This window comes from Henckelia pumila, chromosome 4, assembly GCF_033568475.1.
Source record: "Henckelia pumila isolate YLH828 chromosome 4, ASM3356847v2, whole genome shotgun sequence".
Classification (NCBI taxonomy): Eukaryota; Viridiplantae; Streptophyta; class Magnoliopsida; order Lamiales; family Gesneriaceae; genus Henckelia; species Henckelia pumila.
The window spans coordinates 192,946,875-193,018,963 of record NC_133123.1 but is presented as its reverse complement, the minus strand read 5'-3'; the positions used below and the strand labels follow the sequence as shown (position 1 = coordinate 193,018,963).

Genomic DNA, 72,089 nt, shown 5'->3' with positions numbered 1-72,089 from the left:
TTTTCGTGGGGAGGACAGAACAATAGGCCATATGGGAATCAGAACTATGGAAAACAGCATCAGGAGGAGAAGTCAAGCATGGAACAGATGATGCAGAAGTTCATATCATCCACTGAGACCAGAATGCAAAATCAGGATGCATCAATTAAGAATCTGGAAAATCAAATAGGGCAGTTAGCTAAAGCGATGTCCAGCAGAGAGATGGGTACTTTGCCAAGTGACACGGAAAAGAATCCAAAGGAGCAGGTCAAGGCTGTTGAATTAAGAAGTGGAAAGAGAATCGAAGGTGAGAGACGAGGCGAGAAAGATTCAGAACCAGCTGTATTAGAAAAAACTGCAGGTAAGTCTTCTACTTCCACACCACCACTCACATCACAATCGAATATTGTTATTCCACCACCTTTTCCTGCAGCTCTCAAGAAGGCCAAGCTAGATTCTCAGTTTGCTAAATTCCTAGAAGTATTCAAGAAATTGAATATAAACATCCCCTCGCCGATGCATTGATGCAAATGCCTAGCTATGCTAAGTTCTTGAAGGAGATTCTCTCCAACAAGAGAAAATTGTAGGAGCATGCAATGATCAATTTAACAAAAAATTGTTCCGCACTAGTTCAGAACAAGATTCCACCGAAGAAAAAAGATCCAGGGAGTTTCTCTATCCCTTGTGTTATTAATGATGCGCAATTTCATAAGGCTTTATGTGATTTGGGTGCGAGTATAAACTTAATTCCATATTCTATCTTCAGGAAACTGAGCTTGGGAGAGCCGAAATCCACCAGGATGTCGTTGCAATTGGCGGATAGGTCTATCAAATACCCCAGAGGGATAATAGAGGATGTGCTAGTGAAATTCGACAAGTTCATCTTTCCGGTGGATTTCGTGGAACTTGATATGGAGGAGGACTTGGACATGCCACTTATTCTAGGAATACCTTTCCTGGAAATAGGAAAAGCACTAATCGATGTCCAAAAGGGAGAGCTACATTTGAGAGTAGGCGAGGAGAAAATTTCCTTTGATGTGTTTAATGCACTTAAATTTTCACAAAGTAATGAAGAGTGTTTTCAAATTGACGCTGTTGACTCACTTTTATATGATTTTTTGCAGGATACATTGCAGAAACCATTAGAAGTTGCACTAATATCTCCTCCTCATGATGACTTAATCAATGTAGAGATAGAAAAGATGACAGCTTACTTGAATGATAACCAGTCATGGCGAAAAGGAAGCAAGCTCAGACTCGAAGATCTTGGTGACCGGAAGGATTTAGTCCTACAGAAACCAAGTCTTTAAGAACCACCAACTGTGGAATTGAAACCATTACCTACCCATCTCAAATATGTATTTTTAGGTGAGAATGAAAATTTACCTGTCATAATTTCTTCTTCTTTGACAGGTGAGATGGAGACCAGACTGCTGGATGTTTTCAAAAGTCATAAGAGTGTGTTTGCTTGGAAGGTCGCAGATATCAAAGGCATTAATCCATCTATCTGCATGCACAAGACATTAATGGAAGAGAACATCAACCCCTTGGTCCAACCATATAGGAGATTGAATCCCAAGATGCAAGAAGTAGTGAAGGCTGAAACGATAAAACTTCTGGATGCAGGTATCATTTATCCCATTTCTGATAGTTCATGGGTGAGTCCAGTTCAATGTGTACCGAAAAAATGGGGGATAACTGTCATTAAGAATGAGCAAAATGATCTGATACCTACTAGGACAGTTACAGGTTGGCGTGTGTGTATAGACTATAGAAAATTGAATGACGCAACCCGTAAAAACCATTTTCCCCTTCCTTCATTGACCAAATGCTAGAAAGGCTTGCTGGGTATGAATTTTATTGCTTTTTAGATGGGTATTCAGGATACAACCAAATTGTGATTGCACCTGAAGATCAGGATAAAAAAACTTTCACTTGCCCATATGGTACGTTTGCCTACAGACGCATGCCTTTTGGTCTTTGTAATGCTCCTGCGACTTTTCAGAGATGCATGGCTGCTATATTTCATGATATGGTTGAAAATTTTCTAGAGATATTTATGGATGATTTTTCCATTTTTGGTCAGTCTTTTGATGCATGTCTGAATAATCTTAATACTGTTTTGATAAGATATGAGGAAACGAACTTTGTACTCAACTGGGAAAAGTGTCACTTCATGGTGACAGAAGGTATTGTATTAGGACACCGCATATCTGAGCAGGGAATTGAGATGGACAGGTCCAAGGTGAAAGTCATTCAGAATTTACCTCCACCGACAACAATCAAGGGAGTCAGAAGTTTTTTAGGCCATGCCGGTGTTTATCGGTGCTTCATTAAAGATTTTTCAAAAATTGCAAAACCTCTGTCTTCTTTATTGATGAAATATGCACCTTTTAATTTTGATTCTACTTGTTTACAGGCATTTGAATTTCTTAGAGAAAGATTGGTGACTGCACCAGTGCTGACCTCACCGGATTGGAATCTTCCCTTTGAGGTGATGTGTGACGCCAGCGACACAGCTGTTGGAGCTGTGCTTGGCCAGAGGATAGACAAGGTATTTCGTATGATTTACTATGCTAGCAAAACCTTGAATGAGGCTCAATTTAATTATGCTACCACTGAAAAGGAGTTGCTAGCAGTAGTTTTTTCACTGGACAAGTTTCATTCATACCTTGTACTTTCGAAAATCACTATATACACTGATCATTCTGCAATAAGAAACCTTTTGGAAAAGAAAGATGCAAAACCTAGGTTGATTAGGTGGATCCTACTCTTACAAGAATTTGACTTAGAGATAAAGGATAAAAAAGGAGTAGAAAATGTTGTCACTGATCACCCATCTAGACTAGAATACATTCCTGATTGTGCACAAAATGATACTGAGGACATAGATGATTGGTTCCCTGATGAAAAATTATTTGCCATAGAACACTCACCATGATATGCTAATTTTTCAAATTACTTGGTCACGGGCACAATCCCACATAACTTGTCTTTTCATTAAAAGAAAAAGTTTCTGTCAGATGTAAAGCATTATTTTTGGGAAGAACCTTTCTTGTTTAAAATTTGTGTTGACTCTATGATTCGGAGATGTGTGGCGGAGGGAAAAATGAAAAGCATCCTCAGTCATTGTCATGACCGTGAGGTAGGTGGCCATGCTGGGCCTATCAAGACGGCAGCTAAGGTACTTGAATGTGGGTTCTATTGGCCAAATCTTTTTAAAGATGCGCGTGCTTATGTCCTTGAGTGTGATAGATGTCAGCGGACAGGTAATATCTCGAATCGTCATGAAATGCAATTGAATAATATTATTGAGTGTGAGATATTTGATGTGTGGGGGATCGAATTCATGGGACCATTTCCAAACTCTTTTACAAAAAAATACATTTTGGTCGCCGTTGATTATGTTTCTAAATGGGTAGAAGCTGAATCTTTTGCAACTAATGATGCACAGGTGGTCCTAAAATTTTTGAAGAAAAATATTTTTAACCTGTTTGGTACATCCCGTGCAATTATTAGTGAAGGTGGCACCCACTTTTGCAACAGACTCTTTGAAAAAATTTTGAAGAAATATGGTGTCAAGCACAAAGTTTCTACAGCTTATCATCCCCAAACGAGTGGCCAAGTAGAAGTGTCCAATCGAGAAATTAAGCAAATTTTAGAAAAAAGTGTGAGTACTAATAGAAAGGATTGGGCACTTCGACTAGATGATTCATTATGGGCCTATAGGAATGCTTTTAAAACTCCTATAGACACCTCCCCATATAGACTATTTTTTGGTAAGGCATGTCATTTGCCAGTTGAGTTGAGCATAGAGCATATTGGGCTATCAAAGCATTGAATTTTGAATTTTTTGCTGCAGGTGAGAAGAGATTGCTTGAGTTAAACCACTTAGAGGAATTTCGAGATCAAGCATACGATATGGCGGTGTCCTACAAAGAAAGGACCAAGAGAATACATGACAGACGCATTCATCAAAGAGAATTTAAGGAAGGAGAAGCAGTTCTTTTGTTTAACTCCAGGTTGAGGCTCTTTCTTGGAAAGTTGAAGTCTCGGTGGTCCGGCCCTTACAAAATCACTAAGGTGTATCCATCGGGGGCCATTGAAATAAAGGATGCAAGAAATGAGTCTTTTACTGTCAATTCTCAGAGGCTGAAACATTATGTAAGGGGTGATGTCGACTCAACGCCAGTCATCACCACACTGACTGACCAAGACTAGTTTGGGGAGGAGAACAGTCGAGCTCTAGACTCTAAATTGAGAACTACTCGCTTACCTTTCCTTTATTTTAGTTTATTTTGCTAGAGATTTTTACTTCTCTGTTCTTTTCCGTTTTAGCAATTTTTATTTTGCAGAATTTTGCAGACCGAGCACCCAACAATACCCCGACTTTTTGTTTTTCCTAAAAGGGTGTGCGCTCGGTCTACGAAATTCTGCAGACCGAGCGCATCGCGCAATTACAGAATTTAAAACGTCTGATCCCCTTTCCCCTTTCATTCTTTCTCGTTCTTTCTCTAACTCTTAACCCTACGCCGTCTCCTCTCCTCCCTATTTCTCACTTTTTCCCATCAAATTCGCAGGTCCCTCTCTCTGATTTCTCTGATTTCGTTCAAGATGGGTCCTAAGAGAGCAAAGATTGCCACCTCTCGTGCCTCTTCTTCATCCTCCACCATTATTGATGGCAAGTTTATCTCTGTGGAGGCGAAAGCACGATATGAAGCCACCAAGATCAACCGGACTCCGATTCCCGAGAGAGGCATAGATCTATCCGAGAACCTCACTCACACCCTCGGCATCACTGAGCGTGGATGGACCGAGTTCTGCCGCCAACCTCAAGCGGCCATCGTACCGTTGGTACGGGAATTCTATGCCAACGCCCCTGAACGTACATATAACAAAGCTTTTGTGCGGGGTAAGTTCGTCTCTTTCGACCCTGACACTATTAATGCTTTATTGCAAACACCGAAAGTCGACGATAGCCAATTCCAAGTGTTTAAGGCTAACCTGGATTATAATCTCGTATCTACTGAACTGTGTTATGATGGGAATGTTTGGAAGGACTCGGTCAAGTTTGTATCGTTTAAAGAAAAAATTTTGAAAATGGAACCGGCATTGTGGTATGCATTTCTCACCCATAGGATGATGCCGATAACCCACACGCACGTCGTGGTGATGAGTAAAGTGTTGTTGTTGTTTGCCCTACATAAAAAATGGCCAATCAATGTCGGAAAACTCATCAACAAGGAGTTGTACACGTCCATCCGTTCACCGAATATTGGCATTTTTTTCGTCTATTGTTTCCGCACTGTGTGTGAGAGCTGGAGTTGTCGTGCGAGACGACGAGGAATGGCAACATCCAATGCAGGATGTGGACAGTTCACTTGTGAAGACAAAGCAAAATTTCAGATTACAAGAGTTCACATCGCAGGGGCAAGCAAGTTCCGAGGCCGGCACATCTTCGACCCGTGTACCATAACCAATGCCAAATTGTCGCCCTGCTACCGAGACGACAAATAAATTGTACGTTTGGGCTCAATACCTGAATGAGTTTCAAAAAGTCGATGTTGCCCACTTGGAGTCGCAGACTGCTATGCTCCGAGCATTACTCTCTAATGCCGGGATGGACCTAGCAGCATATCCTACTCCACCACCATATCCACCTCCATTCAAATTCCATTACTCTGCTCTCCGCCAAAATTTTCCTGATGAATCAGATGAAGAAGCCGATGGTGACGATGAGGACCAATAATCAGGGGAGTTTTTGTTTTCGTTTTATTATGTTTTGTGTGTGTTTTGCATAATCAGTTTTGTTTGTTTTGTTTTGTTTGTCTAGCATTGGGGACACTGCTAGATGTTAGTTTTGGGAGGGTGTCTGTTGTGTGTTCATGCATTTTGTCTGCATTTTATCTTTGTTTTTGTTTGAGTGAGACGATGAATGTGGGCTGATGATGATTTGAAGTTTTGAACTTTGGGTAAAAATAAAAAAAAAATTATGCTCTTGACTTGACATAAGAAACTGTAGGTTGAACCGTGAATAGTTTAAGCACTCGTGTTAGACCAGTGGATTGTAACGAAAGATTTGATGAAATTTCTGTTTGTTTGACCATTGCACAGCAATAGGTGGTTTGTGGATCTTAATTGTGTTCTATGAATTTTGACGAGCTGCTATCATGACACTTATGATATTGGGCGCACATAGAAAACAATTTTTTTTACAACTCCATCCGGGCCTTGAAAGGATGGAAATCCTAAAAGATTAAATTCAAGGCTAAGTATGCGGATAAAATGGGGTTGATGCTCCATCCAAGCTATAGACGAGGGGATTTGAAAAAAAAAAGTTTTTCATATCCTAGCCAGTTATAGCTAAGTCAGCGGGTAATTATTGGGGCTAAAGCAATACCGGGTGTAAAATTCGGAGGTGTGTAATTCTTTATCTCAAAGGAAGTGGATGTGTCTAGAGTCGTTAGAAGGAATGGATACTTGAGAGTGAAACTTGCACTGATTTGTTATAGGTCGCTAAGCAGATTTGAATTGGATTCTGTCTGAGTTGTATGAAGCTGGAATGACATTTCACACACACACGTTCACGTTAAACCGAAGGTATATTATGAAAAGTTAAGAGCGGTGTTAATTTTGTGTTGTGTTGTGAAGGGACTTCTCGGAGGCCATGAATTCTCATGAATCGTCTTACTTGTTTTTTTTTTGTTTGCATTCTATTTTGTCACCTATTTTGCTTGAGGGCAAGCAAAAGGTTAGTTTGGGAAGGTTGATAGGAATCATTTTTCCGTGTTTTATTGTTCGTTTTCTTGGTATTTTGCATTCGTTCCACGTTTTCTTGTTCGTGTTTTTCCAATTTTGTTTGCATTTAGTGTAGTTTTATGTGTTTTGTTTACTCTTATTGATTTATGATTAAATTGGCAGGAAAATGAGAAAAATCTGAATTTTGGGCTTCATTAGGGGGTGCGCTCGGTCTGCAGGATTTAGCAGACCGAGCGCCTGCTTAAAAAAAAGGGCAGAAAGGTGGTGGAATTCCCAGTGCTCGGTCGGTAGTATTTAACGGACCGAGCGCATGCTGAAAAGAGACGGGTAGAAACTTGAAGAATTCTCGGCCCTCGGTCGATAAAAAAATGACAAACCGAGCGCCCGCGCGTAAAATTGGAAATTTTTATTCCAGGAGTTTTATTTGGAAAGGACTCTGAGGGGCACTATATATAGAATATTTTCAGACGTTTCAAGGGTTGGATACATAGAGAATTAAGGCGGAGGCGGCTGCTGAAGATTGAAGAATTCTCCTTCTCGTTGGGAGTCTTTCTTATTCGAAATTTCTGGACTTTTATGTTGAAAACTTTGTTAGATTGAATTTTATTATGATTCGTAGTAGCCAAACTCTCTTTTGTTGGAATTTAGGGGATCCTAACCCCGAAACATGTTTTTGTGATTGAATTGTTGGACGAATTGATTTAGTTTTATACAAGTATTTGATTTTATCATGGTTTATTATTCTATGTTGAGGAGTAGCTAACTTTAGCATAGATTCGTAAGTTGTGAATTGCTGTCGAGAGATAAATTCATAATTAGGAAGAATGATAAAATTCATGGACTTAAAATATGCATAGAGATATGATACTTAGTACATGTTGATAACCATAAACCACCGGTTGAAAGTTGTAGGAATTCAATGAACGCAAAGCAATCCGTAATGATAAATAATCAAAGAGATTTGATTGTTTCATTAACTTGAATTAGATTGACATAAACTCGAGAGAGAGTGTCGATATTTCATGAATTCTTGTCAAATTTATGAGTGTAAAAGTAAGTTTAAATTGTCCATATTCAATTAGGGGGAAGATGAACCAAGATTTCAACAAAATTTCATTATATTATATTTTTCTGTGCTAAGCATTGCTGTGGTTAATTGTATTTTTCATTCAAGTATTTTAATTTGAATTCTTTACTTTATAATTTAGAATAATCAATTATCCAATCTTCGTTAGTTTGGGTAAAAAATAAAATAATTGAGTTATTGTGATGTAGTCCCTGAGGACGATACTCGTACTCCATACACTTTTCTATAACTTGAGTCGTGCACTTGCGATAATATTGAGCATAAAAGATAGATAATTATACTGAATTTTAAGTGTTAGTATTTGCTCGATGAGTCTACTCACATTTTTTTACTGGTGAATATTTAAAGTCTCAAAGCTAGAAATCGATCAAAGAACTCGAAGCACAAACGCCTAAGTGTTATTATGATCATCGAATGATCAATCTTGTGCGAAGTAAATCGAGTTGTAATCATCGTTTTTCCAATCAGTCTAGGACTAAAACTGAGTTGTAATCTAGAAGTTCTTGTTTAGGCAGTGTCTTAGTCCTAAACCGGATCGGGGTTTTTCAAATTTCTAGTAAAATTTCAAAGTCTTCTAGTGATATCCTTCAAAAGTGGAAGAAGGGATGACATAGGAGTATTTGAAATCTCTGAACATCCATAAACATCCGCTGGTGTTTTTTCAGTTTACCCATTCTCTTTATCTTGCATAAACTGATTGATAGTAAGTGTTCAAATCTATAATTTGACATATTTTCGCACATACACTGTTTGTCAAATTACATTAGACACCAAGATAAGCTTAGAATTTCATCACTAAACCGATAGAATTTTATCTCATCTCACTAAACTATTTTTTAGTGTATTCACCCCCTCTATACTCTAAACAGATCCTAACAGGGTCTATTGGTAGGAAACGGGCATGAGTGAAGGGCGGGACGTCCCGGGCAGGTGGAGCGCCCTGGTGGAGAGTGGAGGAGCCCGGGCTCCAGTAATCTTCTAACAGCTGTAAAGGTGCCACATCACCCAGACGTGGATTGACTTTTTTCATAGAAAGATGAATCGAGAACACGCTATCTCAACATGGCTATTCCCAAAAATCAAGGAGGTTGTCACTTCACATTTAATGCTGTCAGAAGCTCATACCTTATAATCATTAGGATCTCCCTATAAATACCAGGTAAAAATGGCAATGGGTCGGGTATGGATAGGATATCGTGTCTCCATCCCCATACCCATTTATTAAATTCATCCCCATACCAATACTCATACCCATCGGATATTTAATTTCATCTCCATCATCATACCCGTCGAATGATCGGATATCCATACCCTACCCATATACCCATTTATTGTATATACTCCATAAAATTAATTTTTTTAAAATTTTAATTATTTGATAAAATTATACTTATTTACTAGATTTTTATATCAAAATTTTTAAGATAATAAAAAAATAAAACAGCGAAGAAAATTTACAACCAAAGACTTATATAAAAAAATAAAACTTCTAAAAAATAGCATTAGTTTTATATTAATAATATTCATTATTTCATCCAACTAACATAATTCAACAAAAAAAATTAAATTAGCATTTATTTAATATAAATTAATATGTGTATGTATGTATATATATATATATATATATATATATATAATCGGGTATCGGGTCGGGTATGGCTAGGATACCACTACATCTTTCTCCATCCCCATTTACGAGATCCCCATACCCATTTACCCATTTATTTAATCGGGTCCAAAAAATGCCTCCATACCCTCCTCCGTTCGGGTCGGATATCGGGTTTCCCATCGGGTTCGGAGAAAATTGCCATCTCTAATACCAGGTCCTTGGACCTGGTTGAGGTACGTTGATTTATCTTCATAAATACATTCTCACGTCTTACATTTTACGCACACTCAATTTTTTTAAATTTCTAAGCCTATTCCATACATCTTAGTTTGACTTAAAAATCGGAGTGGCGAAGCCGGAGGACCCTCCGACGCCTCCACTTACGAGTTTTCTTGTTTTCTGGTATCTAGACTTCATCCTCTGGGGAACGAGGAAGCTTGTTGATCTATTGCCCGGGACCATACCCACCACCTGGGAATCCATTTTATGATCCTCGCATCAATATATATATATATATATATATATATATATATATATATATATATATATATTACACACACGATTCAATGTGACCAATAAAAAGTCAATCGCTTGATATATATTGTAGCTTAATGGCATAGTTAGAGCTGTCAAACGGGCCAGCTCATGGCGGGATGGGTCGGTCCACAAAAAACCCATCATTTGACGGGTTGAGGATGAGCCGGCCTACCATCCCGACGGCTGAAATCGTCAACCAAACTCAAGGTGGATTACGGGTTAGGCGAATTGGGTCGTGGGTTGACTCACTACAAATAAAAATAAAATAAAAATTATTATAATTAATTATAAAAAAATAAATATTAATAGAAACATATTAATAAAATTTCTAATTATTGAATTCATACGTGTAAACTTTATACGAAGTAATTAATACAAAATAATTCAAAATTTTCATTAAAAAATACATATATCAAAGTTAAAAAAAATAAAAAAAAAATTCAACATGCCCTTCGCAGCTTGGCCCGCCTAAACTCGCGACCGACACAGGTTGGCTCGCCTTTAGTTGAGTTTAATTGTATGACGAGACAGGGCGAGGAGGGATGAAGCTAATCCAAATTGACTCCTCTATGACACTCGCCATCCCAATATGAAATGAGATCTCGATTTTATGTCCTTCTCAAGACATCCATATAAAAAAAAAAAAAAAAAAAACCATGGTTAAATATATGTTTCCTAATTACGTTGAAAATTAACCTTGAGAATATTAATATATATTAAGTTGTTACGTGGAATTGCATCACCATAAATCATCATAAATTCTGATAAAATGAACTTTTGTAAATAATATGTAAATCTTAATTATATACACATTTTTTCAAAAAACTTTTTTATAAAAAGGCAACTGCCCACCTTCATTTATTTAAATAACTTTTTTAGAAAGAAAAAAGAAAAAAGAAAAAAAGAAGAAGGAAAAAGAAAGAAAGAAAGACAAAGTCTTTTGTTTTTGTTTTTGTTTTTGTTTTTTTTTACCTCATTTTGAACTAAAACAAGAATCTACAGGGGGTATTCTGCAATTTACCGTCGACAGATAATGTATAGGATTCCCATTGCTGGCATCTTGCATACGGGCAGCTCCATACAGCCTGTCATCCACCCATCGCCCAATATACACACACATACATTTTTACATTACATACGCCACTTCCCACTTTCTTGATTTACTCTCCTTATTATTCCCGCACCCCATTCTTGTATACACATCTCTTTCGGGGAAGAAAATTGGTTGGTATATTGGTGTTTGCTGTCCCCTGATAATCGCTTCTGCGCGGGACGGCGTACAGTGATGGATCCATGTCCCTTTGTGCGGATTGTTATTAGTAACTTGGCTTTGAAGTTCCCTGAAAAGCCCCATCCCTCGTCTCTTTCGTTCTTCTGCAAGTTCAAGCTCAAAGGGTTCCCCATCCAGGTTTCGGATGTTTCAGTTCTTGCTTCCGACAGCGATGCTATTGAGAGCAAGATTCTTGCCTGCTTCACGCTGAGGAAGGCGGAGTTTGAGAAGTTAGCGGAGAAATCGGGCAAGTTTTCTAGTTTGAAGGTTGAGATTTACAGGCGAGGTGGAGGGGGTAATAGTTGCGGGTTTGGGAGTGGTGGGAAGCTTCTGGGATGCGTTGGGGTGCAATTGGATTTGAAGAGCTTTTTGGATAATAATCGGACAAGTGTGGTTCAGAACGGGTGGGTTTCGATTGGTGGGTCGGAGGTCAAATTTCATCTGAATGTGAGGGCCGAGCCCGACCCGAGATTCGTGTTTCGATTCGATGGGGAGCCCGAGTCCAGTCCCCAGATTTTCCAGGTCAATGGGAATGTGAAACAGCCTGTTTTTAGCTGTAAATTCAGTTTTAGGAGTTGTGGGGAAAGAAATTTGCTATCCAGGTAATATACTTGCAGCCATTCTTTCCTGTTATCTATAGTTTACTCGAAATGAATAATCTTGATTCATAATGGTTTTTATATGTAAGTGTTCCTCTGGATATGTATCTACATCTGATTTTGTTAGAGTTTTCGATTCCTGGAACTGAATTTCTTTGATATTACTAGAGCGATCTACCATTAATCCACACTTTGAACTCTTAAGTCGGTGTGGAGAAAAAACTCAGATGTTCTCTTTTTGTGATATTTCTGGTGTGTATATATCTCATAAATACTTGTCATCTATCAGAATGCATTAGCTAAATAGAGTTCAATTTGAATAAACATCTGTCGAATAGAGTTTGAATTTGGGTTTTTGCACGTTTCTTGGTTGGTTTTCTTGAAATTTGATTTATGTTGAACAGATGTTCGTCGGAACCAAGTACCTCTCTCAGGTGCTTTAATTCATTTACTGAAGAGAAAGGACCTTCCACAAAAGAAAGAAAGGGATGGTCCCTCACTATCCACGACCTTTCGGGCTCCCCCGTGGCCGCTGCATCTATGGTTACACCGTTCGTGCCGTCTTCGCGCACCGACAGTGTCGGCAGATCCAATCCAGGGGCATGGCTCATTTTAAGACCGAGTAACAGTACGTGGAAACCATGGGGTCGCCTTGAGGCGTGGCGCCAGCACAATGGCGTCGGCTACCGATTCGAGCTTATTCCAGATGGGGGAATAGACTCGATCCCACTTGCCAATTCCACCATTAGCGCCAGGAATGGTGGGAAATTCAGCATAGACATTACAAGTGGACCTACCCCAATAACCAGCCCTAATAGCAGCTTCGATCTTGGTTCAGGTTCGGGGTTGGGGTCGGACTTAGGATCGACATCAGGATCCGGATCTTGGGCAGAGGTCTTGTACAGAGGATTCGTGATGTCGTCCACCGTAGAGGGCAGCGGCAAGTGCAGCAAACCGGAGGTCGAAGTCGGTGCTCAGCACGTTTCTTGCACCGAAGATGCAGCAGCTTTTGTTGCGTTGGCTGCTGCCATGGATCTTAGTATGGATGCTTGCAAGTTATTTTCTCAGAAGCTTAGGAAAGAGCTCAGACCAGTGGATCCCGAATAGCCTGTTCGGGGTTTTTGATTCCTATTCGACTTCCATTCTTAGAGTGTACTGCTGATCAATATTGTTTTTCTTCCAGCTTTTGGTGTATTGAGCTATTCATTTGTATGTTTGAGAGTTTTACATAAAGTCGTTGATTGATTTTGAGTTAGTTAATCCCTTGTATGTTTCTAGTGAATCAATTATGTAAGCAAATTCTGGACTGCTTTGTCTGATTAAGAATATAGCAAGCACGTTCACCTAATGTTGTTTGAGAATTGGTAGCCCTTTTCTTGGCTTTAGACTAGAAGAGCAATAGCTTTCGTTCAAATTTTAACGACTAGCAACATCTGCAATGGGAGCAAATTTTCGATTAAATTGATATTACAAGCCACATTGATTTAATATTAAGATTTTATTTGGTTTATTTGATCATTTCTTTTTTTCCAAAAAAAAAAAAATTAATTCAATTGGATTGATGTTGATTATTTTTTGGGATTTTGTTCATCTATATCTATGAACTAGTCTCTCTCAGGATCTACAGAAGTAATTAGAATTGTCTTTGATACATTTGTTGTTATCAAAAGTATCACGAAGAACCACAGTGCGCAAAGAATAACACAACAACAGCGAGCCGAGAGTTTAACTCTATATCTTTAAGACAGATTTGCCTAGCGCAAAATGTCTCTCAAGGTAGAACGCTGACAACCTCGAGTAGTAACACTACAAACTCGAAGAACTTCAAACACTAAGTGTTTTAAGAAACTCTTTAAGCAAGAGAAGGGAGAGAGATTAGAACTCTCTATGCAAGATAAGAGAAGAATGGAATGAGTGAATTAGTGAGAATGAATGCAAGTAAGGTGATCTATTTATAGATGTTGGAAGGATGCCTTGGACAGTCGCATTAGTTGGCTGCACACTCAACCGAAAGGACGCAATGGTTCGGACCAAAAGGATGTACTGGTTCGGACCGAAAAGATGCAATGTTTCGTACCGAAAGGATGCACTGGTTCGGACCGAAAAGATGCAATGTTTCGGACCGAAAGGATGCAAACTTTCATCTAGAAAAGATGCATCAAATTCTCATTCAAAACCAACCATGCTATTTTATTTATTTATTTTTCCAACAATCCCCCACAGGAATGTGAATTTATGTGAATACGTATGCATATGCTATAAGAGAGTTTCTTGCGAAAAATTATTGCATGGGGAGAGGTAGCTTGCGGCTTTGAACCTTCCTTAGTGAAATACTATCAGATTTACTAGGCTGCCTAGTGAACGTGACATCTTGAACTATTCAGCTGTTGATGTAAACCAAGACAACATTATTCACACAATAATTTTTCTCACACTTTATTTGTTCTCACGGTTTTGTCCGTTTTGGCCCTGAACACCATCTTGGATTCTTAAGTGTTTCATTGAAGCGGCCCGTCTTCACACTTAAATAGGTGACCTCCTATTATATGAGTATCTTGACATACCCTATTTCTTAAAGAAATATAGGAATCATTAAAAGTTTGTTAAAACTTAACCTCACTACTTGCACAGGTTGCACTTTTATCCTAGGAATGAGAATAGAACGAAGTTCTAAGTGCACGCGAACATTCATAACTTGATTTTTCCATTGAACCAAGATCTAGGGATCTCCAATCTACAAGGTTGGGTTTTCGCTATGAATATTCTTTAATTTTGTAGGTTTTAATCCATTCCTCTTGATAAGCAGTTTACTTGATCTCTCCCTAAAACTTTTGTCAACGGATTCGCTAAGTTATCTTTTGATTTTACATAATCAACTGCGATAACTCAATTTGAGATCAACTGCCTAATGGTATTATGTCTTCGACGTATGTGTCTTGACTTACTATTACACATACTACTTTGTGTCCTACCTATAGCCGACTGACTATCGCAATGTATCATTATTGCTGGCACTGGTTTTGTCCAACACGGAATATCTTCTAGGAAATTACGAAGCCATTCCACTTCTTCTCCCGCTTTGTCTAAAGCTATGAATTCCGATTCCATAGTTGAACATATACACGTTTGCTTAGAAGATTTCCACGACACCGCTCCTCCACCGATGGTGAACACATATCCACTTGTGGACTTCGAGTCTTTTGTGTCGAAAATCCAATTTGCATCACAATATCCTTCAAGTACAGAAGGATATATTGCATAATGTAATTCATAGTCCATTGAATACTTTAAGTATTTAAATACTCTTTCCAATGCTTTCCAATGATCATGACTAGGATTACTTGTGAATCTACTCAATTTACTTATTGAGTAAGCAATATCAGGACGAGTACAATTTGTAATATACATTAAACTTCCAATAATCCTTGCATATTGCTGTTGAGATACGGGTTCACCATGATTTTTAGATAAATGTAAATTTGAATCTACAGGTGATCTAACCGCAGTAACATCATACACATTGAATTTCCTAAGTACTTTCTCAATATAATGAGATTGTGTTAGGGTAATTCCTTCAGATGTTTTTTCAATCTTAATTCCTAAGATAACGTCTGATTTTTCCATATCTTTCATGTCAAAATGTTTTGTCAACATTTTCTTAGTATTCATGATGATATCATGACTACTACCCATTATGAGCATGTCATCTACGTATAGACAGACAATTACATATGAGTCAGGTGTGTCCTTTATATAAACACATTTATCACACTTGTTAATCTTGAATCCATTTGACATCATTGTTTTGTCAAATTTTTCATGTCATTGTTTAGGAGCTTGTTTTAGTCCATACAACGACTTAACGAGTCGGCACAATTTCTTTTCTTGACCAGGAGCAATAAAACCTTCAGGTTGTTCCATATATATTTCTTCTTCCAACTCACCATTTAAAAATGCCGTCTTTACACCCATTTGATGAATTTCAAGATTATTTAAATAAGAAATTGCTATAAGTGCTCGAATAGACGTTATTCTCGTAACAGGTGAATATGTATCGAAGAAATCCAACCCTTATTTTTGTCTAAATCCTTTAGCCACTAACCTTGCTTTGTATTTTTCAACAGATCCATCATCTTTGTATTTTCTTTTTAGGATCCATTTGCATCCTAAAGGTTTGCTTCCTGATGGGAGATCTACTAATTCTCAAGTATGATTTTGCATGATGAAATCTATTTCACTGTTTATGGCCTCTTTCCAAAGCGGAGCATCAGGACTAGATAACGCTTCGCTTAAGGTCCTTGGATCATTTTCTATAGCATAACTAAGAAAATCAGGACCAAAATTTTTAGCTATCTTAGCTCTCTTACTACGCCTTGGTTCGTCACTTTCATGAGTTTCCTCATTAGTGGATTCATGAACTCTTTTTAAAGAGCTCTTTTCTTTCCCTTCCTTACAAGGAAAGACATTCTCAAAAAATGCAGCATTCCTTGATTCAATAATCGTATTTTCATGTATATCAAGAATCATTGACTTGTGCACTAGGAATCTATATGCACTACTGTTGTTTGCATATCCAATAAAGATGCAATCTACAGTCTTGGGTCCAATCTTCACTTGTTTTGGCTTTGGTATTTCTACTTTTACCAAACACCCCCACACTTTCAAGTATTTGTATGAAAGCTTATGTCCTTTCCACAATTCGTAAGGAGTTTCATCCTTCTTTTTATGTGGAATTTTGTTAAGAATATGATTTGCTGAAAGGATTGCTTCCCCCCACAAGTTTTGGGGTAATCCAGAACTTATCAGCATGGCATTCATCATCTCTTTTAGAGTACGGTTTTTTCTTTCCGCGACACCATTAGATTGTGGTGAATAAGGAGCAGTTGTTTGATGAATAATGCCAGATTCATTGCAAAATTCTTCAAACGGAGCAACATATTCACCTCCTCTATCACTACGAATCTTCTTGATTCGTTTGCCTAATTGATTTTCAACTTCATTCTTATAGGTCTTACAGAGCTTCATCTTTGCTTCTTAAAAGAAACACATAACAGAATCTTGTGCAATCATCAATGAATGTAATAAAGTACTTTTTTCCACCTCTAGTTTGTACAAACTTTAAATCACAAACGTCAGTGTGCATTAGTTCTAGAGGTATTGTACTTCTTTCCATCGTGTGAAAAGGTACTTTAGTCAATTTTGCCTCAACACATACTTCACATTTGTGTTTAGAATCAATCTTAGTCATTGGAATAAGATTTAATTTTCCAAGTTTCCTCAAAGTGTTGAAGTTAACATGTCCTAATCTAGTATGCCATAAATTAGAACATTCAACCAAGTAATTCAAAGCATTAACTTTATTACTTTCAAACTTGCGAAGTACATTTATTACATTCATTTTGAACAGTCCCTTTTCAATATATCATTTTCCTAGGAACTGTCCATTTTTCATGATTACAACTTTGCCGGCTTCAAACACTATTCTAAATCCGGCCTTAACCAGCCTAGAACCTGATGCAAGATTCTTCCTTATGTCCGGAATATGAAGTACATCAATCAGAGTAACCTCCTTTCCCGAAGTCATCTTGATCACCACTTTGCCTAAGCCAACGATGTTGGAAGTCGCATTGTTACCCATATAGAGTTGTCTTCCACTTATAGAAGTATACTTCGAGAATAACTCCTTGTCAGCACAGATATGTCGGGTGGCTCCGGTGTCAATAAACCATTCTCTAGGATGATCAACCATGTTAGCCTCGAAGACCACTGCTGACAGATCTAACTCTGACAAGTCAACAGGCACATATCTGTGTTGGACAACATTTACCCGGAACTGATTGTCCTTTTTTGGTACGCGACAATCCTTGGCTTTGTGGTTTGTATTTCCACAATTTCAACAGGTTCCTTTCCACTTCTTGTTCTTCCCTTGCTTCACATCTTTTCCAAACTTCTTCATTTTCTTCGTAGTGTTTGGCTCGACTAAATTGGATTTTGCTTCCATAGGCATCTTCCCGGCTTTAATCTCCGACTTGCGATTGTCTTCCTCAATTCTCAGTCTGACGATTAAGTCCTCGAGCCCCATTTCTTTGCGTTTATGCTTTAAATAGTTTTTAAACTCCTTCCATAAAGGCGGTAGCTTTTCGATCAAGGCAGCAACCTGGAAGGATTCACTTAGCATCATCCCTTCGGCTATTATGTCATGGAGGATGATCTGAAATTCTTGCACTTGGTTTATCACCGTTTTGGTATCAACCATCTTGAATTCGAAGAACCTTCCGACTACAAATTTCTTTGAACCGGCATCCTCCGTCTTGTATTTCTTTTCTAAGGACTCCCAAAGTTCCTTAGCTGTCTTGGTTACATAGTATACGCTATACAGCGTATTGTCCAACCCATTCAGTATGTAGTTCCGGCACAAGAAGTCGTTGTGAGTCCATGCATCGAAAGCAGACCTTGCTTGTGTGTTAGCATTTGGTGCCGGAACAACAACTTCCTTCAAAAACCTTGCAAGATGAAGTGTTGTGAGGTAAAAAAACATCTTTTGTTGCCATGTTTTGAAGTCAGTACCGGAGAACTTCTCAGGTTTCTCGGCATGCGTATTAGAAGCGGCAGGAGCCGTGACAACGGCCGGTGTAACAGGTGGCGGCATGACAGAGGGTGGCGGCGTGATAGGGGTTGGCTGAACTGGTGAAACATCAGCCATCATAACAAAAAAAATCTGTCTTAAACTTGTTATCAAAAGTATCATGAAGAACCATAGTGCGCAAAGAATAACACAACAACAGCGAGCCGAGAGTTTAACTCTCTATCTTTAAGACAGATTTGCCCCGCCTAGGTGTTTACGGATTTAGCGCAAAATGTCTCCCAAGATAGAATGCTGACAACCTCGAGTAGTAACACTACAAACTCGAAGAACTTCAAACACAAAGTGTTTTAAAAAACTCTTTAAGCAAGAGAAGGGAGAGAGATTAGAACTCTCTATGCAAGACAAGAGAAGAATGGAATGAGTGAATTAGTAAGAATGAATGCAAGTGGGGTGATCTATTTATAGATGTTGGAAGGATGCCTTGGACAGTCGCATCAGTTGGCTGCACACTCAACCGAAAGGACGCAATGGTTCGGACCGAAAGGATGCACTGGTTCGGATCGAAAAGATGCAATGTTTCGTACCGAAAGGATGCACTGGTTCGGACCGAAAAGATGCAATGTTTCGGACCGAAAGGATGCAAACTTACATCTAGAAAAAATGCATCAAATTCTCATTCAAAACCAACCCTGCTATTTTATTTATTTATTTTTCCAACATTTGTTTGGCGTTGGCCTAATGGGACTTTTCGGTTCGTTTGCTTGTGAAATTTATTCAAATTATGGAAGGATTAAATTGTGTACTATTCAAATTCCAATGTTATCTTATGGCAATTCCTTTTATTCTCCATTTCTGAATTATGTAATATTTTAAATTTATAGCTTTTGCGTGAAGGATTGGATAATTGTCAAATTGCAAATAAATTTAAAAGACCTTAATTTCTCTTTCATACCAGAGATATGTACACAAACTGTGTTGTATGTATACAAATTAATTTTTATGTACAATACCTTTTGTTTTTAGTTTTTTTTATAAAACATTTAGAGATTATATTAAAATTTACAATTTACAGCTTTACCTATGATTTTTGTATTGATTTATTGTGAGATGGTTTCACGCATTTTTATTCGTGAGACGAGTCAATTCTACTCATATTTATAATAGAATGTAATACTATTTGACATAAAAAAAATTAAACTTTTAAATAAATATTCGTCTCACAAAATTAACTCATGAGACATTTTCTCAAGATTTTTTCACTTTTTTGGAAATTAACTAAAATTATTGAAATAAAATATATTGTTTAATTTTATGGTGTTTCATATTATTTTTTTAAAAATATTTATTTTAGGGAACAATAGATATTTATTTAAAAAAGTATTTTTTAAGTTGGCTTTTAAAAGTGTTTTTTTTAAATAAAAGTTGTAGTATTTTGTGTTTGGATAAATAAATAAAAAGCACTTATTTAATTGATGAATGTGTTTGGATAAATACTATTTGTAGAGATTTTTTACTAATATATATTTATATTAAATTTATAAACAATCTAAAAATATAAGAAAATTAAGAATACCACAATTTCATGCTCGTACAGAATCTAGCGATTCAAAAAACTCACAAAATCCAAGAAACATCAAAACGAAAACAACAATTCGAATGAATGAATGAATGAATATAAAAAAAATTGAAGTGTAAAACTTACCTTGTTTTTCCTGGGCACTTTTGATCGGTAGATTAGTAGAAGAAAATTTTTGTGTCGTTTGAAATATTGAATGTTTAGGTTAATAGTAGAAATAAAAATTATAAAAGCATTTAAAAAAGCCACATTTTTTGCTTTTAAAAAAGCTCCAATTATAGCTAGCCCATCCAAACACTAAAGAGCAATGCTACATGTACAACCAAATTTGTACAACAATTTTTACACCACAAAAATTTTAATACAAAATTTTAATTTATCAAATCTCACGATACATTGAATGCAAAATCTCACAATATCATATCAAAATCTCACGAGATAATAACAAAAGATCACGACATAATTGTTGTAAATATCGTTGTACGATATATTGGTTGTACCTCTAGCATTATTCAACACTAAAATAATCACAAAAGTGCTTTTTTTAAAAAAAAAAAAAATTTCCTAAATTATCTACTATTCTCAAACGGGCTCATAGTATCATATTTTTCTTTAGATTAGGAGTAATATTATCATTTTGTGATCGTAGGACAGCGAGATGGTTGATTATTCTATACATATTCGGATTAAATTCATGATAACATAAGTGTAGTATCTTAATGTAAGATCCAATGTACCAAAATTGATTTATTCAAATATTGTAAGGTAGTGTTTGGTTCAATTGATAGGATTATTGAATAATTATTAAATTAATGATAAAAGATATAATAAATAAGGATTGATAACTTGTGTTGAAAATACTATTATGTTTGGTTTGATTTTTAAGAATAAGATTAAGAGAGAGTTTAAAAGTTATGTACCAAAAATACCCATTTATATTTTTTTAATAATTAAATTGATGGTGTCTAGGGTGGAGGGAAAAGGTTATTAGGGTAATTGATGAGTATGATAAAAGCAAGGATAATTTATACTAGGGTGGTGGAAGGGTTTATTTAACCCACTATAATATCACTTTATCCTTTTATGCAGTTTTAATTAAAATCCTATCAAACAATGAATTATAATGAAATTCACACACAAACCTACCTAATTTTTTATACAAAACATTGCGTAATAGAATCATATAGCATAGATATTATTCCATATTCAGGTTACAACTCCTTTAAAAGGAAAAAGGAAGCTACTTTTTGTTAGCATATATTACAAGTCAATGCACTTTGCTAGTAGTTGGTTCCTCACCTTTTTCTCTCTTTTTATCCCTCGGCAAATTCCCTGAAAGGTGAAAGGCTTTTCAAAAGTGATTGATGCATGATAAAAAAAGCTAAAGGTCCATATGTTTTCTTCGGAGTGGTTACAGTTGCATCTTGAATCTCATCTCAATCATAAAATTCGATCGCATTTGAGATTGGAATATCATCTCAAACTTAAAATTTGATCTATTTGAGGTTGTATATAAATTATAAATTGTTGCACACATGAACAATGATAATATGAAAAATATTTTTTTTCACAAATCATAGTGTTGTGCACGGTAAAACCGTTCTGCAAACAAGAATAAAAAGGTGAGAGGGCGGCATGAATTTTTCCCAAAGAAGCTCCTCCGATGCCCGATTGATAAAGCGAAGAAATTTTTTGACATACATGGTACTTATAGATGTTAAGAATTTTTCATTTTTAACATGAAATTTGCGACTAAGTTTAGTTCAACCTACCTTAAAGGTATTTACCTGATAGGAGATATAAAACTCATGATTTGTCACATCAACATTATAATATTAATTATGCATGCAGACACAAATCTTAGTTATTTCCTTGTTTAGGATATTTGTCGAATCAAATTTGACCGAACTTGACGATGGTTCCACAGTGAAATCCCAAGATTTTCGAGGTATGCCTTCATGTCCAAAGGATTTCCTACTCTGGAGGTGTTTCTTGTTCTATTCAATCCTAGAGGTTGTTGCATTGATTCCACTACGCGGCAACCTTCTAGAGAATGTGGGAGCCGAGGGCATGACCGTTTGAGTCACCTAGTCGGTCCACCATGCTTGGATGGTTAAAAAAACAATGGACACCCAGGTCTTGGGAATGTTGATGTGACCCCGGTGTCCAAGTTAGAGCGATGACATGTACGTCCAAGGCATGAACCACTCAGTCATCTAGTATCATGTAAAGAGAAGGATTGTGCCTTACGTTTGGAGGATAGAATGTTAACCAGACAAGAAAATTATTGGAGGCCAGGCCAAAAAGACTAAAACTTCAAGGAGTTGGGTTTTCCAAATAAAGTGGGTCATCACAGCAGGACAAAATACTGGAAAGAAGCCAACAATCCGAACGTGGGTCTTCAGTAGCTCAGGACGCATGCGGGAAAAGCATATCAAACTTTATGTCAAAATTATGATACGCACAAACTTTACTAAATATCTCCATTTAGAAGGACAAATACTCATATCATATGAAATAACACAAAAATTACATAGAACCATATTGTTACTCGGTCATGAAAACGTTTTAAACAAACCATTTCGCTGAATCTTCCGAGTGTTGTCGAAGTTAAAGCTCTTCGACAAAGTACTTCTTGTTTCAAGATTACGTAATCCAAATCATACTTGAAAAATTGGACAGAAAGCTTTCTGTATACATATCCTACTATTGCAAACCCAATAATACAGCTGATGTTACAACACCAGGAATCGGGGAAAAAAAGGTAGTTATATTATGAGAAAAAAAGCATACGAACCCAACTCTCCATCATCCGTGGTTAAGACATTCTTGATAAAAACATACTGTGCATACAAGTACAACGCACAATATACACAGTTCTTGCTCTGGTGATCGAACGATAGAGAACTAGGAAATAGAAACCTGACACAAAGGAAACAAGCTATTCAAGAAATAGCTTCATCTTTTCGACATTTTACCAGCAGATTCTCCAGATGGTAAGAAACATTACACACAAAATGGGTACTCTTGAGATATTTGTGTTTGCAAAAGGAAACATGTGTGAGGACTTCAATTCAAGGGAATTGATGCGGGTAATAGAACCAAGATACTTCATTCTGATGCAGCATCTTCAGTATTACTACCTTCAGTTTGTATCTCGGGGAGGGTATCAGGATCCAAGCGGGCGTCTGTCTCCTCCAAGGAATGGGAAGAATCAGACACATCAATTGAATCCTGTTGAATTTCTTCGGCATTTTCGGTATTTTCAGATTCCATGATTACATTTGCACCATCATCTGCGTCAGATTTCTCAGCATCAATTGCATCATTTGTATTATTAGATATTTCAGACGACTTCAGGGTGCTCGACTCTGCATCTTTGGTTTCATCAGGATTTGTCGAATTAGAGGCAATATGTCTATCATCCATGACTAAAGTGGAATTGTCGGCCCGCTCTACATCAATACTTTGCAAGTTCGGTCTTTCCAAAGACGCACCCTCAGATAGAATTTCCTGATCACGCGCCTCTGTCGAGATCTCTCTTGAGCTGTTGTCTGTTTTCAAATTATCTTCAGAGACTTCCATCACCGTGGTGTTAAGAGACGAGTCATTTTCAGAGCCGTCCATCACAATATCCTTATCTTCACCTCTTGTTATATTTGAATGTTTCTCATCCAGAACCATTTCACCACCTTCCTCCAACTCTTTCCTCTTCTCACCCATAACAGTTTCTTCCAAAATGTCATCCGGTTGTTTGTGACCGTTTTCATTATTTTGATTCTCAGTTTCAGTAGTCTCTACTTGGGTATCATGAGTTACTGCACTCGAAGCATCATCAGCCTTGTAATGTTCCTCGCGTGCCTCGTGGGTACTTGTATCATCACCATCATGATCACCTTTCTCTATGGAACTTTCCTTCTCCATTTGTCCATCTTCGAAATCTTTTTCTTCATTCTCATTCTCATTCTCATCATCTTCGTCCCTCTCCTTCTCACCATCTACAAAATCTTCTTCACGGTCAACCTCTGATTCTAACTTCTCTTGTCCATGATCTTCTATCAAGTCATCTCCACCTTCCACTTTTTCATTCTCAGTATCTTCAACTTTCTTGTCTTCCAACTCATCTTCTTCATGCTTATTTTCATCCACAACTCCAGTTGTTTCCTCCTCTTCTTCTGCTTCTTCTTCATGCTTCTCATTCTTAGTGATAGTATCCTCCTCTTGGGGATGGATGTCTTTTCTACCAAGTCTTATTAAACCGTCACTACCTCCTCTGATAATCGAGGTTTTCGCATCACTTTCATCAAATTCTTTCTTCTTATCATGGGAGTGCTTAACTTGGTATATCAACCAAAAACAAACAGCAAGTAACAAAAAGATTTGCAGAACATGCTTAACCTTGATTCCCTTGGATCTCTGGTTCCTAGTGGGAGTCTGCCTGGACATAATGATTTCCTTGACACGTTTTATTCGCTACTTCTCATTTCCCAATGCTGAGTGCACAAGATCATGCCACAACATTAAAATATATTATATAAAAGAAAAAACTACTCATACTAAGGAAAAAAATCTAGCATTTTTCCAAAGATTACGTCAATGGACTCTGATTGTAACTTTTAATGGAATTGAGCAGTTCTTCCTGCCAATATCATAGACAGAACAATCATAGAAGTCTAACATGGCAAACATCACCGGACAATCATGATATGTCACAAAACCCATTGCATAAAAAATTCATAATTTAGCCTGTGAACATCCATTTTTTTCCGCAATAAACTTTTAATATGCACCCGTAGTTATCTAACATGAAGATAAAGTCCAAACATAAAAAAAAGAAAAAGAAAAAGACACGGTTCCCTGATATATGGGGGTTGCACCGCACAGCTCAAGTCGTATTTATGAAACTTAGGCATTTCTCTTCTTCATTTCTTTAAATACAAGCTTCGACAATTAAATACATTGAGACAGTGGACTTGTCAAGGACTTTACCTTTCGAGACCTATCTCTGATTGATGCACAAAACAAATGCCCATGGCAAGCTTAAGGAAGGAATGATTCACTACTAACAAAATCTACATTGTTGAGCAAATGACATAATTCCAAACTAGTAAAAGATTGATTTAATTCTAGGCAGAACTCAAAATAATTGAACTCCTTTCACGGGAAAGCCCTTTCTGCTTTCTGCTTCATAACCACCTAAGTATTTTTAATCAAAACTGATTTTCATCTATTTTCATGCAAGTTCTCTGTCACTATATAAAAAATCTTGCAGTATGCATAGGCTGAACGAAGAGTGAAATGCAATGGCTGAAATCAGTATTATGCCCCTACCACTAGCTCGTTTTTTTTTTTTTACCAAATTAACACTCCAGAATTTCAAAATCTTCGGATTTGAATGGTAAAATGATACCTCATATCTAAGTACAAGTTTTGACGGACTTAGATTCGTATTAATAACTCTCAAATTTTCCTCTTACTACTTCGATATCTCTTACAGAAAGAGAAATACAGGACTGTAAAATCCGGGAACCATGTTGAAACAAGCACAAGTCAAAGATCCGATCACAGGAAAAAAAGAAGGAAGAAGAAGAAAGCAAATGGAGATATTCCACAAAGCATGAGCTTCAACCGCACAAATCAACAAATTATTGAACTAAAATCCCAAGTCAATGAAGTCAGAATAAATGTTTATGGCAAATTCCAACCACCCATTTCCACAAACAATCAATAAACGTAACAAGTGGATTACCCAAGTCAAAAGATCCAAGATTTCACTCAACATTCACTTCGGCACCCAAGAAACCATCAAATTGTTCCTAAAATCAGCAGCTAAAGTATAGAGTAACAGAATACAAGGACAAAATACCTGAAGAGGATGACAGCAAAAACTTGACCAGTAAAAGAGACAGATTTCAGCAGTTTCTGAAGCAGAATTCAATTATCAAACTAGTTTCTACTCTGACAAGTATCCGATTTATGCTCCGAGTATGGACTCGGGTCTGCACCGCAAACAATCCGGATCTTGCTAGCAGAGAGGTCTACCACGCGTCTTTCAGAAACATTTTGGGTCGGGTTACGGGTAAGGATCCATGTCCGCCTATAGAGAGGAAACAGTCTCGTCTCTTGCCCTTTTAAAAAGAATTATTATGTTTACTTTTTACAAAATCTTTGATTTCTTTGATAAAATGCAACTGAAGAGAATAAATTCAAGAATATATCCCATTATTTATAATTTTTTTTCCAAATATAATATAATGTGCTAAAGTGAAGTCATTTTAAATCTTTCTTTCAAGTGGAAATGTAATCTAAAGTTATATTTAAAGCTAAATATTCTATATATTTTTTTGTTTGATAATCAATCTGACAAAAATTTCAGATTAATTCAAATATAAACTGATTTGAAACTTATTATTCAAATACTCAGCCCAAACCATTATAATTTATAAATTCAGTCAATTATGTTTCGGTGATCACGTATAGTTGGAATAATTTGAAAACATTAATTAGTAATATGTTTTATCTGCTTGTCCTTGCATGATTTCAATCTTTCATCCTTGTTCAGAGAGAGAATATTTTCTTACTTTGTTTATATAAAAATATTTTTGATAATATTAAATACATCGACCAATGACATAATAATCAGTGGACCGTAAATGAACCATAATATTTTTTTAATAAAACAAAATCCATCGGCCACATCGTATAAATACTTAGGGAGGAGGGTATTGCTAAACCTTCGATTATGAATAATATATGGGAGGCAATATTTCTTGACCCATCTGAATAGTCTTTTTGGGGGCCCCGTTTGAGATTGATTGAACCTTCCATAGTGCTCCAATTATCTGGGCCTTGGCCCCATATGCAAGCATCGACCTTCTGGTCTTTGAATGAGGCAAAAATGGGCTGATAGCCCAATCAATCTATTAGTAACCCCATGGGCTTCCATGGATATGCAACTCTTTTATCCCGCCGTATGGCTTCTGTAAGTTCTGATCGAGTTTAAACATGTTTGAGATGTTTAATTTAATATCAGAAGACGATCTTATTATTGAGTTCAATAATAGAATCAAATCACTGCTCAAAAATAAAATAATAAATAATAGAGTCAAATTCAAATTCCATATGACTGAATTTAACTTTAAAGTTGGCTTCTGACAATGATAAATAATTTGAAATCAAATTTCTGGTAGATTCGATTTGAAATAAATGCAAACATGTGTTGTTACAAAAACATCTGGTACCCATATCTTCTATTTTTTATTCTCTATTTTTCAAAGATATCTATTTTGGAGGAATTTCTTCAATCCATATCTTCTAAATATTACCAAATACTCATTTTTTTTTCTTTTACAACATACATATATATAATTTAATAATTACATAATATATATTTCAATTGAATTAATTCGATAAGCTTCAACTAAAAATTATGTAATATATTAATAATTATATATTCTAAGTTAAATTAATTCGACAATAAATGTTTGTGATAAATTGTGTTTTGAATAAAATATTTGTACTAAATTGTGTTGTGTTGTGTTTTGTTTGTTTTTTTTTTCATAGTTCATTATTTCCATTTGATGTTTTTAACCAATATAAAAATTACAATTAATTTATGAAAAAAAAACACTTCAAATAAATTAAAACTAAATAAAATAAATGGAAAACAGAAATTAATTAAAAAAATTTTAAAAAATGAAATGGATCAAAATGGAAAAAAAATTACAGAAGAACTTTTATGTAATTTGGAGAATGACATTTTTGTAATTAATGTTATCCTCCACATAAATCTTCAGTGATCCTCCATAAATGAAAGATCACTGTAGCAATCTTCAAAATAGAGAGTGCTTTTGGAGAGGGTTGGAGAACCAACCTTCTTCTATAATGAAGAGGAGGGTTGAAGATGTCTTAAAATCGATCATACAACATAGAATCTTTCAAATCTTTCTCAATAAATAAATATCACTCACACATGAATTATAAAATATTAGGTGTTTGGATTAAGGGGTAATTATTTTAAAATCCCTAAACCTAAACATAAATTTCTCCTAACTCCCTACATTCAAATTTTTTAGTTTGCACTCTCTAGTGGTCCCCAATTTTGATTAAAAAAGTATTTAACTAATCTTTTGTACTTTGGCATTGTTTTACCTATCGAACCAGTTCATGTCGTGAAGAACTATTGGTTGCGCAAGGTTTCCAGCCTATATACTTTAGATTAGGGTCCAACATGCTTCCGTAAAGTGAATCAAATTTAAATACCTCTTTGACCATAATGTCGTCGGGTCATACCTGCCGAGTTTTACGAAGTGCTCCTCACACTCCAACCACGCAGTCGCAACAGATGGTTTCTGCACAAGCTCTTTCAACGACACCCAGCATAGCCTTAATTCGTTTTCTACCTTAAGGCGTATGGTATATAAATTTAATTATAAAACATGAACATGAAAAAACAAGAGACTTTAGAAAATTTATTCAGACATAATATTATTACATAAATCAACTCCTTTGAAGAGGAGAAGACAACTTGTTTAGCTACTCATAGTAGCCTCGTTCTTGAAATACATAAACGCAAACTTATTACAATAGAAAGAGAAATATTACAACAATTTTATTCGTAAGAAAACTGAAGGAAATAATCGATGTCTTCAGCTTCCTCAAATGCCTGTATTTATAGCTGTAGTTCCACTCGTTTCACCGAGAAACTTCAGGGAATCTTACAGCTGTCTTGTATTTATTTATGCCATTATTGATGACATCTTTTACTGGTGGAGGAGGCAGCTGTCTTGAATTTTTTATGCCATTATTGATGGCATCTTTTTCTAGTGGAGGAATCACATGCCTGCCACTTTCTTTTGGCTTTATTCTCCTCACATGCCTGCTTTATTGTTTTCGGGGCATCTTTTGCTTTTGAAGTAGACCCCTGTGAAAACGCATCTTTGGTGGTCCTTGTCCACCTTTGCTTGTCTCGGAAAAATCCTTTCGATCCGTTTGGGGTCTAAAAGTTTTTCCAAATTCTGGCTCCTTCTGATTTGGGCATTCTGGGCAGATATTCTCTGACCATCGTCCAATATGAGCCATGTTACAAAATTTTCGGCGAGTTTCTTTACTCCCCGGCAGCTTGTTGTTCCACAAAAGATTTCTCTTCTTTTCGAAGAGTTCTTCCGCAAATGCTGTAGTTTTTCCTGTCATTGTGTTCAACAGGAACGATCCGTTCACAGAATTCTGATAAAATTTGAATGGAAACTTGACTTTGTCCATCTCAATAAGACAGACCCAAATACTCCATGCCCTTCTGGTTGAGATCTCATTTTCCCCGAAAGTGGACACCAAGGGTATTTCTTCAGTTTTAGGATCCTTGATAAATTTATGACTGTTTATATCAGGTCTCCTCAGCTTGATAAAATGAAAGGGTTCGTGTGATCCTTTCACTGTTGGTTCTGGAGCTGCACTGAAAAAATATAACTCAAGCACATCTCCTCTGGACAAATGATCATTATTTGCCCATGTTTCTTGGACTGCTTCCTGAATCCATTTTGGTAATTGTGATATCTCCAGAAAGCTTGGTAACGTTGTATAAACTGAGACCAAAGCCCCAAATTCATACCAGAGTTTTACATCTTTAGGATTGACATTGTTTTTTAGCCAAACCCTTGGATATATTCCTGCAACATCAATCCTGCAAGTATTCGGGTTGATTTCATTCCTTGTATTCAATTTCTCCCACTTCTGTTGATAAACCTGGAATGGAGAAATAATAGATGGATTAGTATCAATCTTAGATTTGCCCTTGTCAGTGTTGGGCCTAAGATTGATCTCTTCCTCTTTTACCCCAGAGGCGGAGGGTTGACTTGATGAGTTATCCTCATCAATTGTTGCTTCATCCAGATCATCAAAGGCTGATGATAGATTAGCTCTTGTTTCTTGAGTTTTAGATTCCTCAACATCTTGTTTCACAACCGGTGGTTGTATTTCTTGTTCTTTTAAAACCAATGGTTTTAGTATATCTTGTTTATGAGAAACCAATGGTTTCTCTATAGCCTTCATAATTGGCCCTTGAATAGCAGCCCATAGTTGTGTTTGAGCTTGCATACATCCTGTAATTCGATTAGATACTTTGATCCGATCAGCTTGTTGTAACCTGCCGGCCATTTCAGCATTAATGGCTAACTGGTTGAACTCGTTTTGAAGCAACCCAAGGTGTTCCCTGAGATGCCTCTGCATTTTCAGGATGGAATCCACGTCACTGCCTTCCATCTCTTGTTAAAAAATCTGCAAGAATATTTTCATGAGATTTAATAATAACAATATCAAAAATATAATTTTGACATAATGCTTGCCATCTTAATAACATAGCTTTCTCAGGTTTAGATTTAATCTTATTCTTTAGGAAAGCTTTTACCTGGGTGTTATCAACCTTCAGAGTGAATTTTTTAGCAAGTAAAAATAATGGCCATTTTTCAAAAGCCCTTTTAACCGCATAAAATTCCTTCTCGTTGATATGTCATCTAATGGCCTCAGATTCTGAAAAAAGACCGCTACAGTATCTGCATGGTATTTCCCCATCTGGAGTGATTTTGGTAAGGACTGCCGCCCACCAATCGTCGCTGGCATCCGTAAATAATACCAGATCATCTTCATCTACGGGTATAGCCATTTTTGGGAGATTCTTACATATCTCTTTTAATTGGTTTACCCCTTTAGTATGGTCATCGGTCCATATAAACCTAGAATCCTTTTTTAACAAAGGACTGAACACCTTTCTGTACATTGCTAGATTGTTAATGAACATCCCTGCAAAATTAACTACTCCAAGAAAACTCTGGAGTTGTTTTACATCTTTGAGTTTATCTGGAAAATTCTTTACCTTTTTCACAATATGGGGTTGTAGAATTATTCCAGTTTCATCAATCTCAATACCGAGGAATTCAATTTTCCTTGTTTCTATGACTGCTTTCTTTTCATATAACACCAGTCCTTCTTGTTTACAAATTTTAGAGAAAATCTCTAAGTGTTTAACGTGTTCGTCTATATTTTTTGATGCTATAAGAATATCATCAATATAAACAAACATAAAGTTGAAATAATATTTAAAAAAGTTATCCATCTTTCTTTGAAATATCTGGGGTGCATTAGCCAATTCCATAGGCATAACTTCCCAAATATACTGTCCTTGTGGAGTAGAGAAGGCTGTGAATTTCTTACTACCTTCTTCCATTCTTATCTGGTAGAATCCAGACTTACAATCAAATTTTGAGAACACTCTAGCATTTCGTACACAGCTAATTAGATGTTCTCTACTAGGTATGAAGTACCCGTCAAACTCCAGGATTTTATTAATACCTTGGTAGTTAATAACTAACCTGGGTTTTCCTCTTTTTATTTCACCATGATTTCTGACCAGAAAACCTGGGCTACTATATGGTGAAACTCCTTCTTTGATTAGACCAAGGTCCAAATGTTCCTTGATAATCATTCTCATATCCCTTTGATCTGTTATGTTCATCGAGATAGGCTTATATCTGACGAATTCATACTCTTTGCCTTCCTTTAGAGTAAGACTGGCTTTGAGTTGATTTCTATCCCACCATGCCAAAGGATGCTCATTATAACTTTCTTTGAGCCTCTTTTTGACATCTTCAAGGGATACCTTATTTTCTAACTCTATATCTCTATGATTTAGAGTTACCTTGAGAAGCTCCATATCCTCTGTTTGGAGTTCTTTTTCTGTTGTTATTTTCAACATGGTTTCTCCAAACCTTCTTGGATCTTTCATTTTTGGGTGAAAAAGTTGTCCCTTATCACCACGCTGGCTGCGAAATATTATCGGCAATTGTCGATAAAAAGCAACTTTGAGTCTTTGAACGATAATTTTATGATCACAAATTGTAGTGAACATGTAGTGACCCTGCATGAAATCACCTACTAACTGGCAACTAATAGCTTGCATTAAACTTAATACAGCAAAATACTTAACAGAGTAAAAACGTGCGGAAACGTAACCATAATTTACATATCAGCTTAGTAATATAATCCAGGCTTAAATCTGTAGTGATACAACCATATCGAAATTCTTAAAAGTAAACATTATACAGCTAATAAATCATGCTGTATATAAAAAAAACTCCTCAAAGCTCCTGTTCCCTAGTCCTGCCTTGAACTACCAGTTCCGTCCATCCTGCGACCTTCCCCATGGAATAGGGTGTCCAAGATAACAACTAGGACGTGAGCGCTACGCCCAGTACATAGACATGAGTAAACATATGTATATAATGCATGCAACATGATGACTGGTAAAAGATCATCTGAAAAGTCATGCTCAGAACCGGCGCCATATGAGTGCTGCCACCGCACGGATCAACCTCTGGGTGCAACCACACTCGTCTAGTACACCAGAGTAGACAGACATAAATGCCCCCGCCGTCGCGGTACTCTCAGTGACAGACTATCGAGTATAGAGCTGAGCGGCTCTATAGTCAGGTATAACAAGGTATAGGCTCAACGTGTATATGCACATGACATATGGATATAGAAAACGGTAAATCATACATCATGCCATAATAATGCCAAATAAATGCAACATATAAACATGTATACTCGCTGGCAATCTCAGTCAATGTGTACGTACCTCTAGGCTAGTTCAAGTAAAGTAGATCCTAGGTTCCAAGCCTATATTCAAAAGTTCATCGTATCACTACATAAATTCTATAAGCCTTAACTAAGCTAATAAGTACTCCCAAAACTTAAATAGATTCCCGGACCATACCTTCGTTCGTAGTTAGCCCTTTGGAGTCGCTAGTCCCGGATGACTATAACCACACCTTGGTTATTCCAGAACCTCTATTATAACCGATAGGGCCCTCAAGTGTATATCTCACACTATATAACTGAAGAAGGAAACTCGGGAATTCGTAATTGAAAATGAACTCTGAACGGCCCTATTTATAGCCAAATTTCTCGGCCAGGATCGGAACTTCCGATTTCGGGATCGGAGCTTCCGATCCAGCTCATTGCGTGCATGTCTGCCACGCCAGGATCGGAACTTCCGATCTACGATCGGAGCTTCCGATCTGCTTTATGATCGACACTTGTCAAAACTCGCGACTGAGTCATCGATCATTTCTGGCAGCTGGGGATCGAAACTTCCGTTCCAGGATCGGAGCTTCCGTTCCGATCGGAGCTTACTATCTAGGATCGGAGCTTACTATCCGGGATCGGAACTTACTATCCGGCCCAAAATTAAAAAGCTCAAATTTTACTTCTGAAGTCCAATAACACTCCGAAATTGGTTAAATACCAACCCTTAATCATGTTTAACATATTATTATCTTAAAATGGTATCTGGGTTACTACATTCTCCCCACCTTTAGATATTTCGTCCGCGAAATAACATCTAAAGACAAATCAAGATAACAATATGAAACATCAAACCATGTCTTATTACAACAACAGTAATTACATCTTACATGGTAATAAAAAATACAAAGCAAACAACTCAGGATATTCTGCTCGCATACGACTCTCAGTTTCCCAAGTTGCTTCTTCAACGCCTCGGCGCTGCCACTATACCATCACAAGTGGTATAGTCTTGTTCCGAAGAACTTTCTCCTTCCTGTCTAGGATACAGATTGGTCGTTCAACAAAAGACAGATCTGGTTCTAGCTGAATATCAGTAGACTGAATCACATGAGATTCATCAGCTATGTACTGTCAAAGCAACGACACATGAAAAACATTGTGTATACTGGAAAGAGATGGCGGTAAAGTCAAACGATAAGCAACATCTCCGATCTTCTCCAGTATCTGGAAAGGCCCAATGTAACGAGGAGACAACTTGCCTTTCACACCGAATCTCATCACCTTCCTGAAAGGTGATACTCGCAGAAAAACATATTCACCAGGCTCAAACTGAAGTGGCCTACGGTGAATATTCGCATAACTGGCTTGTCTATCTTGAGCAACTTTGATCCTATGCTTGATCAAATCTACCTTGTCTACAATCTGCTGCACCAATTCAGGACCCTCGACTTGCCGTTCCCCGACTTCATCCCAGAATAACGGAGTACGACACCGTCGACCATACAATGCCTCGAAAGGTGCCATATCAATACTACGATGATAACTGTTATTGTAGGCAAATTCAATCAAAGGTAACTGATCCTGCCAAGATAAACCAAAGTCCATGACAGAAGAACGTAGCATATCCTCCAGCGTACGAATAGTGCGCTCTGACTGCCCGTCAGTCTCCGGATGATACGCCGTGCTCAAACTCAGAGTGGTACCCAACGCCTGCTGAAAACTACCCCAAAAACGTGAAGTAAATCGTGGATCTCTATCACTGACAATACTCACTGGAATCCCATGTAATCGTACAATCTCCTAGATATATAAGCGTGCCATGCGATCATAAGAATACTCCCGGTTATAAGGAATGAAATGTGCTGATTTTGTCAAACGGTCAACGACAACCCAGATAGCATCACACTGACGTGAAGTCATAGGCAAGTGGGTAAAAAAATCCATAGTCACGTGCTCCCACTTCCATTCGGGAATCTCAAGATTCTGCAGTAATCCACCTGGTCGTCGATGTTCAGCCTTGACCTGTTGACAAACCAAACATCTCGAAACAATACACACTTCGCTTCATCCCCTTCCACCAGAATCTAGTTCGCAAGTCCTTATACATTTTCATACTTCCAGGATGAACTGATAATCGACTCCTGTGAGCTTGAGATAGAATATCATTCCTGAGCTCCGCAACATTAGGTACAACCACTCTATTGGATAGGCACAATAAACCATCTGCCTGAAAATGGAATCCAGATGTATTAACTCTATTGGCTAGACGTGCCAATCGCCGAGTCTTAACATCAGATATCTGAGCATCTCTGATCCGAGAATACAATGCTGGCTCAGATAGAATAGTATACAAACGAATCCCATTCCTCCCTTTCTTGTGCTTGAGCGTAAAACTCAATAAACAGCACTCTTGAATCATATGAGATATTTTATTAGTCTGAAGTGTAGACAGTCTCACATGCCGACTCAAGGCATCAACAGTAAGATTAGCAGAACCTGGATGATATTTGATTTCACAATCATAATCCTTCAAGAGATCCATCCAGCGTCTCTGTCGCATATTCAACTCTGCCTGAGTGAATAAATACTTCAAACTCTTGTGATCCGTAAATATCTCAAATTTCTCGGCATAAAGATAATGTCTCCAAATCTTGAGCGCAAATACAATGGCGGCTAACTCGAGATCATGCACTGGATAGTTATTCTCATGCGTCTTCAACTGTCGAGAAGCATAGGCAATAAAATGTCCATGCTGTGTCAACACACATCCCAACCCCTGACCAGAGGCATCAGTATAAACAACATAACCTCCTGATCCAGAAGGTAGAGCTAGCACAAGTGCAGTAGTAAGACGTCTACGCAGCTCGTGAAACGACTCCTCACAATCCGAGGACCAAATGAAGGTAACATCTTTCCGAGTAAGCTGAGTCAAAGGCCTGGCCAACTGTGAAAAATTCTCGATGAACCGACGGTAATATCCCGCTAGACCCAAGAAACTACGAATCTCAGCAACCGTTGTCGGACGAGACCAGTTCAGCACTGCCTCTATCTTACTAGGATCAACAGATATCCCTTCATTCGAAATCACATGACCGAGAAATACTACCCGATCAAGCCAGAATTCACACTTGCTCAATTTTGCATATAGCTGCTTATCTCGTAACGTCTGTAGAACAATCCTCAAATGTTGTGCATGCTCATCCTTGTCATGAGAATAAACAAGAATATCATCTATGAAGACAATGACAAATCTATCCAGATATTCTCGAAATACCTGATTCATCAGATTCATAAAGACTGCCGGTGCATTCGTCAAACCGAATGGCATCACCAGAAACTCATAATGCCCGTATCTGGTCCTGAAAGCAGTCGTAGATATATCTGAGTCTCGTACCCGCATCTGATGGTATCCAGATCTCAGATCTATCTTTGAATAAACAGAAGTTCCCTGTAGTTGATCGAACAGATCATCAATCCGTTTATTCTTGATGGTGACACGATTCAACTGCCTGTAATCAATACATAATCGCATCGATCCATCCTTTTTCTTGACAAACAAAACAGGTTCTCCCCACGGAGAAACACTCGGACGAATATATCCCTTATCAAGCAGATCTTGCAACTGCTGTTTCAATTCCCTCATCTCTAACGATGCCAGACGATAAGGTGCTCGGGATATAGGCGTAGTTCCTGGTACTAGATCAATACCAAATTCAACCTCTCGAACCGGAGGAAAACCAGGAAACTCGCTGAAAACCGGTAGCTGATCAATACCCGTACTTCTCATGGACATATCAACTGCATAAATGAGGTAGCCCTCCCCACCTGACTCCAAGACATGACATGCCTTCAGAGCCGAAACAAGTGGCATCGGAGGTCGCGCACCCTCACCATAAAAGTACCAGCTATCACCCTCAACGGGATGAAACTGTACCAGACGCTGATAACAATCCACAGTAGCGTGATACAAAGTCAGCATATCTATTCCCAAAATACAATCAAAATCCGTCATCGCTAATATCATCAAATTAGCCGATAACACATTACCCTCAAATTCCAGAATGCAACCCATCACTAGACGCTTAGTTACTACCTCCTGCTCTAACGGAGTAGATACAACTAAATCCATATCTAATGATACGTAAGGTAATCTATGTCTCTTAACGAAGCGACTAGAAATAAAGGAATGCGATGCTCCAGTATCAATTAATACAAGTGCAGGAATACCACATAATAAGAAGTTACCTGCCAACATGCGATCTCTTCCCTCAGTAGCCTGCTCCTGAGACAGAGCAAACACCTGCCCTTGAGTCTAGGGACGATAACCAGAAGAACTCTGTGGTGCTGGCTGCTGACGTGAAACAATAGAAGCCTGAGATCCAACCTGTGATCCCGATCCACTAGCAGAACCCATACGCTGAGGACAATCTCTCCACAGATGTCCCTGCTGACCACAAATATAACACGCCCCAGTAGCTCTCCGACATGAAGCTGCAGGATGCTTCCCACCACAGTGGCTACAAAACTCCTCCTTCTTCTTCTTCTTCCCAAAGCGGAAAGTACCTCGTGAACCACGAGAACCAGACGAAGTTGTAGGAGTAGAAGAAGACGTAGGTACAGATGGCACAACAGATTGAGCTCAAGGCTCAATAAATCCACTAGGCTGTGCTGGTATCATCAACTGTCCACGCCTGTTGTTGGTCTCCACAAGACGGCAATGATTCACCAAAGTCTCATAAGACACCGGGTCATCACAGACGACAACCTGAGAGTAGATATCTTGGTTCAGGCCTTGCAGAAAGATATCATACTTCGACGCATCACTCGCATTAATATGGGGACTGAAAGGTAGCAGATCAAGAAATCGCTGCTGATACTGATCAATAGTCATTGATCCTTGCCTCAAAGTAAGCAACTCCATAGATCGTGCTTGGCGAACAGCCGGAGGAAAATACAATTTCTGAAACTCCCGACAGAAATCCCCTCAAGTCACCTGTCCTCTCTCAGTACATGCCTGAGCAACCTTGGCATCCCACCAAAAACGTGCTCTATCCTCTAGAACAAATTCTAGAACTTCCAGTTTCTGCTCCTCAGTACACTCGAAAGCTCGGAACGTGCTCTCAAGTTTAGACATCCAGCTTCTAGCTTGTTCAGGATTCTCGCCTCCCACTAAGGGTTTCGGTCCTACTTGCATGAATTTATTAATAGAGTAGCGACGTCTACCCTCATGATGACGATGATGATCATCATAATGGCGGTGATGACGATGATGATGACCACCTCCCTGGCCAACACTACCATGACTCTCGTCAGCCATATCCTGAAAATAATTGCACATTAAAATCCCAAATGCGCAAGAATTATTCAAGACTAGACTAAATCCCAAGTACTAATCCCAAAATCTAAGCATGCTCTGATACCAAAAATGTAGTGACCCTGCATGGAATCACCTACTAACTGGCAAATAATAGCTTGCATTAAACTTAATACAGCAAAATACTTAACAGAGTAAAAACGTGCGGAAAAGTAACCATAATTTACATATCAGCTTAGTAATATAATCCAGGCTTAAATCTGTAGTGATACAACCATATCAAAATTCTTAAAAGTAAACATTATACAGCTAATAAATCATGCTGTATATAAAAAAAACTCCTCAAAGCTCCTGTTCCCTAGTCCTGCTTTGAACTACCAGTTCCGTCCATCCTGCGACCTGCCCCATGGAATAGGGTGTCCAAGATAACAACTAGGACGTGAGCGCTATGCCCAGTACATATACATGAGTAAACATATGTATATAATGCATGCAACATGATGACTGGTAAAAGATCATCTGAAAAGTCATGCTCAGAACCGGCGCCATATGAGTGCTGCCACCGCACGGATCAACCTCTGGGTGCAACCACACTCGTCTAGTACACCAGAGTAGACAGACATAAATGCCCCCGCCGTCGCGGTACTCTCAGTGACAGACTATCGAGTATAGAGCTGAGCGGCTCTATAGTCAGGTATAACAAGGTATAGGCTCAACGTGTATATGCACATGACATATGGATATAGAAAACGGTAAATCATACATCATGCCATAATAATGCCAAATAAATGCAACATATAAACATGTATACTCGCTGGCAATCTCAGTCAATGTGTACGTACCTCTAGGCTAGTTCAAGTAAAGTAGATCTTAGGTTCCAAGCCTATATTCAAAAGTTCACCGTATCACTACATAAATTCTATAAGCCTTAACTAAGCTAATAAGTACTCCCAAAACTTAAATAGATTCCCAGACCATACCTTCGTCCGTAGTTAGCCCTTTGGAGTCGCTAGTCCCGGATGACTATAACCACACCTTGGTTATTCCAGAACCTCTATTATAACCGATAGGGCCCTCAAGTGTATATCTCACACTATATAACTGAAGAAGGAAACTCGGGAATTCGTAATTGAAAATGAACTCTGAACGGCCCTATTTATAGCCAAATTTCTCGGCCAGGATCGGAACTTCCGATTTCGGGATCGGAGCTTCCGATCCAGCTCATTGCGTGCATGTCTGCCACGCCAGGATCGGAACTTCCGATCTACGATCGGAGCTTCCGATCTGCTTTATGATCGACACTTGTCAAAACTCGCGGCTGAGTCATTGATCATTTCTGGCAGCTGGGGATCGGAACTTCCGTTCCAGGATCGGAGCTTCCGTTCCGATCGGAGCTTACTATCTAGGATCGGAGCTTACTATCCGGGATCGGAACTTACTATCCGGCCCAAAATTAAAAAGCTCAAATTTTACTTCTGAAGCCCAATAACACTCCGAAATTGGTTAAATACTAACCCTTAATCATGTTTAAAATATTATTGTCTTAAAATGGTATCTGGGTTACTACAGAACATAAGTCTTCTTGACTCATTGTCTTGTGTGTACTTCTTAAACATTTGTAAGAAGTTATTTCCTAATAGGATATCAGCTCCTGTATCATGAAAATATATTGGTGGTGTCTTTACCTTGTACCAAGGTGTCTGACCTGCTCCTCCTATAAGGATCTCTGCTTGTTTTATTCATTTGCAAAGAATTAAAATTCTTCGAGAGAAATCTCGTCCAGCAATTTTTGGCAAATCTTCTTCACATTTTTCAGGGAAGACTCCTCTTTTTGCTGTACAAATTCCTGCTCCCGAATCAATATAAGCTGCAAAGTATTCAGCCTTATATTGTTCATACAACATCCCTATCGGAATGTATATGGAAAAAGGACTTGTTGTCATTTTTTAAAGGGATTACTAAATGGCCCTGCCATTTTTAACAGACTGTGTTGTAATTCAGTAATCCGATTAAGACTATTCACCTTTAGTCTTCCTAAGGCTTCAGAAGGTAGAGTATGGTTACTCCTTTCTACCTCTTCAATGCGATCTAGTAAATCATGTTCATGACTTACTAATTTCAATAGCTTCTTCTTCCTCTGTTTGTAAACAGAGTTCTCGAATCTGATTAAGGGATTGTCCCTTCTCCAATTCTCTTGGTTTTCCATCTCGTAGAATTCTTATTGAATCCTCCAAGTCTTTTCTTCTGCCATGAACTCTATTCCTTTTTCAAGGCGTTTCCATGGTTTATGGTCTTCCAGAAACTCTAGGCCAAGAATGAGCTGATCCACTTCTTTTCCTGGAATTCCACATATTTGAACTTCCAATTCTCCAATATTTATCAATCCTTGGTAAGTTCCTTTTTCATGTTGTTCCAAATAGTAAATCGAGTTACAAGGGAACTGGTTCCGATGACTTGTAATATCGAATACTATTTTTACTTCTTTCCATCCTTCTAGAGATCTAAGTTTTCCTATTATAGAAAACTCTTTTTCTTCTGGTGGAATTTCTTGAATAGGAGATTTGTCCCATCTCCTACTTGTCATTCGGTTTCCTTGAAAAGATAACCTTCGAGGTTCTATTTTAAGGTCTCTGTATAGAACAGGTCTGTCTTGAATTTGAATGTCTGTTTCCTGAAGTAAAGGAAACTCGATTCTATCTGGGTATATTGCATGAGCAACTTTCCCAAAGATCTCTGAAATTTCAATGAACTCATTTTTAATAAATAATTCAGAATGATGAGTATTAGAAAGAGCATATGAAATTTGATATGTAATAGAATATGGTCTATTACCTTCCTTCATTAGTCTCTTTTCCTTGAAGTTTTGATGCAACGTCAAGGCTCGACTAAAGTTCCTGTCAGCTAAATTGTAGGCTATTCTTGGATAGATAACTCCTACAATTTTTCCTGCACAAAGATTTCCTGAGATAGTACCCAGGACAACATCTTGAATATTCCCCATTCTTTTATCGCATACTACGATATCTATGGGTGAATCTATTCCTTCTTTAAAAGTTGCCTTGATCATTATTTGGATTGCTCCAATATGAATCCAAGACATCGTCCTTGCTACCTCACCTTTCAACTTTTGCAATTCCTCTCTTATTTCTTCAAAAGGAATTAACTGCATCTCTATTTGATTACTTGTTAACTCCATGGGGATTGCCATTTCCCTTCTGGATACTTTGTAAATCAAATTATGTCTTCTTTGTCTAAGCCCTAGGTTGCCTAAGACTCTTTCTACTTGTCCTGCCAAAAATCCCTGGTATTTTTGTAACGTTGGATTTTCTCTCATAATCCTTTGGACCATATTATGAGATATCGTGGTTTGGCTAAAGAATCCAGCCAAACTTTCATGTGTTTCATGCCGAAACACTTCTTCTTTATTCTGATTCTGATTCTGATCCATTCTCAGAATCTTCTTGACTAAACAATATCTCTTCTTCGTATATGCTGCCATATGGCACCATTCTGCCAATTTTCCTTTCAAAAAGGACGCGCGTCTTGCCAAAGTGTCAAGATGACCTGGAACGTATTCTTTAATCAGCATTTCTCTCCAGGGACTTGGCATTTTTGCGAAAAATAGCTGAATAGCTACATTTTCTTCGACTCCTGAATTCCATCTGTATTTAGTGAATAACATAATGTATTCATCAACTAAACAGATATCATGTAACTCGAGGCTATACAGAGCTTGAGTATATCTTCTCTTTTTCTCTGTATCTTGATTGTTGAAATAGTCTACCCCTATGAATTGTGCTTTAAATATGGTGGCCATTCTTTCTCCAATTTCGCTGAGGGATTCTCCTGCTAAGATTGATTCCTTCGTATCTGGCATAGTCATCTCCCAAGCAATCTTGACAGATCCCATTAGACTCATTTATAGAAGTTTAATGAATCCTTCTTTATTGAGATCTAATGTCCCGGCTGCAATTCTCATAGCTGACGTCCAATCATCTATAAGATCTTCTCTGTTTTTTAAGTCCAAAACATCAAGGTTTAACATAACCTCGTAAGGATTTATTGGATCTAAAACAGTTTTTCCGTAAGGAGTTTGATGGAGTGAGATTTTACTCCTTCTTGATCTGGTTCCTGCTGGATGTGAATTTTCTCCAACCTGAAACTCACTATGTGGTTCTTCTGTTTTAACCGCATATCTTGGGGGATTTCCTATGGGTTGTTCACTCTCAGGGGAGTTCATTTTTAGATCTACTAATTTGAGATTCGCAAAAGAATCCGCGAGATCTTGTAGATCCTCGAGATTTAATCTCTCTAAAGTAGTCATCAGATAGTGTTTTTCTCTGATACTGCTTTTATAAGATTAATCATCCTTTCATCATCAGTTAAAGGTTTTTGAACAATTTTGGTTTTACCTTTCTGATGTAACAACGGTTCGGTACCAAACGAGAGTGGTAACCTTCCTCCTGTATTTCCTTTTCTAGAACCTGAAGTTTGTTCTAGATTTGTGATTTTAGTTTGAAGATCCTTTAGGGTTGCAAGAATTTCTTCTTGTTTCTTAAGGATTTCTTCAATCTGCCGAGGTATTTCATACAGCTGATTGCTGTAATATTGTACCGTCTTTTGAATTTCTCTAAGATCTCCGGAGAGTTTAGAGGAATCTGGGGTAATTTCTAAAAATTGAGAGTTAGAAATCATCTTTCTGTCGTAAGTAATCTATTGTGAACAGATTAACTTGTTTATAGGATTTCATATAAATAAAATCCTCTTGATTCAAACCTTCGTTTGAAGTCATCTTTTGTAAAAAATCTTCTCCTCAACAAAGAAAAGTATGAGTTAACGAATAATATTAAGTCTGAATATTTAACCTAAAGCTCTGATACATTTTTTGCACATAATTCTTTGTACCAAAATAAGCATTAAAACATGAGATATAAGCACATAGATCTTTAGATATAAGTATAAAACCTTCAGATCTAAGTACAAAACAACCCATATTGAGTACAAGAATTAAATATTAAAATAATCAAGTTTTGTGGTCCTTAGGGAGTGCAAAAAAAGAATCTTTAAGGGAGGGATTTGGGAGAAAGAAAGGTTTGGGTTTGGGGATTTATTCATAATTGACTCTTGGATTAATTACCTGGGTGTAAACCTGAAAGTACATTTATTATTTTATAACTTGCATATTTTCCAATTTTTTTTGGCATGTGTCTCAATCTACTTGCGATCTTAGTGCACTGATTGCACTTTTTCCAATATTTTTTTTCTCACCTAAGTGCCGATGTGTCCGTCATTTTGGTAGTTTTTAGTGTCACATCATTATTTTATGTGTGTCACGTCGATATCTAAGTAAAAAAATCACTAAAATTAGGGAGAAAGTATAAAATAGAGCATTAAGATCCTAAATTGGCCAATAAGATGACACTAAATAAAAAAATATTTAATTTATATGACCAAAATTTAATTTTTTTCGTATGATAAATAATAATAAAAATTTACTTAAATAATGAAATCAATTAGGAAAAATTATTTTTTGGTCCTCTATATTTTTTTTTTCCGAATTGGTCTACTATGATGTCAATTTCTGTTTTAATCAAGTATATTTTTTTTCCCCACAGTTTTAGTCATTTTCCAGGGGTGGATCCAGTACTCCATGTTAGGAGGGGCCGCGTTTGAATAAAAAATAACGAAAATAATTATTAAATGTTATTATCGATTATCTATAAAAAAAATCTATCGTTGTACACCAAAGTTCTATATATTAACAAAATAATAACAATAAAAAAGTAATATGTAATCATTCATTCAATGAATTATCCATGTTAGGAGGGGCTGCGTCTGAATAAAAAAGGGGAAATTGCATATATCACCCCTGTGAAATCCTGTGTTCGCTGATAACCCCTTGTGAAATTTTTTTGAGCTAAAAACCCCTGTGTTTCCGGATCTGTAGCACGCGCACCCCTCCTACTGTGTTTTGTGGCTCACGCGCTGATAGATGCGAAAATGCAAGGGTTTTTTTTAAAATAAATTTGGTCCAAAATACCCTTAAATCATACCCATTCAGTTCGGCCATTGAACTCGTCACCTTCATCTTCTCCGATCACAACTCCAGCCAACCGTATTTCCGACATTCCTTGCTTGCTTTAGACTCCTCTTCACCTCCCCTACAAGCCTCGATATTTTTCTCTTCATTTTTTCCCCTCAATATGTCGAGATACAACTCCAATCTTACATTGGTACTCACCACGAAGCCGACTAGTTTTTCTTAATTTCCGACCAACTCCGACCACCAATCTTCCAAAGAAACCCCTATTTGTGACCCTCTTTTCCATACGAACAAAATACACACATCAATTTTCCCGATTCGTACTTCCTTTGGGAAGATAAGATATGGGTAATTTCGTCATTTTTATGGTAAAATTCTGAATGGTATGCGTGTGCTACAGATCCGAAAACACAGGGGGTTTTTAGCTCAAAAATATTACACAAGGGGTTATCAGCGAACCCGAGATATCACAGAGGTGATATATGCAATTTTTCCAATAAAAAATGACGAAAATAATTATTAAATGTTATTATCAATTATCTATCAAAATATATCGTTGTACATACCAAAGTTCTATATATTAACAAAATAATAACAATAAAAAAGTAATATGTAATCATTAATTCAATGAATTAAGCTTTAATTTTTTGTTTTGCGAGCACAAGTGAATAGAGCTGTCAAACGAGCCAACCCATGGCGGAACGGGCCGGTCCACCAAAAATTCACCTTTTGGCGGGTCGATGGCGGGCTGGAAATCCTCAACCCAACCCAACCCAAGTTGGATTGCGGGTTAGGCGGGCCGGCCTGAGGGTTGGATCACGATAAATAAAAATAAATAAAAAAATATTATAATTAATTATAAATATCATTTTATAAATAAATATTAATAGAAACATATTAATAAAAATTTTAATTATTAATTTCATGTGTGTAAATTTTATATAAAGTAATTAATACAAAAACAAATCTCAGCTTTTATTAAAAAATACATAAATAACAATAAAAATAAAAAGAATTATTAATTTTCCAAGCCCGCGGGCCAACCCAGGCCCGCGGCGGGCCTAGGCGGGTTGGCCCATATAGGCCCACCTTTTGTTGGGTTGAAAAAATTTCAACCCAACCCACTTAAATTATGTGGAGGACCGGGCCAATCCGACGAGCCTGATCCAAATTGACGGCTCTACAAATGAACATGAGTTTGTGTTTTTGTCCAAGTTGATGTGTAAGTTTTTCAATTAAAAAAACTATCGCATCTTGCAAGTATTTTAATAAGATTCAAAATTAATACAATATAAAAAAATAAAACACATCATAGAACAAAACAAAAACATAAAAAAAATATATTAAAGAAGTTACGAAATCAAATAGAAAAACATAACCAAAATTTAATGTTAAGAAAAATCGAGAATTTACCAAACTTGATTTAAACAATAAGATTATCAGCTACCAAAAATTTAAAAATCTCAAACCTTAAAATCCATTCAAATATGCGAAAAATTGAGCAAGATGTATATTGAAAATGAGTAAAATATGAAATTTAAGAAATTACAAAATCAATCATATTTGATTGTCTTAGATAAATATGAATGTAACTTAAATAACAAAAAATAAAAAAGTTATAATATAGTTTAAAATAAAAAAGTGCTAATTTTTCAAATTTAAAAAAAAATAGTAAGAGGGAAAAAAAATAGAAATTAAGGGTGCTAATTAAACTATTAAAGTTAGAATATATAATAAAAATAGAAAAGCAAAAGTACTGATGGGCGGCCCGAGTATCGAATTTAGGACTCCAACATTAAGTTTGAAAGGTCAACCACTAGGCCAAATGCTGACAAATGTTGTTATAATGTGCTAATATATATATATATAAACAAAAAATATACTTATATATAATAATAATAAAATTTTCAAAATTTTTGGGGGGGACTGTGGCCCTCTTTTGCCCTACATTGAATCCGACCATGTTTCCAACTTGACGATGACATAAAATCAATACAATTTTAATGTGATGCTGACATACATAGTGTCCTACCAATATCTCTATTGAAAAAAGACTAAAATTGCAAAAAAAAAAATTATAAAACTAAAATTTGGTAATATAGATTATCAAAATCACAAAAATTACATAATTATAAGGAAAAAAATAATTTTCCAATTCCAAAACAATTAATTATCAAAAACCTTATCTATACTATTTACTATAATAATGTATAAATTACCATTATCTAACTTGGTCAATTTAGTTGATGGATAAAAATATTTCTTCTTTCATTTAGGGATGAAATGGGACGAGTTGGGATCCATCTTGCCAAGAAAAATTTGGACCCAAGATCCGCACCGCACCGCACCGCCCCGCCTTATTTTATGTATTACTATAATAATGTATCAACCATTTAGAATAACTACCTTGGTCAATTTAGTTGATGGATGAAAATACTCCTTCTTTCATTTAGGGATGACAATGGGACGAGTTGAGACCCGCCTTGCCAAGGCAAATTCAAACCCAGGACCCGCCCCGCCCCGCCCCGCCCCGCCCCATCTTATTATATATATATATATATATGTATATAGTGTGAAGTTATATATATAATATAAATATTTAAATATATGTATACATATAAACACATATAAAGTATAATATATATTCGAGGTGAGTTCTGGCAAACCTGAGGCTCGCTCCGGACGCGCTATAGATCCATTGATCTCGTCTAGACCTGTCCCGAGATCCGTTTGACCAACCCAAAACTGGACGGGTTTGTGTGGTGTCCAAGTTTAGACTCGCGCGACTTATTGTCATCCCTACTTTCATCCAATAAAAATTAATGAAAACTATTATAAGAACATATTTTAGTAAATTCTAAAAATAACTAAATAATTTTTTAATCATAATTAATAACTTAAACTATATAATAGTGTATCAACCGTTTAGAGTAATTATCTTTTCCAAAAGGGTTGACCCCGAAGGGGACCTCATTCCACATGAGTCAGAGGCCCATTGGCTCATTCGAAAGGTAAATCGAGGGATGTGCACGAGCGGCAGGGTCCTGAGGGAGGGAGCACATGGTCCAATTCCCAGAGCATACCCCCCACAATATTTCAGCAAGGAAAATGCTCCACACGAGGATCGAACCCGCAACGCTGGGAAATTTTTTCCCACGTCACCTCAGGCCTTACCAACTCGCCTATGCTCCTGTGGGCGTTTAGAGTAATTATCTTGATTATTAATTTAGTAGATGATGGACAAAAACATCCCTTCTTTCATTAAATATAATTTATTATAAGAACCTTCAATTTTGGATCTATAATTAATTAAATTTCAAAATAATTAATTTTCTTTGTACTTATTTTTTAAAAAGAAAACTAGGCTTTTCAACAATTTTAGTAATTCCGATGAGGCTTTTTTATAAAATTAATATAAAATTAAAAAAATATTATAAAAATATACCACTTTATATAACTGTACAAAAATATTATAATCCGTGACACTATGTCTCGGATTTGGCAGGTCTTCTGCCATGGTTCTGCCAACATGGCAGAAGCCCTGCAAAATCCGGGACTTATTGACCCGGATTCCTTTTTTTTTTTTTTTTTGTTTATTTGAAATTAGTAAAAATAATAAATAAAGTCTATTTAATAATATTTAATTAATAAATAAAAAATTTTAAAGTTTTTCTATTAAAATAATTACCCTAAAATGAAAGTCATTCCAATTAATTAATTACTCGTTCATAAATTAACTAATTGACTAAATTTTTAAATTAGAAATAGTTTTATTAAAATATTAAGTACTTAAGTTAGAAACAAATTCCTTGTGCTATGCCAACACAATTTTTCGGATTTTTTTTAAAATAATATAAAAATATTTTTTAATAAAATAAATTAGTTTTAAAATTTTTATTAAACTAGTAAAATTCGGAACAATTTGTCCCGAATTCAACATATGCTCTACCATGAGTTTTGCCTAGTGGCACAACACTTATTGAATCAGGACAGAGTTTCCAAAATTCAAAAGTTTCATTATATTTTTTTACCGATAAATGGTTTCGAATATAATAAGAAAACGAAAAAAAATATTTAATTAAATGGTATTATAATAAAAAAATAAAAACGTGTGAATGTAATAAGAATAATATGTAAATGTTAAATTAATATTAAAATGATTTTATTAATATATCGTTGTTATAATATTATGGATGTCAAGATAATCAAAGATTGAGTTATCATAGAGTTATATTCAAATCTCAAAGAGATGATATAGAATCGTGATCATATCAATTTATTTGATCTTATCTCCAGTTTCTTGTGCCTATAAATAGGTCACTCATGTAACACATTCAACACATCGAATTTACGTGTTTTCTTTTCATATTTCTTTCCATATTATTTGGTTAGTTTCTCTTTTATTTTACAACACGTTATCAGCACGAATTTGCTATTATTCTTTGTTCGAATTTTTTTTTAGAAAAGTCACGCAATTCATCACTGATTCTTGAATTTGTTAAACTTTTGTTTTCATTAGATTTTTTTATCTATGCTCTGTTCTCCATTCATGTTCTCATCGTATCCTTATTTATCGGATCCACAACCATCACGTCTTATGTATCTTGCACGTATATTCTTTGTCAAGATCTTCCTTGTTCCCTTTGATTGACACCTATTAGATTATATGTGATGTCACAATATGTGCATTCAATTAAAGCATACTTATTTTTTCATTATTGAATACATCTAATAATTTTTGTTTGTTTCCTTGTTTTATTTGTTTCAATTGTTTGGACATCATGTATCACTTATTAATTAGATATAATCATATTAAATATGGATTCTAGCTTTTCTCGATTCATGTTTTTTTTTTATTTGAATCAGTTTATGCCATGTATATGTTTAAATTAGGTTTAATTAACGTGACTGATTCATGATTTTTGTGAAATATAGATTTGATCATGTCGAATATCTCGAAGCTTGAATTTGCCGCTCTTGATATCTCCGGAAAGAATTATCTCTCTTGGATACTAGATGCTGAAATACATCTAGATGCTATGGGTATTGGAGATACCATCAAAGATGAAAATAATGAATCACCGAAAATCGTGCAAAGGCTATGATATTCCTTCGTCACCATCTTCATGATGGTTTGAAAATCGAGTATTTGACGATAAAAGATCCGCTTGATATATGGAATAATTTGAAAGAGAGATATAGCCATCAAAAGACCGTGATTCTCCCAAAAGCACGCTATGACTGGATGCATTTGCGCTTACAAGATTTTAAGTCTGTAAGTGAATATAATTCTGCATTATTTCGCATCAGTTCACAATTGAAATTGTGTGGAGAGAAAATAACTGATGATGATTTGTTGGAAAAAACATATTCCACATTTCATGCCTCTAATATTCTCCTGCAACAGCAGTATAGAGAGAAAGGCTTCAAAAAGTATTCTGAATTGATTTCATGTTTGCTTGTGGCTGAGTAAAATAATGAATTATTGATGAACAATCATGAAATTTGTCCCACTGGAGCCAACCCATTCCCTGAAGTGAATGCGGCAATGCATGATGAAAAGAGGAAACAAAATAAGACCGAATTTGGTCGTGGTCGTGGTCATGGTCATGGACGTGGACGTGGCCGTGTATGTGGACGTGGCCGTGAGCGCCGTCGAGGATGCTTTCATCCGTATAATCGTGGGCATGAAGAGCCACGTGACCATAGTCATAGCAATCAAAAGAATACAAATTACCAAAAATGGGGTAATGACCAAGGAAAGAAAGTTGAAAGTGATCAAAATAATAAGGCAAAGAAATCAGAAAATGAGTGCTATAGATGTGGAATAAAAGGGCATTGGTATCAAAATTTTCGTACGCCCAAACACCTTGTTGATCTCTATCAAGCATCAAAAGAGAAGGCAAAGGATACAGAGACCAATTTTATTTATCGAGGTGAAGATTTAAGCCAAGTCCCATCTTTCTCAGCACCTTTCGATGTCTCAGATTTCTTTGAAGACCCGGATGGGAGAATTGATCATTTGATTGGATATGACAGCGTGCAGAATTATTAAATATTTTATCTATTGTTTAGTTATATGTTTTGATTTATTTAAGTGGAATTTTTTTGAGTTATTTTTATTTAACAATATTAAGTTGGTTTAATTGTTTTTATTATGAATAAAAGTTATTTATTTCATATTGTCTTTATTATGAATATTTTTTATATTCTTATTAATTTTATTATTTTGAATAGAATATGGACTTTGGACATGAAGTCAATGATGGAGATTTATGTCTTGTTGATAGTGCGACAACACATTTTATATTTAAGAAGGATAAATATTTCTCATATTTGCAAATAAGAAAAAGTAATGTCAACACAATTTGTGGTAGTACAAGCATTATTGAAGGCTTCGGAAGAGCAAATATTATATTACATGGAGGGAAAAATTTTGTTATCAATAATGCATTATTCTCTCCTAAGTCTCAAAGGAATTTATTGAGCTTTCAAGATATCCGACGGAATGAATATCATCTTGAGACTGTAAGCCAAGAAGGAAAAGAATATCTTTTTATAACGAAAGAAATGTCGGAAAAGAAATACATTGTTGAAAAATTACCGATATTTACTTATGGCTTATACTACACAAAAATAAATGTAGTAGAGATCAATGCCACAGTTGACCAGAAAGTCATTGATATGAATACGTTTATGTCTTGGCATAACCGTTTGGGACATCCTGGTTCTACAATGATGCGAAAAATTATAGAGAATTCACATGGGCATCAATTAAAGAACAAGAAGGTTCTAAATTTTAAAAAATTCTCATGTGATGCATGTTCTCAAGGAAAATTAATTATTAGGCCTTCACCGAATAAAGTTGGTATTGAATCACCTACATTTTTGGAAAGAATACAAGGTGATATTTGTGGACCAATTCACCCATCATGTGGACCATTTAGATATTTTATGGTTTTGATTGATGCATCAACAAGATGGTCACATGTATGTTTACTATCATCTCGCAACTTAGCGTTTGCTAGATTATTGGCTCAAATAATTCGATTAAGAGCACAATTTCCAGAATATCCCATTAAGAGGATTCGTCTTGATAATGTCGGTGAATTCACATCCCAAACTTTTAATGACTATTGCATGTCAATTGAGATAATTGTTGAACATTCTGTTGCTCATGTTCATACACAAAATGATCTTGCTGAGTCATTGATTAAACGTCTCCAATTAATAGCTAGACCATTAATGATGAGAACGAAACTCCCAACGTCAATTTGGGAACATGCTATTTTGCATGCAGCAACACTTATACGCATCAGACCAACTAGTTATCATGAATTCTCCCCTTTACAATTAGTTTTTGGCCAAGAGCCTAATATTTCCCATATAAGAATTTTTGGGTGTGCGGTGTATGTTTCAATTAGTCCACCACAACGCACTAAAATGGGTCCTCAAATAAGGTTGGGAATATATGTTGGATATGATTCTCCCTCGATTATCAAATATTTAGAGCCCACGATGGGAGATATTTTCACGGCACGATTTGCCGATTGTCATTTTGATGAAACAAAATTTCCAACATTAGGGGGAGAAAATATGAGATCACCAAGTGAATTAACTTAGAATGCATCACTACATCAATTTGATCATCGGACAAGTGAATGCGAACTTTAAGTTCAAAGAATAGTCCACTTGCAAAATATTGCAAATAAATTACCTGATACATTTAGTGATGTGAAAAGGGTGACTAAGTCATACTTATCGGCTGCTAATGCTCCAGCACATATTGATGTTCCCAAAGAAACATCAAATGATAAGTCAATTGCTCGACTCAAGCGTGGTAGACTAATTGGGTCCAAAGACAAAAATTCACGAAAAAGAAAAGGAGCAAATAATATGAATCAACATATTGAGATATCTGATTCATTGATTGATAACTCTGAAAAAGTTGATCATCAAATCCCCAATGAATTTAAAGTACTTGACAATGAAGAGATCTCGATAAATTATGTCAAAACAGGGAAACGATTAAATCGAGCAAAAATTATTGTCGACAATAAGTTTGCATATGCCATAGCATTTAATGTTGTTAATGAAGATGATGATCTAGATCCTAAATATGTTACTGAATGTCGTAATAGACATGATTGGCCAAATTGGAAAAAGACAATACAAGAAGAGTTAAACTCACTAGCAAAACGTGAGGTTTTGGGACCTATTGTCCAAACACCAAAAGGGGTAATTCACGTGGGTTGTAAATGGGTTTTTGTTGAGAAAAACGAAGCGACTAGATATAAAGCTTGATTAGTAGCACAAGGTTTTTCTCAAAGACCCGACATTGATTATGAAGAGACGTACTCTCCTGTGATGGATGCAATTACATTCTGATATCTTCTTGGCATGGCCGCACAAGAAAGACTTGAAATGCGTCTTATGGATGTTGTTACTGCATACTTGTACAAAAAACTTGATAATGATATTTACATGAAAATCCCTGAAGGATTTAAGATATCAGAAGAATTTACTTCAAATTTTGCAAATGTTTGCTCCATTAAACTACAAAGATCCTTGTATGGACTAAAACAATCTGGGCGCATGTGGTACAAGAAACTTAGTGACTATTTGTTGAAAGAAGGCTACAAAAATGATCCAATTTGCTCATGTGTTTTTATTCAAAAGAATGGATCAAAGTTTGTCATTATTGATGTATATGTCGATGATTTAATATCATTGGAAGTCCCGAAGAACTTGAAAAGACAGTTGATGTCTTGAAAAGGGAATTTGAGATGAAAGATTTAGGCAAAACAAAATTTTGTCTTGGTTTACAAATTGAACATCTGGCGGATGGAATTTTAGTCCATCAATCCACATATACAGAAAAAGTGTTGAAGCGATTTTATATGGATAAAGCCCATCCATTGAGTTCGCCCATGGTTGTTCGATCCCTTGATGTGGAAAAGGATATTTTTTGACCTTGTGATGAGCAAGAAGAACTACTTGGTCCAGAATAACTATATCTTAGCGCAATTGGTGCATTGATGTACCTTGCTAATAGCACTAGACCAGACATAACATTTGCGTTAATTTGTTGGCAAGATATAGTTCTTCTCCTACACGAAGGCATTGGAATGGAGTTAAACATTTATTTAGATATCTTCAGGGCACTCGTGATTTGGGTTTATTTTATTCTAATGCTTGTAATTTGCAATTGATTGGTTATACAGATGCTGGGTATCTATCTGATCCACATATAGAAAAATCACAAACTGGGTACTTATTTACTTATGGTGGAACGACTATATCTTGGAGATCTACGAAGCAAACCATGGTCGCTACCTCATCAAATCATGCAGAAATACTTGCAATCCATGAAGCTAGTCAAGAATGTGTTTGGTTGAGATCAATGATTCAACATATTAAAGAGGAATGTGGCTTGTCTTCTACTAAAAATATAGCGACAATACTCTACGAAGACAATGCAGCATGTATTGCTCAACTGAAAGATTGATATATCAAAGGCGATAGGACAAAACATATATCTCCCAAGTTCTTTTTCACCCATGATTTGCAAAAGAAAGGTGATATTGAAGTTCAACAAATTCGCTCATGTGATAACCTGGCCGATCTTTTTACAAAATCATTGCCCACATCAACTTTTGAGAAATTGGTGTACAAGATCGGAATGCGGCGACTTAGAGATTTCAAGTGATGTTCGCAACAGAGGGAGTTAATCCAAACTGCACTCTTTTTCCCTTGTTCATGATTTTTTCCAAGTGGTTTTTCATGACAAGGTTTTTAACGAGGCAGTTTAGCAATAACGAGGGATGTTGTACTCTTTTTCCTTCGCTAGGTTTTTATCCCATTGGGTTTTTCCTAGTAAGGTTTTAACGAGGCACATCCGTCGATTGACATCCAAGGGGGAGTGTTATAATATTATGGATGTCAAGATAATCAAAGATTGAGTTATCATATAGTTATATTCAAATCTCAAATAGATGATATAGAATCGTGATCATATCAATTTATTTGATCTTATCTCCAGTTTCTTGTACCTATAAATAGGTCACTCATGTAACACATTCAACACATCGAATTTACTTGTTTTCTTTGCATATTTCTTTGCATATTATTTGGTTATTTTCTCCTTTATTTTACAACAATCGTAATATTTTATTATTTTTAAATGATAAATACAGTTAATATTTAATAATAATGATAATATTAATCTTAAAGTAATTTCATGTTTTTAAATTTTTTTTATCATAATACTTTTTAAATATGTTTAGATTATAATCTTTGTTGAATTTGTTTATGATTTCATTCGAATGGTTTGTTAAAAAGTAACATTTTTAATTAATTATTATCAAGAAATATACAATTAATAAAAATAATTAATTAAACATATATTTACCATATAATAAATCACTCGAATAAAATTAGAAACAAATACAAAAAATATGATTATAATCTAAACATATTTAAAAATATTATGTTAAAAAATAATTAAAAAAAAACATAAAATTACTTTAAGATTAGTATTACCATTAGTATTAAATATTAACAGTATTTATCATTTTACAAAATGATATATTTAAAAATAATAAAATATTATGATATATTAATATAATCACTTTAATATTAATAATAACATTTAAATATTATTTTTATTACATGCACACAATATTTAAGTTTTTTTTATTATAATTTCATTTAATTAAATATTTTTTTATTTAGTGAAATAACTCAATTAAAGAACAAGTTTTCTTTCACTTTTTTATTCTATTCAAAACATTTTATCAGCAAAAAAATAATGAACCTTTTGAATCCGGGAGACTTAGTCCCGGATTCAACAGGTGTTATGCTACTATGGCAAAACACTGCTGAATTCAGGACAAATTGTTCTGGATTGTACTAGTTTAATTAAATTTATAAAATTAATTTATTTTATTAAAAAAAATTATTTTTATATTAATTTTTTAAAAAAATCCTGAAAGTATACTGGCGTAACAAAGAATTTGTTTTTAACTTAAGTACTTAATATTTATATTAATTAATAGTATAATTAATAAACTAATTCTAATTTAGAAATTTAGTCAATTAGTTAATTTATGAAAGATCAATTAATTAAATGAAATGACTTTCGTTTTATGGTAATTATTTTAATATAAAAATCTTTAAAATCTTTGATTTATTATTTAATATTATTTATTAGATTTTATTTATTATTTTTAATAATTTCAAATAAAAAAAAAAAAGAAATCCGAGAAACGGGATTGACAGGAGCCTGCCATGGTTCTGGTACCATGGCAGAATCCCCTGCCAAATCCGAGACTTAGTGTACAGGATTAGTATAGTTTTGTAAAGTTTTTTAAAATGGTATATTTTTATAATATTTTTTTATGTTTTATATTAATTTTATAAAAAAGCCTTCCGATGATGTGATGACATATTGACACGTCTATATATATGTTACCAATGTGGCTAGCTAGCGCTACGCCAATATTTCGATAATAAAAAGGAATAAATGTCATGAAGAAAGCTAAGCTATTATACTCGGAGCTCGATTCAATTAAAATTTTGTTTACTTGAGCTTCAACGCATAATCTGAAACGACCAAATTTTTTAAAATAACATATGCGGAATTTTTTTTTTATCCTAAGTGAAATAAATGTACATACATGTCCATACATATATGCACAACAAATAACAGATTTAAAAATAATTTAAATAAAATGCAACATTTTATACTTTAATATCTGAGTCAAACTTAAATAAAATACTGTCAAAACAATTAACTTAAAAGTTTGCATGCAATAAATTACTTAATAAAATAGTATTAAAATTTGCCACTGAAAAGACTTAAAAGAAATAAATAAATAACAGAGTTTAAAATTCTTAAAAATATTCATAATGACTCAAACGACGGTTGCGGGGGATCACTGTCTGTCCGCTCATACGTCCTCGCCGCCGGTAGGTACTACATCTTTCTCTACGTACTCACCTGCACCATATAAGTGAAGTGAGCCTAGAGGCCAAAGATGCTAACATAACAAGGATTAAAAATAATTTAAATCACAAAAGTACTAATACATAACATATACATGAATGAGCATGCTTAAAAAATCGTGAATCATAACTTAAAATCTTGCTTAAACTTGATCTTAAATATAATCATATAATACATACATAAACATTGTTGAGCATACCGTTTTTCTAACATCGCATGGTCATATCCATAGTGTAACCTTAAACTTAAATGGTTCGACTGATCAGTCTCTTAAAACCAACGTACGCGACGGTGACAAATCACCTCTTGCTGGTAGTAAACTATCCTTAAATTGACAGTAAACTGCCCTTAACATGTGGGGGCTTGCCCCCTTAAATTGTCACACAACTTCAACTTCCAACATAAAATTATTTTCTTGCTCAACCTTAAACATTAAATCATGCCATAAAAATTATTTCATGAATGCATGTACTTAAATAAAAATGTGTGTCCTTCATATATATTTAATTTAATTTTTATACTAACATATAAATACTAAAATAACTTTCATGCATAAAATAATTAAATATATAATTAGGACACATGCAATTTTTCATGGTTTGTACTGAACTGTTGGCCCTAACACTCAAGCCCATTTTCTTAAATTCTGGCCCATTAACACTGAGACTGGCCCATTAACATACTTAAGCCCATTAACACATTTCTAAGCTCAATAAATCAATTAAAGCCCATTAGCACATACTTGGCCCAATAACAACTTAATATGGCCCAATGGGCCCAAAAGCCCAAAGACTGGCCCAATAACTTCCATGGGCTCCCAAGCCCATAAAAATTATCGGGCTAACTTAATTTAATTTAATTAAGCTCAATAACAATTAATTTCAATCCAAATAATTAAATGAAACCCAATTAAATTTTGGGATTTAATTAGGCCCATTTAACACTTAATTAAAATTAAAACTTAAAAATAAAAATACCCGAGCCCGACTCACTTAACCCGGACCCGAACCCAACTAACATAACCCATGACTTTCCAGACCCGACTCGAACCCAACAACCCGACCCGGATCCACTCTAACCCTAAACCCGATCCCCCCTTTCCCCTTCCCTACGCTGCGCGAGCAGCAGGCCTTCATGGCCTGCTGTCGCCCGGCTCCGGCCGCCCCTGGCCGGAGCACCACCGCCCAGACGTAGCCCACGTCTGGGCGGTCCTAACCTGACCTTAACCCTGCCACCATGCAACCTGAAAAAGAAGAACGCGGCTCTCTTCCACAAACCCTAATCTGTGCACTCTTCCCCCCATCTACTATCTTAGCTTCGCTTCAGACCCCCTATGGCCCATACCACCAGAACCACTCGACCAAATAGGACCTAAGGCACCCCTCGAACCTAACCCAGCAGACCAGAACAGTCTCATGCCATGAAAACGTGATGAACATGTCAACAAAACAAGAAGAAACACATAAGCCGAAGGGAGAATCATTCAAATCTTGCATGAATTCATGAATATCAGTACCAACCGTGAAGAATCTGACAAAAAAAAAAATTTTTATATAGCTTATATGGTGTAAAGAAAATATTTCGACATGCCTTGTTAATATAACGAAGATTATCGCATGAACGGGGGCTCCGGGACGACGAACGGCCAAGAACTCACAAATTCCTTGAAGGATCGGCTATGGAGGACTTGTTATTGCTGGAGAATGGCGTGAAAAGGTTGAAAAAAAGGTGGAGGCGGCTGATGGTGATGGTTGTGGGGTAGGAATTTAATTTTGGTTTAATAATTTTGGTAGATAATATTTTAAAATATCTCAATAAACTAATATATAAATATTATACCTTAAATATAAAGTTTTAAACTCCTAAAATATTTAAAAGTCTGATAACACAGCCAAAATCCCGAAATATAATATTAGGGAATTTTTAAATATTAATAAAAGTCATTAAAATGACTTGTTTTGGCTAAAAATAAATCCTTAAATAAATATATAAATAAATACTAAAATTTTCTTGACACAACACCTTAAAATATTATTTTAAAACTCATAAAACTCATAAAAAAATTTTGGCTAAATAATTTGGCGTTTCGTCCGTCCACGGTCCCGTTTACGCGATCAAAACCAATATTTCCTTAAAAATCTAAAAATACTATAATTGCGAGTTAAATGATAAAATAAATTAAATCATGCATATAAATCACATAATATCACATAAATATATTTAACCCTTAATTAAAAATTAATATCTCCTAATTATGCATGTGGATTTACGTTTAAAATTTCCGGGTGTTACAATTCTCCCCCCCTTAAATCGAATTTCGTCCTCGAAATTAAAGTACTTACCCGAATAACTCCGGGTAGCGAGTCCTCATGTCTGCCTCGGTCTCCCAAGTGGCTTCCTCCTCGGAATGATTCTGCCACTGGACTTTGACCATCGGTATGACCCGTGTCCTCAATCTCCGCTCCTCTCTGGCTAAGATCCGAACCGGCCTCTCCTCAAATACTAGATCCGGTGCTAACTGCAAAGGCTCGTAATCCAATACATGCAACGGATTCGAGACGTATCTCCGTAGCATGGATACATGGAAAACGTTGTGCACTGCCGCAAGCCCTGGTGGCAAAGCCAAACGGTAGGCCAACGTGCCAACTCTCTCCAAGATCTCAAAAGGCCCAATATACCTCGGATTCAGCTTACCTCTTCGACCAAATCTCATCACCCCTTTCGTAGGTGATACTTTCAGAAACACATGATCACCAACTTCAAACTCAAGATCTCGTCGTCGAGTATCAGCATAACTCTTCTGAAGACTCTGAGCTGTCCTCATACGATTCCGAATCTGAATCACAATGTCTGCAGTCTGTTGTACAATCTCGGGACCCAATAGAATTCTCTCTCCAACCTCATCCCAATGAATAGGAGATATGCATCTCCTCCCATACAAAGCTGCATAAGGAGTCATACCTATAGACGCCTGAAAACTGTTGTTATAGGTAAACTCCACTAGTGGCAATCTCGTCTCCCATGAGCCTTGAAAATCGATGACACAGGCTCTCAGTAAGTCCTCAAGAATCTATATCACCCTCTCAGACTGACCATCTGTCTGGGGATGAAAAGCTGTGCTGAATAGTATTCGAGTCCCCAATGCTGTATGTAGACTCTTCCAGAACGCAGACGTAAATCTCGGATCTCTGTCTGACACAATCGACACTGGTATGCCATGCAGTCTAACAATCTCCTTGATGTAAAGCTCCGCATACTGTGTCAATGAGTAAGTAGCCCTCACTAGCAAGAAATGTGCTGACTTGGTGAGTCTATCCACGATCACCCAAATAGCCGTGCAACCTCTGGCACTCCTTGGTAAACCCACTACAAAGTCCATCGTAATGTTCTCCCATTTCCATTCCGGAATAGGAAGAGGTCTAAGAAGTTCTGCTGGACGCTAATGTTCTGCCTTGACCTGCTGACAAGTCAAGCACTCTGACACAACTCTCCCGATATTTCTCTTCATCCCGGGCCACCAATACAATAGCTGTAAATCTCGGTACATCTTCGTACTTTCGGGGTGAATGGAGTACGGATATGTGTGAGCCTCTGCTAAAATCTCAGCTCTCAACTGATCGACGTTCGGTACCCACATCCTACCATGGTACTGAATAATTCCATCCACAATGGTATAAAGAAGACCACCCTTGGCCTCATCTCTCAGCCTCCAACGCTGTAACTCCTCATCAGTAGGTTGTCCATCTCTGATCCGATCTCGTAGAATCGGCTGCACCGTCAACACTGACAAGCTCGGTGCATGATCACTCAAGTAAAACTCCAAATCAAACCTCTGAATCTCGCTCTGCAGTGGTAACTGCACTGTCTAACACGATGCTATTGACGACTTCCAATTCAAAGCATCGGCCACTACATTAGCTTTACCTGGATGGTAGCTAATGTCACAGTCGTAATCCTTCACCAACTCCAACCATCTCCGTTGCCTCATGTTCAACTCCTTCTGAGTGAAGAAGTACTTGAGGCTCTTATGATCAGTGAAAATCTTGCACTTCTCGCCATACAGATAGTGTTTCCAGATTTTCAAAGCGAAGACCACTGCTGCTAACTCCAAGTCATGTGTCGGGTAGTTCTGCTCATGAATCTTCAACTGCCTCGACGCATAAGCAATAACCTTACCACACTGCATAAGTACTGCGCCTAACCCTATCTTAGACGTGTCGGTGTATACCACTAACTCCTCGTGTGGTACTATCATCGCTAAAACCGGTGCGGTAGTGAGTGCTTCTTTCAGCTGATCGAAGCTCCTCTGACAGTCTGAACTCAAAATAAACTTCGCATTCTTCTTGGTTAAGGAAGTCAAGGGTACTGCAATAGAGGAAAAACCCTTGATGAACTTCCTATAATATCCTGCCAAACCCAAGAAACTGCGAATCTCCGAAGCATTCCTCGGAATACCCCATTTCTGCACTACCTCAACCTTCGACTGATCCACTGCAATCCCATCTCTCGAAATAATGTGGCCAAGAAATTCCACTTGCTCAAGCCAAAACCCGCACTTGCTGAACTTGGCATACAAATGTTGCTCCCTCAAAGTCTGCAAGGCTGTCTGTAGATGCTGCCTATGCTCCTCAATGCTCCTAGAGTAGATCAAGATATCATCAATGAAGACTATGATGAACTGATCAAGATACGGCTGAAATACCCGGTTCATGAGATCCATGAAAACCGCTGGAGCATTGGTCAGCCCAAATGGCATTACTAAGAACTCGTAATGCCCATAACGTGTCCGGAAAGTAGTCTTGGACACATCTGCATTCCTAACTCGCAGCTGATGATATCCAGATCGCAGGTCAATCTTGGAGAACACCAAGGCTCCTTGCAACTGATCAAATAAGTCCTCTATCCTCGGCAGTGGGTACTTATTCTTCACTGTGACCCTGTTGAGCTCTCGATAATCGATGCACAGTCTCATACTGCCATCCTTCTTCTTCACAAATAACACTGGAGCTCCCCATGGAGAAAAGCTAGGACGAACAAAGCCTTTCTCTAATAACTTCTGAATCTGTTCCTTCAACTCTTTCATCTTGGTAGGAGCAAGTTGGTACGGTGCCTTTGAGATAGGCACGGTGTCTGGCACTAAGTCGATACTGAACTCCACATCTCTCACTGGTGGAATTCCTGCAACATCCTCCGGAAAGACGTCCGGAAAATCACGAACCACTTCTATCTCTGATAATGATCTGCTAGATGGTTCTGAGGCCGTGACAATACTCGCTAGATGTAACGCCCAAAATTATTTAATTTTTGATCCGAGAATATTTAATTTGGGAATATTTAGAGTTTTGATTTAAATTCTAATATTCTTAAATTATTTAGGATTGAAATTGAATAAATTGAGAAGCTGAGGATTAAATTGCAATTATTGCATAGTTGAGGGACTAAAGTGCAAATTGTATTATACTTATTAGAAATTGGTTTTGGTTGCTCAGCATGCACGTGTAAGATATACTTTTCATCAGATTTTTCAGAAAACAAGAAGGAGGAAACCGAGAGCAAAGATTTTCATATTTCAATCTTCATCTTCAAATTCACATATCTTGAGCTACGGACATCCGATTTCGATTCCGAAAGATGTTTTGGAATCCTCTCGACAAGACCTTCGATTTGATGTAAGTTTCTTCTTTGTTCATCAAGGTTGGAGAAGTCGAATTTGACAGATATCAGATGTTGATATGAAGTGTTGTTGTTAAGCTTCGATCTTTTGTGTTCTTGAGATTGGATTGAAGATTGATTGTTCTATCTTGTTCTTATGATCTCCAGCTATGATTCGATTGTTTTATCTGCTGTTATCTTGAATATTATGTTGGTTTTGAATCGTATATAGCTGTTATTGGTATTGAGATGTTCGGAATCGCCGAATTAATACCGATATGCCGTCGAACTCTTGATTTGAAGTGATTTGCTATTGTTTTTGGATTCCGGAGTTGTTGAACTATTGACTGATGATTCCTTGATTGTTATGCTATTGTTTTAGTGCATAAAAATAGTATATAAACTCAAGAAGTCGACTCCGAAATCGATAGAAAAAGGAACAAGGTTTGAGACTATTCTACATTCAAGTTGTATGGTTTTGAGCAGAATTGAATCAAGGCTTATATTGGTCATCTTGTACAGCTTTGAACAGTTAGAAGACATCCTACAAATCACATTTGAAAGGTAAAAGTGGACTATTATTTGATTGGGAATACAACTCGAGATGGTTTGTATCGAGTTTTTCCCAAATCACATACTTGTTTGATTATTTGTTCTTATGTGTTTTACTTTGAGTTATTGAATAAGTGCTGATATAATGAATGCCTTGATGATGATATATATGTTGCATTCATCTTGAAAACTTATTCTTTGATTTTGAAATGAACGGAAACGTTCGAATAGACGATTTGAGGAATTGTATATGTATGGCCTGGGTGTTTGTTTTAGCCTAGCGTCTGATTTGCATATATGATTGCTTCAAAGTCTAGAGAAGAAAGATAAGTAACCCCACCTCGATCGGGAGAGTCGGTGGATTAGTTATGATATCTACTTCTCGGGATCCCAACTGATGAATGATGAGACGAGCCTTGTTTTGAAAACATGCATTGTATTTACTTTTATATCATGATCTTGATATATGTCGTTATGCATGTTTAGTTGCTTTTACTGGGAAATCTATTTCTCACCGGAGTTATCCGGCTATTTGTTGTGTTGTATGTGTCATGACGATAGGCGGAAGTGGATCCGGGCAAAAGCGAAATTGAAGAACAAGGGATGAGATATTAGCGTGATGATCCGGTATAGAACAGAAGTTGCTGTCTTATATGTTTAGAATAAGAGTTGAGTCTGTGAATTAGTAGACTTGAACTTTAGTTAAAGTGTTGATAGTTGATCTTGTACAAACACTTGAAATGGATGTTCTACTCTTGCCTTGAGTTGTTAATGTATATATATGTTGTTGACTTGATATGATTTATATACCATGATGATGCTTTTGGGAGTTGATACAACATGTTTAGAACTTGATTTTTACTTTGTGCATGTTTAGTAGATCAAAGGTTCAAGTTTGACAGCAAGTTTTAGAGCCGATTTTGAGCTGCGTTTTGTAGGCAGGAAACTGCCCAGGACCGCGCCCGAGCTGTAGAAAACAGCAGCCCGAGCACAGCCAGGGCAGTTGGCTACTGTTTTGACACCAAGAGGGTGCGCCCGAGCGGCGCATTTCAGCCGCTCGAGCGCAGCCCATTAAAAAAAAAATTCCAGCTTTGAATGTTTGGTGTTTGCTTATCTTTAATTCATGATCTTGGATTAATTTTGTGAATTTGAGAGATTAAGAACCGGGTCGTCACAACAGGTGGTATCAGAGAAAGAAAATTCTGGACTTAGATAGACAGTGAGTGGGGTAGATCGAGTCTTCTGCCTTACTTATTTTTTTTTTTTTTATCATGCTATGATTTAATTACATGATTGAATTATATGTTTTAAATGCTAGGATGATTTACTTTCAAGTATTTTATTACAAGATGTTGTATTTATTTTATTTGAAAGTATGATTACGATGATTAAAGATGCATGCCTACTGGAATATCTGAACTGATTAGAGGCATGGATTCTGATGATTTATGATATGCTACCTGATTATCTGAATTGATTGGAAGCATGTCTTGTTGAGTACTTCGATTATTTATTTAAAGATTAAATCAGAACCGAGTCTTGATCAGAGGTAAGATGATCATAGGAGGACTGAGATTAATTTGATGATTTGGTATCCTAACCATTTTGATAATCAGATATGTCTCGAAGACCTGGACGACCTCCTCTGAGACCCCATGTTCCTATTTCTCTACCAGAACAGACAGTTCATACTCCACCGACAGTTGTCACACCGATAGTGCCTGCAACTGCAGTTCCGAGTAATGAACAGGGCAGTACATCACGAGATATGACAGATATGACTGCAAATCCCATGGAAACACTACTGAAACGTTTTCAATCCTACAAGCCGCCAACTCTGAAAGGTACCGAAAATCCCGTTGAATGTGAAGGATGGCTTGATGACATGGAGATGTTATTTGATTCACTAGACTACGGTGATGAACGAAGAGTTAGACTTGTTGGACATCAGTTGCATGAAGTTGCTAAAATCTGGTGGTTCACAACAATGAAATCTCTGGAGCGTCGAGGAACTGTTCTGACCTGGAATGTCTTCAAGACTGAATTCTATCAACGTTTCTTTTCGGTATCTTATCAAAAAGACAAGGGTGCCGAATTTGCTAATCTGAAGCAGGGAAACTTGAATATTGAAGACTACGTTGCAAAATTCACTACATTGCTAAGATTTGCTCCACATGTTGCAGACAGTGACGAGGCTATGGCTGATCAGTTCATTAATGGACTGAATCCTGATGTTTTTACACTGGTGAACACAAGGCGACCGAATAATTTTGCTGATGCCTTGAACAGTGCCAAAGGAGCAGAAGCTGGCTTGATACAGTAGCGAGGAGCTTCGTATATTGCACAGCCTCCGAGACAGTCACAACCTTTAGCTTCAACTCAGCAACAGTTGTCTCGATTTGACAGTGGTGGCAGTAGCAGTGGCAAGAAGGGATATTTGCAAGCTAGAGGGAAACAATTTAAGAAATCTGGAAGCAGTTCTTCAAGTTCCAGTGGTACGAAACAGAAGTCTGGGGTATTCTGTAACACTTGTGGTGGAGGACATCCAACTGATCAGTGTCGAGGTGTATCTGGGAGATGCCATATATGCCATCAGACTGGCCATTTTGCAAGAGTATGTCCTCAGAAAGGTGCTGGACAGGCACGAGGTGCAGAGTCATCACGATCAGTGGCTCAACCCGCGAGACAAGCCTCCTCTGTCCATTTCTTTCAACCATCACCACCTCAGCAACAGTCGAGGCCAGGAGGAAGTCAGGTAGGCAGTCAGCCACAGAGACAGCAGGCTCATGTTTATGCATTGACGGAGGAGCAGGCACAGGGAGCACCGGATGACGTGATTGCAGGTAACTGTTCTCTTTATGGTTATCCTGCATATGTATTGATAGATACAGGTGCATCCCATACGTTTATATCTGCCAAATTTGTTGCATTGCATGCTTTGCCTGTTGAAACATTACCTGTTGTAGTATCTATTTCTTCTCCTTTGGGGAGGGGTCTTATATCGATTCAGATAGTTAAGAATTGTATATTGAAATTGAGATAGATTGCTTCGTACTTGGTATGTCTGATTTCGACTGTATTATTGGGATTGATATGCTGAACAAGTACAGAGCTATCGTAGACTGTTTCCAGAAGATAGTGAGATTCAGACCTGAAATGGCTGGAGAATGGAAATTCTATGGTAAGGGTTCACGTGCCAAGATTCCTCTTATTTCTGTATTATCTATGACCCGACTTTTGCAGAAAGGAGCAGAGGGATTTCTTGTTTATGCAGTTGATGTGTTGAAAACTAGCCCGAACCTGGCTGATTTGCCAGTGGTTAGTGAATTTGCGGACGTTTTCCCTGATGAGATTCCAGGATTACCTCCGTATCGAGAGATTGATTTCAACATCGAACTGATGCCAGGAACTGCACCGATTTCGAAAGCACCTTATCGAATGACACCAGTTGAACTAAAAGAATTGAAGGAACAGTTAGAAGATTTACTGGCCAAGGGATACATTCGACCCAGTGTTTCTCCTTGGGGAGCTCCAGTACTGTTTGTCAGAAAGAAAGACGGTTCAATGAGATTATGTATTGACTACCGGCAACTGAACAAGGCTACGGTAAAGAACAAATACCCTTTGCCTCATATTGATGATTTATTTGATCAGTTGCAGAGTTCTTATGTGTATTCCAAGATCGATCTGAGATCTGGATACCATCAGCTGAGAGTTAGGGATTCTGATATTCCTAATACTGCGTTCAGAACCAGGTATGGCCATTATGAGTTTATAGTTATGCCGTTTGGTTTGACAAATGCTCCAGCTGTGTTTATGGCTTTGATGAACCGTGTATTTCTGAAGTATCTCGATGACTTTGTGATTATTTTTATTGATGATATTCTGATATATTCAAAGAATTTGATTGATCATTCTGAACATCTGAGAACAGTATTGAAAACTTTAAGAGCCGAGAAACTGTATGATAAACTGTCGAAATGCGAGTTTTGGCTGAAACATGTTGTCTTTCTTAGACATATTATATCTGGAAATGGTATTTCTGTGGATCCAAGTAAAGTCGAAGCAGTGATCAGTTGATCGAGACCAACATCTGTTCCTGAGATCCGGAGTTTTATGGGATTGGCTGGGTATTATCGTCGATTCATTAAAGATTTTTCCAGTATTGCAAAGCCGATTACTCAGTTGACTCAGAAGAATACTCCATTTGTCTGGTCTGATGCTTGTGAATCCAGTTTTCTGGAGTTGAAGGAACGATTGACCAGTGCACCACTCTTGACAATTCCTTCAGGTATTGGTGGTTTCACTGTTTATTGTGATGCATCTCACCGAGGTTTAGGTTGTGTTTTAATGCAGCGAGGTCATGTGATTGCTTATGCCTCGAGACAATTGAAGCCTCACGAAACCAGATATCCAATTCATGATCTTGAATTGGCCGCCATTGTATTTGCTTTAAAGATTTGGCGACATTATCTGTACGGGGAACAGTTTGAAATCTATTCTGATCACAAGAGTCTGAAATATCTGTTTTCTCAGTCAGAATTAAATATGAGACAGCGGAGATGGCTTGATTTACTGAAAGATTTTGACTGCGAAATTAAATATTATCCAGGAAAATCAAATGCAGCAGCTGATGCATTGAGTCGAAAGGTATGTTCTTTATCCTTATCGACGATTGGTGTATCGAATTTGATTGAAAATTGCTGTTTATCTGGATTAGTATTTAATACAAATTATCAGCCATTACGACTCTATCAAATGCAAGTTGAACCAGCTTTATTGGTAAGAATTTGAGATGCTCAGAAACTTGATCAGAATGTGCAGAATTCGATTGAGAAAGTTCGATTAGGACATGCATCTGAATATCGGGTTCAAGATGATCTTCTATACGTTCACAATCGCCTTGTAGTGCCTGATATTTCTGATGTACGTCAACAACTACTGAAAGAGGCGCATTGAAGTCGTTACAGTATTCATCCTGGTGGTAGGAAGATGTATAACGATCTGAAAGCTCATTATTGGTGGAAGCAAATGAAGACTAATATCACTGATTTTGTAGCTCGATGTTTGAATTGCCAACAGGTGAAGGCTGAGAGAAAGAGACCGCCTGGTTTGTTACAGAGTTTGTCTGTACCTGAATGGAAATGGGATCATATTTCCATGGATTTTGTGACTAGATTACCTCGATCTTCTAGAGGTTGTGATGCTATCTGGGTGATTATTGACAGATTGACGAAATCAGCGTGTTTTATTCCATATCTTATGACGTATAGACACGATCAGATGGCAGAGATTTATATCCGTGAAGTTGTCAGATTGCACGGAGTGCCGAAATCTATTGTATCAGATCGTGATCCTCGATTCACATTACATTTCTGGCATAGTTTGCAGAACTCTTTGGGTACTCAGTTACATTTGAGTACAGCTTATCATCCACAGACTGATGGACAGTCTGAGTATACTATTCAGACATTGGAGGACATGTTGAGAGCTGTAGTGCTTGATTTTGGAACTAGTTGGCAATAATCACTACCTCTTTGTGAATTCTCGTACAACAACAGCTATCAATCGAGTATAGGAATGGCTCCTTTTGAAGCTTTATACGGAAGAAAATGTCGATCTCCTTTGTATTGGGATGATCTTTCTGAAGTACCTGATACTGGTCCTGATATGATACGTGATATGAATGACCAGGTGAAGCTTATTCAGAAACGAATGAAGACAGCTCAAGATAGACAGACGAAATATGCCAACATTCGACGTCGACCATTGTCTTTCGAACAGGGGGATCGTGTATTTTTGAAGATTTCTCCGTTCAAAGGCACTGTCAGATTTGGCAAGCGAGGGAAATTGTCTCCACGCTACATTGGTCCTTATGAAATTCTGGAGAAAATAGGCAATCTCGCCTATCGATTAGCTCTTCCTCCATCGTTATCTGGAATACATGATGTCTTTCATGTATCGATGCTTCGTAAATATCTTGCTGATGAATCTCATGTGCTTCAATCTGATGAGGCTGAATTCGATGAAACTTTGAGTTATTTTGAAAAGCCAATTGAGATTCTTGATCGAAAAGAGAAGCAACTACGAACGAAGAGTATTCCACTTGTGAAAGTCCAGTGGAGTCGTCATGGTATTGAAGAAGCGACTTGGGAGACTGAATCTGATATGAAGCAAAGATTTCCTGAGATGTTCCAATGATGTGAGTCTTCTTTAGTTTTCTGTTATCTGAAATTTGATATATGATATGTTGATATTACTTCAGATTTCGAGGGCGAAGTCGTGTCTTAGTGGGGGAGAATTGTAACGCCCAGAATTATTTAATTTTGATCCGAGAATATTTAATTTGGAAATATTTAGAGTTTTGATTTAAATTCTAATATTCTTAAATTATTTAGGATTGAAATTGAATAAATTGAGAAGCTGAGGACTAAATTGCAATTATTGCATAGTTGAGGGACTAAAGTGCAAATTGTATTATACTTATCAGAAATTGGTTTTGGTTGCTCAGAATGCACGTGTAAGATATACTTTTCATCAGATTTTTCAGAAAACAAGGAGGAGGAAACCGAGAGCAAAGATTTTCATATTTCAATCTTCATCTTCAAATTCACATATCTTGAGCTACGGACATCCGATTTCAATTCCGAAAGATGTTTTGGAATCCTCTCGACAAGACCTTTGATTTGATGTAAGTTTCTTCTTTGTTCATCAAGGTTGGAGAAGTCGAATTTGACAGATATCAGATGTTGATATGAAGTGTTGTTGTTAAGCTTTGATCTTTTGTGTTCTTGAGATTGGATTGAAGATTGATTGTTATATCTTGTTCTTATGATCTCCAGCTATGATTCGATTGTTTTATCTGCTGTTATCTTGAAGATTATGTTGGTTTTGAATCGTATATAGCTGTTATTGGTATTGAGATGTTCGGAATCGCCGAAGTAATACCGATATGCCGTCAAACTCTTGATTTGAAGTGATTTGCTATTGTTTTTGGATTCTGGAGTTGTTGAACTATTGACTGATGATTCCTTGATTGTTATGCTATTGTTTCAGTGCATAAACAGAGTATATAAACTCAAGAAGTCGACTCCGAAATCGATAGAAAAAGGAACAAGGTTTGAGACTATTCTACATTCAAGTTGTATGGTTTTGAGCAGAATTGAGTCAAGGCTTATATTGGTCATCTTGTACAGCTTTGAACAGTTAGAAGACATCCTACACTTCACATTTGAAAGGTAAAAGTGGACTATTATTTGATTGGGAATACAACTCGAGATGGTTTGTATCGAGTTTTCCCTAAATCACATACTTGTTTGATTATTTGTTCTTATGTGTTTTACTTTGAGTTATTGAATAAGTGCTGATATAATGAATGCCTTGATGATGATATATATGTTGCATTCATCTTGAAAACTTATTCTTTGATTTTGAAATGAACGGAAACGTTCGAATAGACGATTTGAGGAATTGTATATGTATGGCCTGGGTGTTTGTTTTAGCCTAGCGTCTGATTTGCATATATGATTGCTTCAAAGTCTAGAGAAGAAATATAAGTAACCCCACCTCGATCGGGAGAGTCGGTGGATTAGTTATGATATCTACTTCTCGGGATCCCAACTGATGAATGATGAGACGAGCCTTGTTTTGAAAACATGCATTGTATTTACTTTTATATCATGATCTTGATATATGTCGTTATGCATGTTTAGTTGCTTTTACTGGGAAATCTATTTCTCACCGGAGTTATCCGGCTATTTGTTGTGTTGTATGTGTCATGACGATAGGCGAAAGTGGATCCGGGCAAAAGCGGAATTGAAGAACAAGGGATGAGAGATTAGCGTGATGATCCGGTATAGAACAGAAGTTGTTGTCTTATATGTTTAGAATAAGAGTTGAGCCTATGAATTAGTAGACTTGAACTTTAGTTAAAGTGTTGATAGTTGATCTTGTACAAACACTTGAAATGGATGTTCTACTCTTGCCTTGAGTTGTTAATGTATATATATGTTGTTGACTTGATATGATTTATATACCATGATGATGCTTTTGGGAGTTGATACAACATGTTTAGAACTTGATTTTTACTTTGTGCATGTTTAGTAGATCAAAGGTTCAAGTTTGACAGCAAGTTTTAGAGCTGGTTTTGAGCTGCGTTTTGTAGGCAGGAAACTGCCCAGGGCCGCGCCCGAGCCGTAGAAAACAGCAGCCCGAGCGCAGCCAGGGCAGTTGGCTACTGTTTTCACACCAACAGGGTGCGCCCGAGCGGCGCATTTCAGCCGCTCGAGCGCAGCCCATTAAAAAAAAAAAAATTCCAGCTTTGAATGTTTGGTGTTTGCTTATCTTTAATTCATGATCTTGGATTAATTTTGTGAATTTTTTGAGAGATTAAGAACCGGGTCGTCACACTAGAAAACCTCGGCAACCCCATCTCAACAGCTTCCTCGTCTGAATATAAAATATCACCTGAGGAATATCACTGCTCTGAGATGCATGGAAAGTAAACGGGTCGCCTTCCGACGGTTTCACTGACACTGTTCTCCGACGAAAATCAATTGAAGCTCCATTGACTGTCAACCAGTCCATACCCAATATCAAATCAAATCTGCTCAACGGCAAAACCACAACATCTACACGAATGGAGTGCCCCTACAGCTCCAACTCCAGCTCTCGGATGACACTAGAGGTAGTAATAATATGTCCTGATGGCATAGTGACATCATAACCATTGTCGGCAATCTCAGGGGTAATGCCTATCCGTCTGATAAACTCCAGGGAGATAAAAGAATGCATAGCCCCTGAATCTAGCAACGCAAACGTGGAGTTGCCTCCAACTAGAATTCTCCCGGTGATCAAGGAGGTATCTGGGTCTGCCTCCTCAGCCTGCATCATGAACACTCTCCCTGTAGTGTTCTTATTCCTCGGGCAATTAGCCATCTGGTGCCCTGGCTCTTTACAATGAAAACAGACGCCTGCTCCTAGAAGACATGGTCTCGGATGCATCTTCTGGCACTTTGGGCAAGTAGGATGTCCTCCAGTATTAGGGGCCCCGCCCTTAGGCTGCTGTCTCTGCTGCTGTGGCTTCTGCTGGTTTGGGCCCTTAGACGGCCCAGTAAACTGCTTCTTCGCAGGAGGCTGCGAAGATGGTCGCTGATACCCAGACTGAAACTGCCTCTTACTCTGCTGCTCCCTCTGGATCTCTCTCCTACCCTCCTCAGAACGCAAGGCTCTACTGACTGCAGCCTCATAAGTAGGGACGTCCGCCATGCAAACGTCATGCTTGATTTCTGCCCTGAGCCCCTCAATAAACTGTCTCATCTTCTTAGGCGCACTGTCAGCAATCAATGGCACCAGGTGACAGCCCCTCTCGAACTGTCGGATGTACTCCACAACGGTCTTGTCCCCCTGTTGGAGACTCATGAACTCTCGGATCATGCGGCTGCGCACGTCCTCAGTGAAATACTTGGAGTAAAACATCCTTCGAAAGTCTGCCCAAAGCATAGTAGTCAGATTCACTCCTCGTGATGCACTCTCCCACCATAAGTCTGCATCACCCTTCAGCATATACACTGCGCACCTCACCTTGTCCGCATCAGTCAACCCCATATAAGCAAAGATACTCTCCAAAGAACGGATCCACCCCTCAGAAACGAGTGGATCTGTGGCACCTGTGAACTCCTTCGGTCCCTTCTTCTGGAACCTCTCAGCCACGTCCTCATCATGGGAAAGTCTCGGACGCGCCGCCTGCTGCTCCAATAGAGCAGTAATCCCAGCCATCATGTTTGCATTGGCTTGCTCTAATGCTGAAAATGGGTTCTGCGGTGGTGGGGATCCCTCACGCCTGTTAACTGATCTCAGAGGCATTCTGCACCACCACATATTTCTTTACGTAAATTGTCATGCATAACTAAGTACTTAAAAAAAAATTTCTGCTAACATA

General features: G+C 37.0%; 4 protein-coding genes across 4 annotated transcripts; 3 read left to right on the top strand and 1 right to left on the bottom strand.

Moving 5' to 3' along the window:
* Window positions 1–11,085: 11,085 nt before the first annotated feature.
* Window positions 11,086–13,202, top strand: LOC140864686 (uncharacterized). Its single transcript, XM_073268985.1, has 2 exons — window positions 11,086–11,843; window positions 12,245–13,202. Exons 1-2 carry the CDS (start codon window positions 11,257–11,259, stop codon window positions 12,945–12,947), a joined length of 1,290 nt encoding a protein of 429 aa, XP_073125086.1. The 5' UTR covers window positions 11,086–11,256; the 3' UTR covers window positions 12,948–13,202.
* A 9,615-nt stretch (window positions 13,203–22,817) lies between these two features.
* On the bottom strand, window positions 22,818–26,097 carry LOC140863235 (uncharacterized). The gene is made up of 2 exons (XM_073266521.1): window positions 25,869–26,097; window positions 22,818–24,495 (listed from the first exon to the last, which is right to left on the bottom strand). The coding sequence occupies exon 2, from the start codon at window positions 24,446–24,448 to the stop codon at window positions 23,114–23,116; it is 1,335 nt and encodes a 444-aa protein (XP_073122622.1). The 5' UTR covers window positions 24,449–24,495; window positions 25,869–26,097; the 3' UTR covers window positions 22,818–23,113.
* Window positions 26,098–49,039: 22,942 nt separating this feature from the next.
* LOC140862509 (uncharacterized) lies at window positions 49,040–49,411 on the top strand. The gene has a single exon (XM_073265538.1). The coding sequence runs from the start codon at window positions 49,040–49,042 to the stop codon at window positions 49,409–49,411; it is 372 nt and encodes a 123-aa protein (XP_073121639.1).
* Window positions 49,412–49,426: 15 nt separating this feature from the next.
* LOC140862508 (uncharacterized) lies at window positions 49,427–49,993 on the top strand. Its single transcript, XM_073265537.1, has one exon. The coding sequence runs from the start codon at window positions 49,427–49,429 to the stop codon at window positions 49,991–49,993; it is 567 nt and encodes a 188-aa protein (XP_073121638.1).
* The last annotated feature ends 22,096 nt before the right edge of the window (window positions 49,994–72,089 follow it).

Coding starts and splice junctions, on each gene's coding strand:
- LOC140864686 (XM_073268985.1), top strand. CDS start 11,257: ATGGATCCATGTCCCTTTGTGCGGATTGTTATTAGTAACTTGGCTTTG. Junction 11,844..12,244: donor GAAAGAAATTTGCTATCCAG/GTAATATACTTG, acceptor TATGTTGAACAG/ATGTTCGTCGGAACCAAGTA.
- LOC140863235 (XM_073266521.1), bottom strand. CDS start 24,448: ATGTCCAGGCAGACTCCCACTAGGAACCAGAGATCCAAGGGAATCAAG.
- LOC140862509 (XM_073265538.1), top strand. CDS start 49,040: ATGATATTCCTTCGTCACCATCTTCATGATGGTTTGAAAATCGAGTAT.
- LOC140862508 (XM_073265537.1), top strand. CDS start 49,427: ATGAACAATCATGAAATTTGTCCCACTGGAGCCAACCCATTCCCTGAA.